This window comes from Vanessa atalanta, chromosome 4, assembly GCF_905147765.1.
Source record: "Vanessa atalanta chromosome 4, ilVanAtal1.2, whole genome shotgun sequence".
NCBI lineage: Eukaryota > Metazoa > Arthropoda > Insecta > Lepidoptera > Nymphalidae > Vanessa > Vanessa atalanta.
In genome coordinates this window covers 13,307,362-13,379,450 of record NC_061874.1, presented here as the reverse complement: position 1 = coordinate 13,379,450, position 72,089 = coordinate 13,307,362, and the positions used below count along the sequence as shown (strand labels likewise).

Sequence of the window (72,089 nt, the reverse complement as noted above, 5' to 3'; positions counted from 1 at the left end):
TAATGATGATTATGATGGTTGTGATGATGATGATGATGATACTGTCGATCATAACCATAATGATGACGATTGTAATGATTATAATAATGATGATCATGACATTTGTGATGATGACGATGATGATGAAACTGTCGATCATAACCATAATGATGACGATTGTAATGATTATAATAATGATGATCATGACATTTGTGATGATGACGATGATGATGAAACTGTCGATCATAACCATAATGATGACGATTATAATGATTATAATAATGATGATTATGATGGTTGTGATGATGATGATGATGATACTGTCGATCATAACAATAGTGATGACGATTGTGATGATGATGATAATGATTCTGTCAATCGTGATGATAATTATTACAATTGTGATGATTATGGCGATGATGATGATGAAAATTATGATCATGACAATTGTTATGATTATGATGATGATGAAAAGCCTTAGGGGTAGAATATGTGATGCGTAGGTGGTACCTACCCAGACGGGCTAAGCCCTACCACCATTACACATAGTCTACTAACATATAATATAAGTACATACCATCTATACACAAGCCGTTATCTTCATCGTCGGAGGACACGTCCATGTCATTAAAGACGTTCATATTGCTTGATTCTTGATTACTTTTTTCTTGATCATAATTTTTGTAGTTCAATTTCTTTTTTTCAGCCGGTCTGAAATAATTTTCTGATTTAAATTCTAATTTGGTTAAAATTGACACTTATTGTACGACGAATGTTGTGAATTCATGTGATTTGTCTAAGACGAGATTTACAGAATACTAGAAACAATTTTGGAAGAAACGATTGCTTAACCAGACTGGGATCGGAGGAACATTGTATTATTTGGAGGAAATTGTTCCAATTTCTCTGGAAAACTGTAAAAATGTTTATATAGTCTGGATGCTTTCGCTCTGTAGAGCAACAGAGCAAGTCGTGTTAAAAACAAATAAGCTTCCGCTTACGGTAAGAGGGTATGTTGAAGTAGATGTTTGTAGGCTTTGTAGGTCCTGACGAGAACTGACTCCCTGTTTATTGAGAACTCGTTGCCTAGTACGACTACGTCCGTCGTTTCACCATCTATGGAGAAAAAAATATTGCGTAGGTTCATTGCCGATTAAAAGAAGCAGTTGCGCTATCGATTTTGGGGCTTGTGCTTGTGTTTGAATGTTAGGAATCTATACATATAAATAAAATAGCAGCGCCTTTTTTACATTATTTTATATTGGCTAATTTGTTAAGTTTTGCTAGTACTTCAGTAAAGGAGAAGAAAAAATGATGAAAGTACCGGGTCCAAACACGGAGCAGACGGATACGGGAATATCCCAGGATCTGTCCTGCTCCACCAGACACCTGAGAGCGTTTTCGCTGGCTATGTACTGACAGCCATTGTCGACCGCGAACTGTGCCAGCTCCCTTTGAACCTCCGTGTAGGGAAGTATGGAAACTGACTTTTCATCTACCAAAAATTATAGTAAATATAATATAATTAATTTAGTAGTAAAAAAATTTGCTTGTAAAGCAAGAATGAAGAATGTTCGAGCTGTAGCAATCAATTATGTTTGACTGATATGTTAAATTTTCATCGCTCAAGTGGTATATACAAACAGGTAGTAATTATATATGTATGTATATGTATAATTCTTCTGTGAGTGTGTCACTGAAGTGAACTACGAAATGACTGAACCGATTTTGATGACATTTTTTTATGTTTTTTTTTGTACATATAGTTTCTTGGAATACATAATTTTTTGGTTCATATTTAATGATTGAAAAGCTTGGTCTTACTTGGCAATATGAATCTGCAGGGATGTTTGTTGCAAGGCTCCGGAATCAAACAAGGTTTCATTATACTTAGCTTCTTTGTTATCGGTCTGCATTCAATTTGAGGTAACGCTTTAATATCAACCTGCAAAATAAATATATACTTCATATTAACTCGAGCTTGGTTTAAAAGACCGTATTTAAAAAAAAAAACATATGTGTCTACTCTCAGTGTTATTTTCATTACAATTTTCAAAATATAACATTTATTTAGGTTTAATACTAATTGAAGATAATCATATAACTGATGAATATGGTGTCTTTTTCTTTATGAAATATAATCAGTTGATTTGGCTGACCTAAGTAGCTCTTCTAATCATACAAAGAAACCGAGTGATCATGGGGGCGGAATTTGTGATAAACTCAGTAACATCATTTAAAGTCGTCATGTTACCCTATGACTTTTTTATATTATATTTTTGATGATTATTAGTTAAGATGTAGAAGTGTAACTAATAAACAATCACTCTTTTGCATTCCTAATATTATTATTTTTTATTTTATTATTATGGTCCAATAGATATCAAACATGTAGGAGGAGGCTCGCAGGAGAGTCGTCAACCTTTAAGAAACAAAATATTGCTTACATTTATCAATTCCTTTTCTAGGATCAATTCGATGGTGTTACTTCTTGATTCCAGAGGTATCTGGGCTGCCATATTAAATGTTTTAGGATATGACTCCATTTCACTGGCTCTCATCTTAAACCTAGCATCATAAACAGTTTCGATTGTCGGCTTGGGACGTAGTGCTCTGACGCAGTGTACATTAGTCCAGAGGGTTTTAGCCCACTCCATGTATTCTTTCTGCTCTTTTTCATATATAGGCTTAAGTTCCTGAAAACAAATGAATTTTATATAACATTAATAGTAACAGCTTGTAAATTTCTTTCGTCAGTTTTATGTGTTTTTTTAGTGTCTGTTTATAGTAGAATATGTGATTTGTGAATGGTATTGAGCAAAGCAGGCTTGCTCAAAGACCTTTCACCAAGTACAAAGTAAGTTAGATTATTTAAATTTATTTGTATTTTTTACCTCAAAAACTCGACGATCTGTCTTAGTTGGCCGTGGTATGAACACCTGTTCTAGGATGTGGGGATGATCTGCACAAATGACCTTGAGGATCTGATACTGCTGGTGGGCAGTGAGGGCTGAGACCTTTGGGTACTGTATCTTTGGTAAACATGGCACATAGACACCATATTCTCTATTCAACTGAAAATAATGTAAGTCATTATTCAACTATAATAGTAAGATATCTGTATTAAGTAGACAAATTTAATAGTTAAAAAATTTTAATTGTGTAACAATATTGGTGTTACAACCTTATCATATTTTATTTCATTTAGCAATAATTATATATTTAATATTATATAATATATTTTTATGTATATCTTTTTTTATTCAGGTAACAAAGACTCATACATTATATAGAGACTTAATTTATAATATAATTTTGGCTATATTAAATACAACTATTTAAAAGTAATTAAAAGAATTTACAGTTAACAGTAATTGGTACTGATTCTTGCGTAAACTTGTACTTTTACACAATTTCATAAATATTAGACATAAACTCCTACAAGCATACAATAAGTTAAAGCTTAAAATGATGAATAATGTGCTTTGGAATATGTAGTTAAAATTCCAAATGTTTATAAGTCTGTGGAGGTCTGAAAACAAGCAGTGTTGGCTATCTCTAATTGGTCACAATTATCAAAATTACCCTTTTTTTTTTTTTAATTATAATTTGATGTTAAGTTTAGAATTTCAATAAACAGCCAATTTGTAATTTAGTATAATGTCAATAAAAAAAAAACAGATTTAACAAATATCACATAAAGTTAACTAACAATCTCTTTCTTGGTAAATACTTCATCCCAGTTGATTTTAGGGGTTTCTTCTTCTGAATCGCTAGATATGAATGGATCATGGAATTTATTGCGGAGTATTTTCTCTGTCACACTCTTACTAAGATCATCTTCCTTTAGGAAATATATATCTGGTTGAGAAAAACACCTTAAACAAAAGTCAAATTAATATTTAGATACTTTATATATTTTAAAATTATTTAAAAGATTTTGGTGAAATTAATTAAAGTACTAGTTTCAAAATATTATCTTTGAATTGCAAAGCACTACATAACTGTTTTAAATCCCTTGTAAAAGCACAAAAATATACAAACCAATCAAACTGCCTTATGTGTTCCATTGTTATCTAATTTAAATATTAAAAAACATCATAAACAAGTAACTTAATTACTAAAACTTATCGAAGAAAATTAAATGGAATTACAAGTTCATGCTAACTTTAATAAGTTTTTTTTTTTACTGCTAATTGACGTTTTAATTTCGTCCAATGACATTGACATTGTTTATTGATTTTCACCGTTTAGTTTTTGCTTTAGATACATTTTATTTTATCAATAATTAGATGTAACTTAAATAAATACCTATAAACAGAATAAATGTGTATATATTCGATAATAATATTCAAAACTTTTCTATTAAAGCTGATATTAATACAAGAAACAAAACTTGTAACCCTTGCTTTCGAGGTCCCCAGATGATATAATTTATTATACATTATAGTTATCTGTTTTCATAGATTTTATTATTTATTTACATGTCGAACGATTGTTTTATTCTTATGGAATTGGGCAACATTATTTTTTTTTAATTTAGAAAGCAATTTAGCAGTTGCTTATTTACATAATAATGTAAACTAGCTACCCGTTCTGGTTGGCACGGATAGAATAAGGAAATACATAAATCGTTATAGTGATGTGATGTGTACGCAGAACACTTCACTAATCTTACTTCACAACCGTATGTATAGCTTAGGAACAGACAGACGTTTCCCCTCTTCTCCATAGCTTATACTACGGAGCTGAGTCTTCAAGACATGAAAAATATGAATTCCAGTGGAGCTTAGAAACTGAGCAATTCATAAAAGAATGACGTATTCGTTATTCTATGTATCTTTACCTACTAAAACTTCTCTACACTTCCAGTGTAAAATAGAGAGCTTTCTTTTATTACGGCTTCAATAAAAACCGATTTTTTATCGAAGTATACGGTTTTTTTTTACGTAATATGAGTCATTTATTAATATCAGAAATAGAAAAACATCGTGATAATTTGGTTTTTAAATTTTAATGCATCTATTTATTAAAATTCCTAACGAATACTAAATTTGCGAAGTTTGTTTGTCCCACGTTTACGTCTAAACTTTAAACTTGATGGTGAATTTTGCATACACGTCAGAGGTACTGAAAAGGACAGAAAGTAACCTAACTTACCACGTGGTCTAGACATAATATTTTGAAGAATTATTGAATCGATCGATCGATCTTATTTAGAATAAAAAAATATTTAATTTTTAAACTATAATTAAATAAAAAAAATCAAAATCAAAATATACATTATTCAAGTAAGTTTTTACAATCACTTTTAAATCGTCATTTAACAAACTATATTAAGTAACGCTACCACCTATTCGGAATGTAGATTCTACCGTAAAGAACCGGCAAGAAACTCAATAGTTAGGTACTCTTTTTCAACATTTAAATAAAAAGGCATGTTAGTTAAATACAATTATATACGTACTGTATGTTATGTCTCCTGCCTGGAAGACAACAAGCATTAACTACACGATTTTTTATTATCTATATAATCCTGTATCGAATAATATGCCTTCTTTACCAATGTATTTTTTACAAATGATTTGAATTTATGAAACGTCAAAGTTAAAAATGTCTGCGGAAATCCAAAGAATAATTGCTTTTAACCTTTGTTGCACGCATCCTCGATAAAAGTAAACATTACGAACTACTCACACCTGTGACGTGCGTTGGTTTTGACAGGTTTTTTATTGGATTTTCGTATTTCGCTTCTCCATTCAATAACTTCGGGTACGCATTACGTAGTTAACTGAGCTGTGAAATGCTTTGCGCGTCTCTCATGTGATGTGTCAGTCAATTATGAATGTTATTAAGAGAATTATAAATTGAGTTATAATTTGGAGGAATGATTTTAATCCTGAAATCAAATTTATGGTATTTATTGAAAAGTTTACTGGAATTTAGCTTTCGGTTTTTAACACTAAAATATTGAATTTTTCATGCAGTATATGGATATAAAACAAATTATAATCTACTAGCAACTTTCCTGGAATTATACTGATTTTATTATCTTTATTTTCCGAGAAGTACCACGGATTCAATGCAGGTTTTACTGTGAAAAAATCGATAGTATGTATATTTATATCGCTAATTTCCATTTTCCAATTTATTATGTTAATAACATAATATATTTATAGGACTAGGAAAATTAATTATTCAATGTCGTGTCTAGCGATCTCTTCTTCTGTACCTTTTGCTGAAAAGCGCATTCACATGAAGCAAGGTGGCATAGTGGAAAAATTACAAATGAGTGCCAGAATACCTACTTAAACCAGCGCTATTACAATTTTTCTTCATCAACTCAAACAGTAGCATTTTCTAAATCTCATTGAACACTTGGTGGTAGGGCTTTATGCAAGCCCGTCTGGGTAGGTACGACCCCCTCATCAGATATTCTAACATCAAATACTCAGTTTTGTTGTATTCCGGTTTGAAGGGTGAATGAGCCCACATAACATCTTAGTTCCCAAGGTTGGTGGCGATGTAAAGAATGGTTAATATTTCTTACAGCGCCGTTGTCTGTAGGCGATGGTGACCACTTACCATAAGGTGGCATTTGCTCATTCGCCACCCGACATATTAAAAAAAAAGAAAGTGCAATGCATCGATCTATTTCTACGCTGGTGGTATATCTATAAGAAATAGAAAATAATAAGCAAAGGAATTCAAATTGTTCAAGCCCATACCGTTTTAGATTAATTATTGTCAGGAGGTCTTTCGAACAGTTTTAACAAAGAGTGCCACTTGTAGTTATAAACGACGAAGGGCGGCCATTGTCCTGCCTCCTGTGTCCGACATAACCCAATAATTAATTATTAATGAAGGACCACTCGATTGGCATTTAATTTCTGGAGGCTATTGTATAATGGGAAATAGTACCTTCGATAAGGAAGAAAGAAACTTCGAACGTTCGAATCATGTAAAACATATCTTTGTTTGCAACATCATCAACGTTGTAAAATAACAACTATGAAATCGTCTCAGATGCTTTACATACATGAGTCACTCGTATACCCAAAGATTGTACAAAGTAAAGCAGCAGGAAGTACGTTCATTTATTTAAAATATGTATTATATTGTAGTGGATCAATAAAATATTTTAAGTGTAAAATTTAAAAATATATAAATGTGGATTTCTCAAATAGATTTGCGTTTGTCGCAAGAACCTCAAAACATGGAATATCGTGAATCCTCTCGAAGAAGTATTGCAGTTGTTTTAAATACATTGAATATTCACCAAGACTTGTTATCTAAACGGTCGTTATTAATACGGAAATGAATGAATTGCAACTCGATTATTCGATTATGCAGATATTATAACAAATATTGGATGTAAAAGCCCAATAGACAAGGCGTTAGAAAAAGAAAATCGCGGCTTACGCAGCATCACGTCCGTTCCACGGACATTTCGACAGATGCCTGATTGCGTTTCTGTATTCTGTAACAAAGCAAGAAAAGTGGAGCTGCCATTTAAAACGGTTTCAAAGAGAATTGTATTCGCATTTATTGATACTAATTTCGTTTTGACGGAAGAGTAGTTCAGTTCCGTAAATAGGATGGAAATAGATCCATAGCAGAACAGAGACAACTGAAATTTGGAAAAGACAACATTTTTTTTTCAATTTTTCTAATCATTTAAGTGTTGTTGATTATTACTGTTATATAAAAATATATTGTTACTCAAGTATTGATACTTAAGGTACTTATAATTACGATTCAATGTTGTTTACACCTTTAAAGACTTATCACTTTGTATGTTACCCAAGTCAGATATTAATTTTAAGTGCTTAGTGATAAGTTGATGGTGTAACTTTTCCAATAAATAAATAAATTATTTATTTGATTAAATGCATGAATAGTTGCTGGTATCAACATGTGCAGAAAATTCCTATGCTATATGTATAATTTTAAAATATTCATTGAGTTCTTATATGTACCTATTAATAGATGGCGTAGTTAATTTTATTCGTTTTCTGATTCGCTTTATACTTTGTTAAAGTAAATAATATTAGACTAGTAATACAAAATACAAATTAATATTGATGTCTCCGAACCCTTCTTCTGTACCACGACATCCGTCGTGCGCAGACATTAAAAGAGCAGGTCGTTCGCTGGATCTCCCCATACGGGGTTTCATCCGGTGAACTTGATCGCTCTGAGAATGAATGGAGGACCAAGGGATCTCTGCTGCACACGCCACTAGAGTACTTCTACGGAATTAACAGACCCTAACGACCCGTCCGCAGCCACGGACGGCGAACAGGACATCACAGGAGGTAGGGCATGACCCTAGGAACTGCCATCACCATACCCTAACATGAGTGAAATGAGTGAAAACCGAGAACAAATTAATAAACTGTCTTTGTATTGGGAACGAGAGGTCTATTCACTATATACATTTTCGTACATATATTACGTAGGTACCTTTTCAACATTGTGTCTTTAGATTATTTCCTAAAAGAGCAATTTTTATTTCTCATTTCTCATCTCCATACGTATCTCATCCGCCACATGCAGGTTTCCTCACGATGTTTTCCTTCACCGCCTTGCACGAGATATATTATAAAAACAATTTTCACACATAAAAATTCAGTGCGGTTTGCCGAGTGTTGAGTTCAGAATAATCGATTAAGATACATATATTCTATCCACTGGACCATCGCGGCTTATTCATAATTTTACAGTCGAATATGCATTATTAATAGTTTTTTTTACATAGGTTTAAATTCGCCAATTAATGATGTAATAACACACAGTTTACACGCCCGGGCAAAATCACTTTCATAACAAGTGAAAAATTGTTATGAACTGACTTACTGAGTAAAACTTTTTCTGAGTTTTCGAAGAAAACAGTTGAAAGAACTGTGTGTTATAAAAACTCCCTAAGAATTTTATAGTTTATTCCCGTTTGTTACTCCTCAAAAGATCTCCTCAAAATGAGCGACAAAAAATGATTCCAAGAAGAGGTCGAGTTGGTAATTTATTGTTGGTTTACACAATTTTTAAAATATAAAGGTTAACGTATATTAATATTTAATTTAATATTCGTTACAAAATAACATAAAACTTATCATTATACATAATATGATATACTTATGCAGAAGTTTGTAAGTTGACAGAGTTCTACTCTGGCTTCCCTGCCTCGTAATATATGTATATTTTTTTTATCATAACGGTAGGCGGCCGGGCAAATAGGCCACCTGTCTGTAAGATGTCACCACTGCCCATAGACATTGGGGCTACAAGAAATAACCATTCCATGCATCGCCAATGCGCCACCAACCTTAGAATCAAAAAAATGTTATGTCCCTTTTGCCTGTAGTTACACTGGTTCACTCACCTTTCAACGCGGAAACAAGCTGGAACAACAATACTAAGTATTGCTGTTTGGTGGTAGTATTTGACGTACCTATTCAGATGGGCTTACGCAAACCCTTACCACCAAATAATATCAAACCACTGGTCCTTTGCTTGATCGGTTTCCTGGCGTAATTGCCTGCCCATTGGATAATAAGGATGTACCCGTTTGTGTACATATTTTTGCACTATTAACCGTTTGCGCCCTCCTTGAATTTTGTGATTAGTCGTACTAGAATTTCGGTCAGGAGGCAAGTTATTTTATTTGCTCACATTGTTGCATGTCAACGTCTGATTGGATTGAATGGTAATTTCGGTATGATGTTTATCCAAATCTATTCAGGGATGTAAAAAATATGTTGGAATAAACAAACTAACGTAAATTGATGTTGAAGAAAAAACCTCCTATTTTGGGCAGTTGTGGTTTTAATCGATTTTAATTAATTCGGTTAATTCTACAAAATGACGATTCAAAATTACTTGCAAGAGGCTACTTGGAATATAAAACATGTTATGATTACTTGTACACAATATCTATTATATAAGCTGAATTTCGCTTTAATTTGATTTGTAAATATATAAGGTTTGGAGAAGATACGTTTAATTCGAAACAACAATTTAGCTAAACGTTTAAATAAACTGAAATAAACGAACAGATTAATTTTATTAAACCACATAACGATAAATAGAGACATTGCACAGAAGCGAACTATAAAATAACCGCCGGCTACAACATAAAAGCAATTACATAAGCTTTCTAAAATATTTATTTTAGGCCCCATGCAGCGGGACAGTAATAGGGAATTACATTACTTTATGCAGTGCTGCGAGCGAAAATATTTTTTTTTCTTTACGTCCTCTGTATGTAAATTAAGTGCGCATAGGCTATGCACTAATTTTTAAATTTCGAATGACACTATCGTCTTTTGAGTTATATTTAACTTTATAAGCATTCTTTTTTTTTATTCGTTTCTATATGCCTATGTTTTTATGGGGCAAGGTTTTCCTTTCTGTAATGAAATTCGGTGATAATTTTAATATTGCTCATTCATAAATTCAAATAATTTATAAATACCTTAACCAATAAGACATATTATATAGATGTAGTATGTTCATGGACAAGTACTACTGTTGACTGTATTATATATATTTTTATTTGACTGACATAACATTGTACCTGAAAATGTTGGAAAAGAGCACTGAGTTTCTTACCGGTTCTTCTAGATAGAATCTACTTAGTGTTTGTTAAAGTCTTAATGAATAAAGAATATTTTGATTTCGATTTCATCCTGAACAGAGGCTTCTACTTCATAGTTCCATGACGGGTTAAGATAACCGGCAGATATTATTACTTTCTTATTTACAGTCTTAGTTAAGATCGCGTTACCAACCAAGTACATAGTATTATATAAGCAATACTTAGATAGTTTATGCTATTAGTTTCAGTATCAGTATCTACTACCGCTACTATATGAGATGCTGTTCTTTAATGGATTTGTCGTTTATTTCGATGTAGAAAATAATATGCTGTTTAATTGTCTTTGACATAATTCGATACTTAACTATGGTTTAACTTTGGTTCGTATACACTTCGAATAGTGACTACAAATTGTATCCATTAAAATAATTGCCTTGCAAATTACAAGCTCGACTAATTTCATCAGCGACCAGGCGTCTGGCCAAGTATTGTTTCAGCTTTTTACTTGCGTTGTTCCATCGCAAAAACAGTCGTTCCATTAATCTGCCAAGAAACGTTTCATTAGTAACTCACAAAGTGAATTTTAATGCAACTCCTCTGTTCTCAGCGGAACAAGGTTCGAAGTTTAGCCAAGTTTTTTTTTCGCTCCGGCCCCGCTCCTCGCAATCAGAGCGAAGTTGGGAGTTTATCGTGGAACTAACAACGACTAGCAAGTTGCAGTTTGTAGTAACAAAAAGTAGTACGTTTCGCACGTTTTTGCGAATCTGCCGCACCGCGGACGATTCGGCAATATTCATAGTTTGGAGGCTACTTAACAAACTGTTGGGTAAATCATGCTCATATTTCTTTCTGAATTCCCTAAAAATATATCTGGCTACAAAAATAAATAGTAAATGTAAAATAAATGTATTAAAATGTAAAATAACTCAACAATTAAAAACTATATATGCACTAAAAAAGTATTTGAAATCGGTACCACAGATGGGATCAACTGGGGTAGATTCTCAATAGGAAAATAAATTTCATCGTGTAGACCATTCCCTATTTAGATTTAAAAATATTGTGATAGTAAAAGCATTTTTCAGATTTTGTCGCAGAATTTTTTGAGAACATATTTTTCTGTAGTGCCTTTGATAGTTGGACAGGTTTAAGCAATAGAACGTAGAGAGAGGTTGGGCGCAGATTAGTCGCGCTTTAGATAAAAAGTTCGACTGACACGAGGATTTATTAGTCTGTCACATGGCCGATACGCGGATTATCCCCGATCATATACCTTCCAACTCTAAAAAGGAAATCACTGAATTTGAAACATTTTCAAGATATTTCGTTTTCAACTGTTGTTGATGTATTATGTATTCCAATATATATATTTTAGATTTCGACAGCGCAGTACAATGAAAACTATGTAAATTATTTTAAATATCCTTTTTAAGATAGCGTATGTTTTGACTTGGGTTTTGGAGATTGATCAGTCTATCTAAATGAGTGTATTGCGAAAATAAAAGGTGTAAATAATATACAAAGCGCTTGCCCGAGATAACTTCCCTATCTTTGATTACGTGCTCCAACCCCGCCTCGAGTTTCACATTATTCGTTAGTTTAATAACATTAAATTAACAAGTATTTGTTAAAGAAATATATGTATTTATAGAATATCGTTCAGTATCGAAATTCACATTTAATTAAAAATTACAACATTTATTGAACAATCAATATGAGTATATTATCGGTGGTTGTTGTCATGCATCCCATTTTTTGGTCTTGTTGGAGAAATTACAAGTACGCATTTGTGCCATCATGTGGGGAAGAAATACCATCTATATAACAACAGGTACCTCTCTTCTCTTCGAGGGGCATCAAGGGATATTTCGCTCTCCTATGTCCAAACTAGAAGGTTCCCTTCGTCTCGGTGACGTTTACGGCATTGTGAGAAGGTGTATATAGCGTTGAAGCCTTTTCTGTAGTCGTCTTTTGTAGATTGGATCAGTGGAGGCACTTTCTTCCAGTTGTTTACTGGACGAATTGATCATTATTTAAACCGTATTCACAAAATAATCTATAAATTTTATTTTTGCTAAATGAATAGGAGTACTGCCATGACCCAAACAAAGCCACATTATAGAAGTGATTCTACGATCCATGAAACAATAACGATTGAACCATGGAATATTTGGAATATCACTTTGAATTTAACCGTAATGATTATTCCTAATCATTTTTAAAACTTCCACATTTGATTGCATTCAATACAAAGAATGTTTTTATACTAGTTTGTTTTTTTTTTATCGGAATAATGAAAAGGTATCGTCTAGTTGAGCCTCATTTTACTTAGGTATGTAATATTTTTATTCCAAAAAAATTACGGGTAAATTTCGACCAATGGACGACTCCTAGCATATAATAAAATAATATAGTAAACGCATTAACATCATTCGCAATAGCTAATACTTGTACATCGACACGTATCTGCCAAGACGCTAAGCCGACAAGACCCGAGGCATTACGCGTCGGAGCTTAGTAAGTACATGCCTTAATACTCAGCCTTGTTTAGTGGGTTATATGATTTTATACACGGAAGCAACATATACAGAGAAACGTTTTAACATGTTACGTTAATGATAATAAACTTGTGTTTGCGTTTCTCTCATTAACTAAGCTTTCTGTAGAAGAGAATAAATTATGCGAAGGTATTACGCTTGTAACATCCTATTTAGTTATAAGTCTTTATTCCTAGTTTTGTTATAATTATTGTTTTAATGGTCTTTTATAATAAGGGTATTATTAAATTACGTCACAATAAACGTTGTAAAATATAATTCTGATTTTTCGATCTTTACAGTCACTGGGTCCAAATCTAGGTACAGCTGAATTTTCATGTCCTTAATTTTTGTGTATAGTTGATCTCATGCTTAGCGATTCGTTCGTTCGTTTTAATTCATCAAGGTGTTTTGAAGATATTTTTCAGTAACTATTCTTTTGATGAGCTCAATTTCAAATATTTCCTTTTTTTTTTGAAAGATGCTTATAAAATATTATAATTTTGTAACTAAGTACAACATATAAAACATTTAAATTTGAAAAAAAAAATATGTAAAATATTTATAAAAATTATCCTTTGTCCTTAAGAATGCAGGCATCCGCGCTCCGAATAGTAAGGCAAATGAAAGAATAAACTCCTAGTCCTTCGGTCACCGGATACTTTATAGACAAGCGTTGGAAGTTTTAGACAGTGAATTTTCTGTAATTTTATTACCTCTCATTTTTAACGGCTTATATTTAACATCACCTCTAACTTATGTATGTGTAAGTTAGATCTTATAATTGAATTTTAATCAGTTTCATCCATTCGACGGAGCTGAATATTTTTTACAGACTTAGTTTTCGTGACAACGTAATCTAGTATATTTATCGTTCAAGTAATGTAATTCATCAAAAGTATAACACGCCTCGCCTCGCCTTATTGCCTCCACTGGTGACAGGAGGGCTGGTTCGTTTTTAACCCAGAGGATTGGAATTGCGATTCAACGGGGAAATGCTGCTAGCATTCTTGCCACCATTCCACGCGGTCAAGATTTATACATTAACTATTTTTAATTCATATTTGTATATATATTTAAGCACTTAATGTTATTTATTCTTATAATAAGTATTCAATAAAGCATGTACCGTAGAGTTATATGTAATGCTGTATTCAGACTCAAGACAAAAAATGTTATGTTTCATGCAATTTACATGAACAATATACAACAAAAAAACGCCGTCAAATACAAAGATATTTTTGTTAAAATTGAATGTCTTAACGCTACTTTTTCCTCATAATTATGTTGTATTAATTCTCTATCTTTCTTCATCTAATCTTTCCCAGAGTAAAAGCAAATGTCGTGAAATGTAGACAATTGATCATAAAAGAGACTAAGACTTCTTAAATAAAAGCCTGAATCTTCTGTGCTCCCGTTAAGACATTATTTTCTTTCGACTTTTTTTGGTAAGCGAGGGAAATATGAAGGATCACTGGGCCGTCTTCTAAACTCTATGTAAGGGTTGTAGGATCGTGGATCCAATCCACTGGTCTATCTCGGATCTAAAATCATAATTCGTACTAGTGTTTAATTTTAAATAAGTGTTTATAAAAATACATTGATTGACCACCTTCGTGGTCGCGTAGTGTGTACACCGTTTTTCATGCGTACGCCACTCCGAGGTCTTGGGTTCGATTCCCGGCTTTTTTTAATTGTATTTGTATTTATACTTGGCGTGTAGTCTCACTAAAGCAGCATTATCTATCCTCGTTATCGATTAAAAGCAGTCAACCGTCAACGGCGTTTCACCGAGGTGCTAACTTGTTAATTGTGTTTAACTTAACTAGTTCGAGATGTTGCAGAGTAAATAGATAGTGGGTAAGCAAATTTGCTGAATTGTATTTCAGTAAAATAAGTTTTGATGTAATCAATCAGTTGGTCTCAATTAAGTTTTAATGTATTTAAAACTTTCGGCAACGCTCGTTTGTATATTATCTAAGCATGTCTGCGTTTCTTATTCTGTGAATACTTTATCCCATCAAAAACATAAATGTAAAAATGAGAGCCAAGTCCAATATTATGATATATGCCTTGATTGTTGACTTCAACGACAAAAGAAGTGAGATCTAAGTGAGTGCCAAGTTCTATTTTAACTACATAAAATATCATTTCTTCTTATAACTTAGAATAATATATTGTAGCCTAAGGTCTGCTTTGGCTAGTTCCGCTTCAACTTTACTCGCTCGGACGCGTTCGCATCAAGGTTTTATCGCAACGCTCCTATCGCGCTAATATAAAATTATAAAATTATAAAAATATAAAGTATTCAACTCGTTATATATTCACGTGAAGACCTTAAAATCCACATTAAGACCGGCTGCCATAAGTTTTGATTGCTGGTTATTACAGGAACTGAGTATATAAGTGTTCCTAATAGTCCCAATAAAATGAAAAATTATAATAAAATGATAAAAATTTACCAGTTTCAGATTTTTTCCTTTATATTGGCCTAATTATCTACCTGCATGCCAAATTTGAACTTTCTAGGTCACCTGGAAGTTGGTTATAGTTTTGATCTATAGGTCATCAGGAACACATATGCATCTCGCGGGTTTCAATATAATATGAGCCAAATTTGACACATTTATGTCAGATAGTTTTTGACTTATAAGGAGGTCAAAAGTGGCTCTAAATGTAATTACACACGGTGCTGTTCGCCAGTTCTTTTACTCGAACTTGGCTGACACGCTACCGCGTGTCTACATAAATAGTAACAGATGATAGGAGTATCTGATTTAGATCCTCATTCATTAAATACTCGACTGTTAATCATCGATGGGTTATGATATTATAGTTCTAGTGTTACGGTTTGAAATGTGAAATTACCAGTGTAACTACAAACATAATATATGTACATAACAACTAAGATTATACGTTTCGCAGAGATTTGCTTATGTATATGTTGGGAGGGGTGAGGAATGGGGTGGGAGCGAAATCACGCTCGCCCATTGAGAAGAGGTTTGTTGAGCTACGAGCTGAGCAAAACACGGGATGAGCAGCGGATGCTGTGGACACAAGCCCACTCCGATCAATGACAAGGATGACTATCGCGTTGGAATACTTATGTATGTCATAAGAAGTGTATTTCAATACAGAGACAAGATGTTTTTGTGAATCTTCGTAGTGTCCGCTTTCCGAAATATAGTATACCTAACCTATTTGAAGTCTAGACGTGTCAAAACTTTTGACCGGAAAAGTATTCTGACTGTAACATGCACGAGTATATCTACTTGTATCTATAGCTCAAAACCGGCTTTAGTGTTTTTAACCAAAGGTAACTAAAATTAAAACTATTTGATAGTATTGTAGTATAGAAGATAAAACTTATAGTTAAATTCGATACAACAAACAATTACTTAGCAATCCAAGTTTGAACTTAATTTAAATTTAATTGAGTCCTACGCCATCGAAGTCCTCGAGGTAACTTTGTATTTGAAAATAAAAATGCATGAATAGAAATGATTTATAAAGTATAATAATTTGATCGATATCTCATGAAGGAAGTATTTTATTTTAAACATCGTTAAACTTGAGGTTTTATAGTATGCAATATAACTAAATGACATTAAAATACGACATTCTTCTGGCAAGTTTCACTTCAGAAATATGTTTAATATACAAAGTCCTAAGTTGTGGCTTTCTCAAATGTAATTATTTTAATTTACCACTTTATTAAAGTGATTTCATTTTTCTATGTTTTAACAGGAGCACTCCATCTTTCCTCCTGTTACTTGTTAGCGCGACACGTATCGATGTCTGCGGCGTCACGACTGAAATAAATGGCCTTCAGCTGCCTATACTCCAGGCTTATCTCAGCAAGTGACGCTAAGGGTATAGAGTGGAAAATTATGTAACTAAAATATTATTGTTACTTCATTATGAAGACTATAAATTGAACTGCTTCCTGTTAAATAAAAAAAAAAACATTACGTAAAAAAAGAAGATAGTTTTTTTGATGACATATTTTTAAATGTACAGGTAATTTTATCAATATTTAAATAATTTATTTAGACATTGAGAGATTCATTTAAATTTCTCTGTGTATCTAATAAGTCCAGAGGCAGCTCAAGTCAAGTGGATTCAGCAAGTGAGAAGAGATCCGGAGAGAAATAAGCTTGGGTTTCATTTTCTGCACTAGAAATTTTATTTATAACTTCTAGTATTGCCATTGCAATGTCTGCTCTAGCTGACCATCTTATATAAGGAAGTATTTTTGGCGCTCTGAACTGTTTATCCAAGAATTTCGAATGAAAACGTTGCAATGAGTCGATACAGAATATGTGAATACTTTTTACAAACTATATTTAATGTGGTGTAATATATTAATACAGAAAAATATCAATTAAATTTTAAAAATAATTAGGATTTAGAATATATCCCATTTTGGACCATAACTTGGTAGTTTTGTATGTAATATTGCATTTTACGCATCAGACTTTAGTTTCCTGAGGGCCTTAGTCCGCCTTAAGTCCGTTACTGCATATTAATTAAGACACAGATTTTATCGCTAAACCTTTGGTTTCGGTTTGAAGGGTGAGTGTACCAATGTGATTACACTCACAAAGGACACAATATTGAAATTTTGTGGTTTGTGGTACGCTAACAAAGGAAAAAATAGTTTATATTTGAAGTGTCCTGACCTAAGTGAAGTGACCTGTGATTTTGGCTCATCTATCTTCTTAATCTATACATATGCCAGCGCGATAATAGTTGTTCGTCATGTCTGATAATTATTGTGATTTTTATGATAACAGATTGATTATTTGTAATCGAATATTTATGTTATGGGCGGGTAATCCCGAACAGGGTATTGTGTCGTAAAAAGTGCTGACAGCTGATTCATTGAACTTGTCACCTTCGCACGAGGCGGACACTTTCTAACCTATTGGCTTTCAATCTAAGTTAATCAACCAAATCATATTATATTTTGTGTATTTGTACTGGGAAATTAAATAATAGTGTACTGAAGAATTACAACGCATCTTTATTTCTGATATTCCGCCATTATCACGACCACCGTGGAGGAAAACAGCCAAGAACATTTTAAAGGTGATGATCCGATATATATATATACTCTGCGTTTGACTTAATAGAAAGGAAAAATAGGATTGTTTCCTCCTAATTAATTCCTCGAAACTGCTACTGCCTATTTTGAGCACGAGCATGCACCGTTACCTAAAATCTTTTAGACAAATATTTTTTTACACACGTGAATTTTCCTCTATTTCGACCTATTTACGTTATTTAAAAAATAAATTCAATCAATCAATTTTATATAAAATCTATCTTGAAGCAGAACCTATTGTTTATTCACAGCGACGTTGCATCTCCAACTGTACGAGTATATATTTAAAATGCAAAATATTTTATTTTCAAGTTATCCTAAGCGATAAGCTAGTTCTTTTTAGAACATCCCTCAAGACACCGAGTTGTGTTCGCAATAAACGTAGCATCTCAACTCGTACTATGACACTCGTAACGTTCGTCCCCGGGAGACGGGAAAAACGTACAGTTATGATAAACAGTATAACATTGGATAAAATACTGAGTTTTAAAAACCCTTATTTAACTGAATATGAGATTAAACTTTAATAAGTATTGTATATTATGCTTATTGATAATCTAATAAGTACAAGGTTGTAAAAAAATATGATGTACATCATATTTTTAAAAAGGCGTCAATGATAGTTTGAAGTTAGTTCGTCGTTATGCTGCTCGAAGCAAACGTTAGCTCTGATGCAATAGGCTATTTGACAATGCGAAAAATAAAGTGTCAATTATTGTAATCAGTATATATTATGAGTTTAAAAATGATTATTTATTAACGAAATTGAAAATAATAATTAATTTATTCAAAAATCCATAAATAAAAAAGGATTTTATAAACGTTTGTCACGTGACACAAAACGCTCCTGATTGGTCGAGTTTTGTGATGACGTCCCTTGCTTGTTAACCTCGTTTGCCTACTGTATGTGGATTTTATGTGCCACAGATTACAATACAGGCAAGTGACGTTACCGACCCCATTGCAGCCCCAAAGTAGCGTTTTCGCGCGCTATTTAAATATGGATTTTTTAATTTTATATTTTTCAGCAAATATGTACTAGAATTAAAAAAAAAAACTTTTACTGGGTTCCTTAACCTCTACTAAATAATATAAAATGGATTTTAAAAACCAGTAAACTAGCTTATTGCCACGTGCTAAAACGCGGTATTGGTATTATTAGTTATTTAGTGTAAAACGTGTAATTATTGTATTCAAAGTAAGTGATTTGATTTTTATTATGTTGTTATTGAAAATAAACTATTTGATAGTAAATATGGTGTTTTGATTATAATCGCCATCCTCGGCACACGTTAATTTACAAGATAAAGAAAGTAGTAGTAGTTAGCATGTAAACGTCCCTGAACTGGACTTCATTTTGAGGAGAATGTTTCGAGCTTAGATCACTACGCATCTAACGCTATTGCGATTGTGGGTATTATATATTGTGGTATATGCATATATATACAGAACAATAATTATAATTATTTTCCACATGTACATATACCAACCCACAATCGCATATATATATATATATATATATATATATATATATATATATATATATATAAAAAGAGTGGTGAGGAAGTATGTAGTCATCCTCTTAACTCTATATCCTTCGATTATCCTTAACCGCCGAATATAAGACGAACATGCAGATGAAAAAAAATCAAGTAATTATATGTGCTTTGGTCTCAACCCAAATAATTGCAATAAGGTGGAAATAATATTTATTGTAATGTAAATTTGAATACTTAGTACAAATATTTTTAAATTTACGAGACGTATAATATTATTCGAAATCATATTTAAAGCCACGGCGATAACAGTGCAACTAAGCGAGATAACTACAACAAAGAGACTCCGCGGTCACTTGGGTGCACAAGTGTGATCGTAGCTTTAGAAATGATTCCATTGCGAGCGTTTCCTATCCCTTAGTTAGAGCATATTTTTGATCATTAATTTGTATATACCGGCAATTTATCTATGGATAAAATGTAACGTCATCGACCATGATCTTTAAGTGAAATATAAATGTAAAGTAAAATAAAAAAACAATTTTTTCAATCTTTATATTTTTAATAACAATTATTGTGAATACAAATAGTACAACATCGATTTATGTTATTGATTTCTTTTTTTATAATAACCTCTTCTTTGAGTTATATCACCTTTATTATAAATATGCTTTATGTACATTTTTATATAAACATACGTCTTATTTTTACGCTTCTCGTCATCCATCACTCGAGTTTTGATTAAATGCACCCTAAGGGATTTGTTTACTTGTTTTCATAAATCATAGTCATACGTAATACTTTTACATACTTACCTTTTACTTACAATTGGGAAAAGTGTTATACCGTTTAGCAGATGTGCTTGTGAGATATTTATAGACTGGTGTCTACTGATCGAAGGCCCAACTGGATGTAGAGGGCAAACAACTGGCGTTTACACACGCAAGAGAAATGACCAGCAGTGAATCATGATCGGCTGCTGATCATGGTGATGATAAATATATATATATATATGAACTGATTTCATTCATCTCAATATACATATGTTCGATCGGAGTTTACTTGCCATCTTAGCAATCAAAGAAGGTACTTACAAAAATTTTAGAAGTTGATACAAAAAATGGTTTGAGGACAATGCACGGAAAAATATCTTACATAATGTTGTCTTAGATTTTCGCGATTATTACACATTGAATTAAAAATAGTTTTTAACGGATTTAATCGCGTATATTAATTATTGTCTGCCCGTGACCACGAACACTGCAAAGTGCTCGAAACGTCGGGATGTTAAAATAATTAATATACGCGATTAAATCCGTTGAAAACTAGTTTTAATTCAATATCTTACATATTTTCAGAAAGGTATCTCAGATATTTTAGACCAAAATAGTTTTTACATTTAGTGTTTTAATGAAAATCAATCCAACTGGCCTTTTTCCGGCAGTGGAACATTTAAATCGAGTAGAAGATAAACCGAGATTGAATATTTTTTATTCGAATGAAATCATTCTATAAAATAGAAGATAGAATTTAAATATTCACTGAGACCTCGGCACTATACAGAGTGTATCGCATCATAATACTCAACCAATATCGTTACCACTAACATTATTTTAATAAACGATGAGCCTTGATAACTTGGTCACAGATTAAAATAATACAGTATACAAAGAATAAATATTTTATGATTCCGTGATTCGCTATGGCTAATTTTAGGATACATGCTTTTAACAATGCTAGCTTCTATATGTGTTCTAGATATTGGTTATGTTTGTACTTCGCTACTAACAGACGCTTCTTCAGTCTTTAGATAAGGGCCTTGTTATTGGACTATGAGAGGAAGGGCGATTACACTCCACTAATAGTACGTAAGATCATTTTGTATGAAATATTCAAAGCATATTTAGTTCTTTTTTGTAGATTTGCCTCGTTGGTGTAGTGACTAGACATGCCTCGAGGAGGATGGCAGTCGGGATGATAATGGATGGGGGGATGTTTCTTTTGAGATTACCTTCCTATGAAAAAGAAAAAGAAGCAGCAGCAGATCCAAAAGTCCTAAATTCAAAGCCCAGGTCGGGATTGAGGAAATAGAGAGTGCACGTATGTTTGTCTGTAGTGAAGTCGTAAGGTACCTTGTATATATTAATTTAAAAAATAACTTATATCACACAATAAATGCCCAATATAATAAAAAAATATATACACAACATTCCTCTTAAATGCAAATTAATTCATATTTATTTAAAACAAAAATTTTTACTCTGTGTCTTTTGTTACGGTAAATAGAATTTTACCCGCAAGCGTCGTAAATAAGGGGAAGAGCAGAGAGGTGAGAAAAAATAGTGACTAGTACACACTCCCTCGGGGGCTATTAATGAATTGGGCCTACTTCGGTCTAGTGATAAATACTGCAGGCGCAAAAACATCCTTTTCGTGTCCGCTCTTATTGATCACGTGTGGTTTATTGTTGCTCTATTGAGCTGTAAAAGAACAGCGAGAATAAACGATACCGATTATACAATAGTACCGAACCTGGTAAGGTTATTTATTTGAAAACATACAACTTAGATATAGCATTATAAAATATATAAAATTATTCAGCGAAACTCACCTTTAGATAACACATTAGTAATCGTAAATATTAAAAAAAATTTTTTGATAATGGCAGCAAAGCAATTACTAATATTCCTAATTAACCCTCTGTTTAAGCTTAAAGCTTGTGTTAGGAGTGGGGACGGCTATAGCCTAAGGGGATAGGATCGATCTTGCGACTTTTCACATCGCTAGGCGGCCCTTAAACCAATACGCTATTGAAGTTTTAAGTTAAACAATGGTCGAGGATTAATGACCCAGTATATAGATCTCAGTCGGATATGGCATGTTGAAATCCGGTAAGTACCACTGACTTTTCGGGTGCTAATTTTGTGTTAGTAATTTTTTTTTTTTTTTTATGGTATAGTTTGGCTAACGAGTATATGGGCCACTTGATGGTAAGTGGTCACCACCGTCCATAGACAATGGCACTGTAAGCAATATTAACCATTCCTTACATCGCAGAAACACTGGCTCACTCACTCTTTAAGCCGGAACACAACAATATAAAGTATTGCTGCTTGGCGGCAGAATATCTGATGAGTGGGTGGTACCCAGACGGGCTTGCACGAAGCCCTACCAACTACAGAGTTTAATTACCGTGCGGCAACAACGTAAATCGTTATTAGGAAAACTCCATTTGTTGAATGAAATTTTACTAAATGAATGATTGAGCAACGCTTACAAAAATGGTGTATAAACATTTTAGGCATATGAAAGGTTTCGTAAATAAATAGTAACTCTGTTACTATCAGTTGACGTCACTCAAAGCATTCGACGTGCAAAACGAGAGATAAGCCTATCAGACGGGACTTTTCGTTTTATACGTGCAAAAAATTGTATTGTTTTTTTTTTTATGTGAGTTATTTTTAATTTATTTAAACGCAACATTTAATTTTAAAATGGCGACGTCATTGTTCTAGTATTTTAACACACATCTATTGTTTTATTTTATTAGGTAAGTTTTAGTTTGTCCTGTAAATTCTTCTGGTAAAAAATATCTTTTCTTTAGACAGAGTTCGGAGTTTATTCCACCACGCTGCACCATTGTGGGTAGAACTGTAACAAAAAATCATCCCACAGATGCAGACTACATCATGACGTTGTCAAAATCTTAAGGTTAGATCGGAACTATTATTCTGGTGTTATTGAAAATGTATGAAAACTATCAAAATAGAATTTAGAACGTTTCGCAATATAAACATATTTTTATCAACGCAAACCCGATAGTCTACGTTTAAAGTTCTCACCAGGGGCACTATAAATATTAATGTACCTATTCGTAATAGTACAATACACGAACGCTACAGAAAGGAAGGCCAATGTTTTTTACCTAACTTTTTACATTCGCCCTTCGGACCTTTGATTTCGTGGGAATATTGTTCATGTTATCTGATCTATATTTACATATTTTTGCGTTCTCACTTTCTCGTCCTCGAAGTTTTGACCCAAATTTGATTACTGCGGAGATATCAAGCTTCGTGCAATAACAGTTGTCCCGATAGTTGGTTTTATATACTTATACCGTTTTCTATATTCGATTTTCAAATTGTATTTTTTTTTATAAATAAGTATTTATAGATTAGCAGTTATTAAATATTTGTCTGTGTTGTGTTTTGTAATGAGTATTTAATTCAAACTTCTATAGCCTATAACCTGTTCCTTTTTTAAATTTTTTAAGATACAACGACGAGCAAATTGGCTAGTAGTGATCACTTTCCACTATAGACACCGAGACTGTTTGAAGAATAAACCATTACATATATAGAAATCAATGCGGCAACTAAGGGATTTGAGACTAAGGTTTGCCCCCTTTTGACTGTAATTGATAGACTCTTCTCATCCATTAAACGATGAAAACATATACAGTAATACAAAGCATTGCTCTTTGGTGCCATACTGACAGTAAGTAGTTCATCCACCCACTTATTTTACTTAGACTGCAACTGTAGTACTTAGTAGGGCTTTTTTATGGGATGTTTTAGAAAAATCTTTATTCAATAATAAAGCATTACACTAACTCATATCTATATTAAATATCAATTAGCTTCGCAAATAAACGAAAAGTATCTTCGAAAGAGTGTTTTTTTTATTCTTAAACATCAACGATATTATATTTTTTTTGAAATGGCAATCTTTTTGATAACAATATTAAAGCTAAGATATTATTTGTAATATGTTTTCATAATCATCGTATCGTATTTTTTAATAATGGCAACACAAAGATATTGCAAATAATTTATTACCCGTAACAGTCTATACGACCGAGTTTTTGTGCATATATATGCATAAATATATATATTCATAAATATTTATATATAAACATAAATATTCTTAAGTATTCCCAATGCAAATGCTTTCTTATAATATACCACAAATCTGCACAGATTAATAATTTCTACAGACATGTTATTGATATATTAAAAATATATATCAATAAGATGAGATTAGCCTCGGTAAGTTTATAAATAATGTAACTATATAAACAGGTATGCATCTATCGCAGTAATCGGATTTCGACGTTTCAAAGATATGCAAATCAAGACAAATCTCCAAAGGGAATTATTAAGTTGCTTGTTAATTGACTTTGCTATGCTCTTTCACAAATCAGGGACACTAACTACCAACATTTTAAACGTGATGTTAAGTTGGTCTTTCATTACCCACCGTTGAAAGTTGGTCTATTTCGTCGTCTTTTGGCGCGTCTAAGGGGTACTAGATGGGTTCCTGTTTATATAAGAAGCCCGACTCTTGCGCCGTGACGGCTAACGGCACGACTTTATCTTGTGTACGAATATCTTCTTCGTCGCTCTCTTCACCATTGTGTGTACGTGGTGCGTATAAAATATACTTCGTTTCTATATACCATAGTAATAATAAGACAAAAATATTTATTTTATACGAATATTCATTTCATAACAAAACTATGTTTTTATAAATATTACTCCAAATTTATTTATTAATTTTCATTAATTATAAATTCGAGTCAAGATGGCCCAGTGGTTAAAACGCGTACCACATGTGTATCCATCAACCAGCATTGGAGCAGCGTGGTGGAATATGCTCCAAACCTTCTGCTCAAACCATACAGACGAATTACAGCAATTTAATAATTAATCAAAATTATTTTACTTGGTGGTAAGGCTTTGTGCAGACCAGTCTATCTATGTACTAGCCAGTCATATAGTCAGATATCTTACTACCAAACAGCAATATTTAATATTATTGTATTCCAGCTTGAAAGGTAAGCCAGTGTAACCACAGACACACGAGACATGTAAGGAATGATTAATATTTCAACACCTATGACTATAAGTAGTTGTGACCACGTTCGTCTACATAAAAAAAAACAACAATGACGTTTATTGGCATAATAACTGACAAAAATTGGGTGGTACATAGTATTAATGTCAGGGAACAAGTATGATCGAGTTTAGTAGCTAAGTTTAGTAGTTACTTGACTACATATGATCAATGTTAATACCAGACCTATGATTTGGAGGACAGAAATACTCCATTAAGTACCGATTATAAGCACATTCATAAAATGAAATTAACTTCAAACATCAAATACTATAAAGGATAAAATTCCAGAAATGGAAACGTCAGAGCGGCTTCTTTCGCTGATATAAAAAAAAAAAACATGTGTTTGTGTGTTTAATTTTGGCACTCGGCTCAACTCTCGAACATCAAACATACGTATATTATAATACAAAATCTTCCTTCAAGTTTCAACTACAGCTGTAATTTCCTTTACTGTTATCTCATTCCATCTAATCAGATTACGAAAGGTTACCCTTTTGTGAGCACTCGTCTTAAAATACTCAAATCCGATTCACTGTTGGCAGCGACTCAAACGAGCGGTGTGATTGAGTACGGCCAGATTCGGTGACTGCGCTGGGCCCTCGCGGCTGGCACTTGGCACTTGCTTACAATTCGCAAATAAAATGTTCGAATTTCGATTGGCAATGCTCTCAAAGTACAACATATTCTTGATATGTTGATTCTGTGATCTGTTTGCGTTGGGATTTTCTTAAATGTAAAATTTTAGTGCACTGGAAAATAAAGTGCATATAAATGTTAAATAATTTAATAATAATTATAAACTTTTTACATTTGACAGGTGGTGTGGTGGTGCTGAGGTAGTATACTCTTGGTTGTAGGGCTTTGTGAAACCCGCCTCTGTATGTACCAACCACTGATTATATATTCTATCGCCAAGCAGCAATCTTTAAAGGGTAAGTCTGACTGTAAGCATTATGACTGGGCCGGTGTAACTACAGGCACAAGGGACAAAATATCTTAGATCCCAAGGTCAGTGGCGCATTGGTGATGTATGGAATGGTTAAACTATTTTGTACACCGCCAATCTATATAGGCTGTCGTGACCACTTACCATCCGATCGTAAGTAAAGATAAAATCAATGCGACAATGCGACTCCTCTTGTAGATTGCCAGAATTTAATTTGTTAAGTAGATTCTCCCGAGAAGACTCAGTAGTTAGTCTTTTCACGATTTTAATTACAGAGTATGTCAGTCATGTCTGCAATAAATATTAAGCCCTTATTTATTTTTCTTAAATATAATCATATACGAAATTAGTTTTATGTAATTAAAAATAAGATTTTAAATAAAGATTATTCGTTATTGGTTTTTACTTGGTGGTAGGGCTTTGTGCAAGCCCGTCTGGGTAGGTACCACCCACTCATCAGATATTCTACCGCCAAATAACAGTACACTGTATTGTTGTGTTCCGTTAGAAGGGTGAGTGAGCCAGTGAGTAATCACAGGCACAAGGGACATAACATCTTAGTTCCCAAGGTTGGTGGCGCATAGGTGATGTAAGGAATGGTTAATATTTCTTACAGCGCCTTTGTCTATGGACGGTAGTGACCACTTACCATCAGGTGGCCCATATGCTCGTCCGCCAACCAATGACATAAAAAAAAAAAACATTTTATAATTTTTTGACAATTATGAACCTCGCTTTCCAAATGTCATACCGTGACAAAATGGTAAATATAAAATATCCTTGTACACAATCAAGTTAGTATTTTTGCAATTAAGGCAATATTAAAGTAGAAAATATTAATAGATATATCTTTGGAACAAAATGTATGCTCCTTCGAGACTGCATTGCACAGATAAATAATTAATGCACTAGGTACGTGGATTATTGGCCATTTTATTTTTGCAATCGTTCGGTACCGGAAAAGTTGGCTCAGCGCTCGATTAGCTGCCTTAATGGACCACATTGAGAACCGGTTATTATCAACTAGTTAGATATTCGAGGCAAATATTTTCAGTGCTTTCGTTAATATACAATTTTTTAAATCATACAAGTGCTATATAATTCGATCAATTCATGAGTGCAGTGAAAGTCTACTAAATTATTTTACCATCAGTACTTAAGCACATTATATAATTGAATCCTGTTGCATTGATAAATAAATAAATATTGGACAACATCACATACATTACTCTGATCCCAATGTAAGTAGCTAAAGCACTTGTGTTATGGAATATCATAAGTAACGACGGTACCACAAACACCCAGACCCAAGACAAAATAGAAAAAACCTGAACTTCTTCTACATCTATTCGGCCGGGAATCGAACCCGGAACCTCATAATGGCGTACCCATGAAGTGTACACACTACTCGACCACGGAGGTCGTCAAATTGATGCATCGTATGAAGTATTGAATAGCTTATAGAAAACAATGTCAGTAAGGATATTTTCTTATATTGGAATCGTACGTACATACGTAATCGCTTCAGAGGGGAAATTTTTCCGTAGTTGATTTTCAGTTTTTAACTAAAGTCTTTTAAATTCTGTAAAATTACGATTCAAAAGTACTTGTAAAAGCCTACTTGAATAAAGTCTTTTTGATTTTATTTTATTGACTTAGTTTTTATTCACTAAAAACATTTTTTTAACAGATTATAATAAAAATAAATCTTACTTTTTCATTTAAATTACTAAAGCTCATGTTTCAGTAATAATATTTTTATGATATTTTACAAATAATGCTCTCGATACTAATATTTTCATCGATATTATAGACCAGTATAAATAAAAATGTTTTTATCGGTAGTAAAGTGGGGCTTCGGGTTCAGGTTACCTGACGATGGTTTCTTTTACCTCTCAGCAAGAGTTGAATAATTAAAATTTAGAACTTTCCAAACTTATTGAGTTTCCCGGATTTAAAAATAGGGCATCTACGTAATGTTTTTATTTGATTTGCTTTATCCATTAACAGTTCGGTATCAAAGTACATATTAGACATAATAAAAGTGGAAATTTAATGCGTTGATATGAATAAACAGGATTATATGGATTGTAGTACATATAAAAGATCAATGACGACAATTTACCTAAGTCTATTAGGAGGCACTTTAAAAAGCCTCTATGTAATGTAGATAGATTTTCGAGTACCATAAGTGCTTTTAATTTTATATGAAATAAGTTTTTTTATACAATAAAATCATCTGTTGTAAATTTTATTTGAGACAAAATACGTGGATATGGTTTTGTTTTTCTTTTTAATTTTTTTATGTAGATATTAGGTAGGCAGGCTGATGTTAAGTGGTCAACACCGCCCATAGAAATATTAACTATCCCTTATTTAGCCAATGGCTCCAATTGGCGCCAATTACACTGGCTCACTCACCCTTCAAACCTTAACACAACAATATCAAGTATTGCTGCTTGGCGGCAGAATATCTGCTGAGTGTATGGTATCTACCCAGACGGGTTTGCACAAAGCCCTACCATCAAATAAATTATATTATATGGTATTCGTATCAATAATCATGGATATCAATCGACATGCAGGGTATACAAATTTTAATGCCAAATCTATATTTATACTAATATCACAAATGCGAAAGTAACACTGTCTTATATCTCTTCATACTGAAACCGCTCAACCGATTTAGATGAAATTTGGTGTGGAGAAGAGTTTGAGTCGCGCTCACCACCGAACTAAATTGAAGGAAGAGAAAGATAAGTATACTTTTTATATTCACCCCTTGAGGTGGTAAAATTGTGACGGTTTGTTGGTTATAGATAAAATTTTATAAATTTCGCGTGAGTAAAGCCGCAATCTAAGCTAGTAGTTTATATATGAATAAATGAATAAATGAGCTTTCATTTATTTCAATACCGTAACGCGATGATTCGAAAGTGTTTTATGAGTATACTTAAATAGAGAATGCTTTGATTTGATTTGATTTGGCCGATAAATTTACTTACCTTTATACCGAATATTGACGTATATTTATTAATTAAATCACAAGTTATAATCATAACTAATGTATGGCTTAGTGAACATCTGTAGACGAGATTGAAAAAAATCTTCAATGCATTCGGCATTAAAGATATTTCAAAGCGAAAGTTTTGTATAAAATAGTCTTTTCAAAATGTAGGAGTAAAATTAATGGCTGAAATTAATTGCGAGTTGAAAAAAAAAAAATGTTTTATGAAAATTCTTAAATAACATTTTAAATGTAAAAACATTAATTTTCACCTTTTATTTAACCCTGGAAGTTATCTTTGTTACTGAGTACCAACGTTTTTATTCTGCAAGTCGTTTTTTAATGGAAGTATTTCAATTTAATTTGAAATAAAACGGATATTCAAAAGGCTATTTGAATAAAAGTATTTAATTGAAGTATGTTTTGAAAATTGTTTCACCTTTTTATATCAGATTTACGAGAAGAACCTCATCTAATTGTGATTTTTTATGAAACTCTCGGCTCTTTAATATCTGTTTTGTGTTACTCTATTTAAATATCCGCAGAAAAGTAATAATTTCTTTTGGTCTGGTTTGAAGGGTGAGTGAGTCCGTGTTGTTATAAAAGCAATTAGGAACATAACCTCTTAGTTGTTAAGATTTTTAGTGCATTGGAAGTGGTTCGATGAATTTAAAATTCGATGACTATGTATCTCTAAAGGTAGTAAATTTCCTAGTCTGTTTCTACGCCTGTCTAGTGCCTAGATATATCCAACTATTGATTCTAGATGAATTTTCCGAACGAAAAATTCTCAGTAACGGCCTGGAGTCTGGACGTTGAAAGTGTTGTACGCTTCCAGGCCTCGGAAAGCACGTGAAGCCGTTGGTCCTGCACCTAAACTCTACGGTCATTCCATTGTATTATGAGAGTGTGGGAATATTGAGGGCATTTATGGTTTCTCACACACACATGTGCACTATAATGTGTTCTACGGAGTTGACTGGTCTCCCTTTGGGAGTGGCCGCCGTGACCGCCAGGACTGAAACCTGTCAGGATAACTTCATCATCATTAATAAAAAAGTTTATTTAATAAAAAAAATCACAACGCCCCTAGAATATAGCAAAAGTATAACAGCAATCGCGGTTCGCTGGCATTTATTGAAAAGGTTATTTTTTTTCCGGTAGGCGGACGGGCAAACGACCTGACCTGATTGTAAGTGGTCATCACGGCCTATAGACAATGCCACTGTAAGAAATATTAACCATTCCTTACATCACACGGAAGCTCTAAATATGGCTTTGAATGTTCGTGAGCCGATGTTGAATTTTCCTAATATATTGTAGGATTGATTGATTGAATAATTAAAACAATTTCTTTTTAACGCTTATAATTTATATCACTGATTAAATTGTTTATAAATTTTTAATCAAATAACTAGATATAATAAAATAAAACAAGTGCATTCGTATTTTACTATATCGACACATATACTAAATTATATGTGTTTACTCGTCGGAATTGTGTTTTATTTTCATTTTCATTTCAATTTGGACCTTCTCTTGTGGGGACTCCGGAACAGTACCCTGAATCTTCTAAATTAATCCATGGGAGATAAATACAAACATACATATAAAGTTATAAATATAGATGTATTGAACTCCCCCTTTTTTAAGTCAGTGAAAAACTGAGTGATCATATTATAAAATTGGCTTTAACATTTGAATAAAAATGAAATTCAAATATCTTTAAAGGAAACGAGCGGAACTTGAACTGATACTAGAGAGGTCTCCTAACTGCACAATGTAACAGCTACAGATATAAATCCACAAACAAATCCGCTTTCAGAAGCTAGTTATTCAACTTATAAATTATGCATAACACAACTGGCTTTCATTCGAGAAACGTTTAAGTATTTATCGTCGAGAGCCACAATTTTCTCTCAATCTTCAGCGTCAAATTTGTCAAAACATTAATCCTATTAGCTAACAAAGTAATACCATCTTTAACAGTTCCCGGTATAACTTGAGAGTGACTTGTCTGTGGTACAAATTCTAAATGAGTAATACAACTGGGATATAACGGCGCTCGCTTTAAAACGAAATATTAAACGTTAAATTTTGTATTTTGTTGAGGTTTTTCGACGATATCGCATTTGAATAACTCGTTTTGTTTATAAATAGTTCAAAGATATATATTGAAAGGATATCTATGGGGTTACCAATTGTCAGAACTAAACTCGAAGAACTGTATTTCGAGTACATATATATTTTGTATTACCCAAGTAAGCTTTGTGTAGGTGCATTTGCGTGGGTAAAAATCATAATATTATAGATCTGCGTATATATTATAGATGCGTGTATCCCTCTCCTTGAGGCGACAGTATATAGAAAAAGGAGAGATAAATATTGGGACGCTTTAAAATATTAAAAAGGAAATATTGCAAATCAATTGAAATATTTAAGGGAAAAAAAGTCTAAATTAATTTAGTTTTTAATAAAGATAATTAATTTATGCAGATGCCTGTATTTTGATTGATCGATGCCAACTATCTTTCTACATGGCAGGTCCAAAAGTCAATGAAGGAATAGTTTAAACAAAATAATAATATAGTCAGTTCAGAAATACCAGTATCCCTTGTTTATTGTAACCTTGATAATAAGGGGAGTCGCGGAGGCAGTGAATCCAAGTTTTAATTTGTAGGGTCGCCGCATAGTGCAGGTGCTGCTTAATACTAAATGCACACGTTTAATTAGAGCAAGTGCTGTTCTACCATTTTTATTTTTTATTAACTAATAAACATGGTCTGTCCGACCGTTTATCCCGCCTCTGTGGAATTTACTATTGCGTTTTACCTCAGCGTTACGTTATATTTCTATGTTTTATTTATCTCTAGGAAACATAAGTTCGTTTAAAGGTACGAAAGGAAGAAAGAGTTTTTAAATTAACCCTTAAAATTATATAAAATATTTTTATAACATTTTTGTATAGTATGGTTTATTGGTTTACTTTTATATGTGGTATTTTACTGGTATACATATATGGTTTTATGGAAATAATTATAAAATCGTTTAATGATCATATCAAATGCACTCTAGACAAAGACCCCCTCTCCTCTCGATGAGATAGGGGCTTGGGAACATGTGGTGCAGAATCATGCAATAAATATAGTTTCCTCACGATGTTTTCCTTCATCACCCAGCACGATTAATTTTGACTTGGTCGTAGAGCTCTGTGCAAGCCTGTCTGGGTATGTATCACTCACTCATCAAATATTCTACCGCAAATCTTAGGTGTAAAATCACGTGGCCTAACCTTAGCCATCTCAACCAGATATTATGATTTGCGTAAAAAAAATGAAAAACTATGACGATGGATTATTAGCGTAAGCGTAGAAAGAAGCCAATTACAATACAATATGTAAATGATCAGACAATCATCTCGGGTGGTCCGATACTTGGGTTTTTATTTGATTTTTATTTTATTATATTGGAAAATAAAGACACTAAGGGTTTTAAAAATTTTTATGAAAATTTATTGAATCTTTTTAAACTACAACAGTATATAATTATCGATTTATTAGTTTTTTATGGACTTGGACTACTTTCTTTTTAAGGTTCCATACCCAAAGGGTAAAACGGACCGTATTTATTTATTTATTTAATTGGAGAACATACAGCCGTTGATAAATAAAAATAACAAATACTTAATAACTATTAGGCCAATAACAGTTCTCACATATAACGTTAATGAGACTGAGAATAGGAAAATAAAATTATTATTACTGGAGTATTTTTTTTTTCGCCAAGCGATTTGTACCACCCTGAAACTTTTTTTAACAGTTCCCTGTATGAACATAAATAGAAGTCTGATAATGCCATACCTGTGGGAGGTGGCGAATCTGAACAATATTTTTTAAAAATCCTAAGGTTTTATTCGTAATTCGAACGATTTGTACCAGCATAGCACTATTTTTTCCTGTAAGTTTGAGGTTTGATGAATATTAAATACAAAGTTTCAAACACCTAGGTGGCGTCAATCGTTATCGGCGGCAATCGGTTACGTAATTAGACCCCTGAAGAACCGCCATACTGGTACAAATAGCCTAGTATTTTGTGTCATCATCTCCCGGTCTATCTATATACTACTGTTGATTTCCGTAAATAAATAAATATTTAACATCTTCTATAGGTAAAACAGTACAGTTAGATATTTCTAAGAGATTTTATCAAATTTGTTTGGTGTATTTAGTGTTCATATACAAGATACCTCGTATTTCTCGTTGGTGTTGTTATAAATGGTGAAGGTTTTAAAACCAGCAGTTTAAAGCAAAGAATTGTACAAATAAGCAAATATCCTCTGCAATATGCACGAGTAACTTATATTATCTCTCGTGTGTTCAGTACTATGCCATCTGCGAGTCTGTATTGTTTGTAAGCGTTCGTGCGCACTCCTGTTTGGAGTTAATTTTACAACAAAGCGTGTTTCGAGTACGCTCGGCCTGCGGTCAGCGCAAATTTTACCTAATTTATTGTATTATGATATTACGTAACATTTATATTATATCGATATTTACTACATATGTAGTAAAAAATATACGTCGTATTTGTTTAAATTGTTAGTAGTATGTAAATAAAAATTGTTGCCATAACGGATTCCCAGGAAATGTGATAATGGAAATTGAAGGCTATAAAATGACTTTATAAAAAAAATACACGAATAAATAATAAACCCTGTACATAGGAACGTTGTAAATGAATCAAATTTTCTCATTACGTGAAAATTTATTATTAAACTAGCTGTGCCCGCGACTTCGTGCGCGTTGTTTGAATTTAAGTTATTTGGATATTGTAGCGTGATTTTATTTTTATTCTATATATAATTCTAAAATAAAAGTAAGTTAAAGTTAAGATTAAGTTGCTCCTTATTACATCCGCTATCTGCCAGTGAAAATCCCGTCGAAATCGGTTCAGCCGTTCCAAAGATTAGCCGGAACAAACAGACAGACAGACAGACAGACAAAAATTGTAAAAAATATTATTTTGGTATATGTACATATGCATTTAGTAATGTATAGTATTTTAATGTAACAAGCAGACACTCGAATTTTATTATATGTATAGATATGTATATGGAAGTATCTCATAAGTTATTATTTTCAACATTTATTGAAAGTTCTAAGAAATTGTCCGTCTGAAAGCGATCAATTCAACAACTACCAAATGTATTTTCATAAAGATTTCACCAGTAGACGGAGTGTTCTACGATGAAGGTTTAGGTGGATTTTATTCGTATTACAGTTGAAGATGTCAGTTTTACTGGCATGCCACGTAAACCAATAGAGTAATATTATATGAATGATGATTATTGTAGCCACGCAAAGTCGGGACGGGTAGTTTGATCAGAATAGATATAGCAGTCCATAGTCCATGTACGTGGTTTTATAAATCACTGGCCCATCAAAGTCAATATCCAGCACGATAAAAAGCGGGTCGATAGACCGTAAACAGATGTTGTTTGATTTCCATCCTTGTGTAAATTTACACCGCACTGTCCCAGCGTCGATATGAATATTTGATACGAGAATATCCGAAAAATATTTCAACTAAAATGATAATTCTTAAAATCACAGTAATATTTTTGAACTGGTTTTTTTTATATCAATTTATTTCAATATCAAAGCGTTCAACGTTTATTTAAATTGATTTAATTTGGTCGTCAACTTAGTTTTTATGTGAAACATCTATTGGCGGGCTTTGGGGGTAAGATTGACGCGCTATGACGGCAATCAGCATGACACTTAGACCGAGATCGGACCGCGAACGAACCGTGGTTGACCTTATAGTATGGATCAAGCCTTACTCTCTTACATCACTGACTTTGTTTTTATATCTGTGTGTAGTTTTGCTTTTGGCCCTACTGGCATTTACAGCGGTACCGGGCTTGGGGACGAGTAGAATCAGCCTTGAAATTTGAATTCTCTTGGGAACCGCTGACTCTTGTTACTCACTTCTTTCTAACTCAAATTGTTTAATAATAATAATTAAAAGTATAAATGTAGATATACAACTTTATAATGATATAATATTCAGAAGCCTAATAAGGCTAACAATGTCATACTTCAGATGGTAAAAGTATTTATTCACAACATTCGACCACCAAACAGCAATCTTTAATATTGTTGAGTTTCGGTTTGAAGTGTGAGTGAGCCAGTGTAACTACAGGCACTATGGATATACATCTTAGTTCCCAAGCTTGGTGGTGCATTGAAAATGTAAGGGTTTGCTAATCAGCCAACATATTTTCAATAAAAAAATATGTTATCCATTTAAATCAAGTTACAATTTCATATAATATGGTAACCCACATTGTGTCTTTGTTTTGTAAATAGAATTACGAATTAATGATGGAGATGGTCCTGTTTTTATCTACATCAATTTAAAAATGGAACAAAGTATAAAAAAAACCGTTTTTACGAAATGGACGCCAGCTTGAAATATTTAAAAACACAGCATTTAAAATTGTCTTTGGAATAGTTGCGCTATACCGGTCGTTCTTTCTAGGTTACTTTTTGGATCATTCTGCGGGGAGTCGGAGCTTCAAGCTCTTTTTTTTATATTTTTTTCTATAGATGTCGTCTGAAAGCGTAAATGCGTACATTACATTAATTACTGTGAGCGTACACGAGCGGCCTTTCAAATCTGATACATTATTTCTGCACGTTTGTTAAAGCTGAAACTTTGTTGAATATCTTAAACATTTTCTTACTTTCATAAAACGCGTGGACTTATTATTCATTGATTTCTAGGCATGATGTATAAATAATTGTACATAATTGTGCTCTACTGACATACTCTGTAATGACGGAAAAAACTACGGAGTTTCTTGCCGGTTCTTCTCACTAGAATCTACTTTCCGAACCGGTGGTGGCTTAGCCTACATAAATAAATCATATTTTGATTTTGATATAATCGAATATTATAATATTAATTGTATAAAACTAAGCAAAACAAATATAAATCAATATTAGAAGCTGCCGTACAAATCACGACCGCGTAGAATGTCAAGAATGCTATTATGCTACAATTCGTTTCAATGCGTTTCTATTTGTTAAATTGCAATTCCGTTGATTTGTACCTAGATAAGGTGAAAATACCTCTCTGCAATGCAATGCGTTTTATTACACTGTTAGTATTAGATTCAGACTACATGAGAAGTTTACGTAATTTTGTATATAATATATTTTCGAGGAATATGGTTGTGTTGTGATAAAAATATATTATTATTATTTTAAAAGACTAGTACCGATGACCCACTATAAGGAATTACTAATATACGTAATTACCTGTTAAGCTTGAAGCTTGTGTCAGGAGTGGGGACGACTACGGCGACGGGTCAGCCCTTGGGCTGATTCCGATCCTGAGATCGGATCCTGCAAAATCAAAATCAAAATATACTTTATTCAAGTAGGCTTTTTACAAGCACTTTTGAATCGTCATTTAACAAACTATATAAAGTAAAGCTACTACCGGTTCGGAATGTAGATTCTACCGAGAAGAACCGGCAAGAAACTCAGTAGTTACTCTTTTTCAATATCTAAAAATACAGTCATGTTAGTTAAATACAATTATATATGTATGTTATGTCTCCTGCCTGGAAGTCAACAAGCATTAACTCCACGCTTTTTTATCATCAATATAATCTTGTAACGAATAATATGCCTTCTTTAGCAATGTATTTTTTACAATTGACTTGAAATCTATGAAACGGCAAAGTTAAAAATGTCTGCGGAATTTTATACATTAACCATTGCGCTATCGATATATCGGTTTCTATTCACAAACCAAATAATAATCACTAACGAAGTAATTTGTTAGGTTTATACATGTTATTTCATGTCTTTTACTAGTTCACAAATAATGCAATTCTCAACGTGTAGTTCATTATAACGTTAATTGATATATAAATGGAAACAATTTCGACCGATTTATATTTGGTGGTCGCGACTCTGAACCGAATTCAGGCTCGGTGACATTGGGAGGTATTTGCATTAATAATTTCGAACTTAAATTGAACCAAATTATACCAAATGACAGTGCATGAACACAGACTAATATTATCATCATTGTAATATTTATTCGGAGTTCGGAAAATATTGGTTAAATTTTGAATGGACTTATAAGTTTAGCTTCATTGATAGAATGTTTCTTTTTCACAATATGATGAAAGATTTAACTCGGTGCACGGTGGTAGGGCTTAGGGCCCTCCTCGGTAGGTAGCCACTTATCTCATGTTCTACGGATACGTAACAACACTATTTTTACAAATCAGTATTATTGTGTTTCGTTTTGAGTTGTGAGTGAGAGTTTCAATGTTTATGGGCAGTGGTGACCGTTTACTTTCAGGTGGTCCATTTGACAGAACGCATATTTATAATTAAAAAAAAAATCAAAGTAACAAGGACTTATTAGTAACAATTTTAAAGAAAATGACCTAATATTTTATTCTATTGTAAAGGCTTTCGAATAAATATTAATCATTAAAATTATCATAATATAAATACAAAACGTAAGGCCTGCATCATAAAGTTTATACATTGACCGAATTTCGAGGTCTTAGTCTCATTCGTTAAGGTCGTAGAGTGAAGTAGTGTTATTTTCCTCAATAAAATGATAGAATTAAAAAAAAAAATAGCGGCACCTATTTTCAAGAAATTGCGTAGTATTAATCTTCGAAGCGGGAACGTAATACATGTCTTAGAAACGGGGTCTAGACTGATAGACTAGGATCATATCTGTGAAATGTACACCCTACTTTTAAGACTAGCGAGTTAGATCGTATAAACTATTAAGCTTTATCTCAGATTATAAAATATCATACAGGCGGAATATGCGAAACATTGTAGTAAAACAAAACAAGCAAAAACAAAATCGAAAGCGAATAGAAATTCCATGTAGTGTGAATCGACACGTATTTTTTGAATGTGTTAAAGGTGCTGTTATTTTAATTATTACTAATTATTGAGGCATTAACATCGTTTCACACTGCTGGAAATTTGTATTCGCTTTCATTGCTTGGCTATAAAGATCCGCTCGCCCCGTCTGCCTTTTGTTTTATAATCTTGGAGCTTTATAATATAAGAATAAAACTGGAACATATACATTACAACGCTTAAGCTTCAAAGGTTTTCAGCTTAACTTAGGATGTATTTATTTAGGACTGTATTGCTATTCTTCATGTAAAACAACAATTATAAAATTGTTTATTGCTCAACACTTTATGAAGCTACAAATTAACCCTCAAGGATATTTACTAAAAACCTAATTAACGTTTATTATTGTAATGTAAATTTTAGCAAACGGCTTAATAAAGTTTATGATACGAATTTCATTGACAACAGAGGGTGTTTAGTTTTAAATACTGTGAATAATTATTGAGAGATTTACATAGTACTCTTTTTTTTGTATTTAGCTTTTATTTTTGCCGAGAGGGCACAGATTATTTCGCCAATGTCACGTGCGATACATAGTACTCGTTTATAAGGATTCCATATTTTTTTATAATGTGTTGTATCTAAAAATTGCGTGTTACCTTCAATACGTTACAGAAGTAAAACCATTTTGTGTCACATACATACAAACGTTACTCCGTAATCTTAAATTTGACCTTGAAGTTTGACTTACATTGTTAACAATGCAACGGAAACAGTCATGTGAGGCGGGGCTCTTGAACCATAGTCGATTACGTCCGCGTTACGTCGCGTCGCGCAACCCGTCCAATTCCTGTCACGTCGCGTCGGCCGATTGAAACTAAGCCGTATTGAATTAGGATAGACCGAGATACCGGATTGGATAACTCGCTTCGAAGCTTGTATTATTTATGGGGTGAGACGTATATTTTGCTCGTGAAACGACCTGATCGCATAATAGAAAATCCGAAACCCAAACTCCGAATGGACATACTCCTAAAGTAACAGCGTATTAATGTTTCACTGTTGAGCAAAAGCCTCTTCTCCCTTTCGAGGAGAAGGACATAAACGTAATTAAGATAATTTATTCTTAAAACAACAATAACAGTATTAAAATATCTATGAAGACTTTATCATTTTAGATAATCTGTGTGTATATTTTATGTTTAATGTAATAATTGTTAAATCATTGTTAAGGTTACTTTTTAATCTGAGTATTTCCGTTTAGAGATTCAGCAAATACATTTATTATATATTTGTCAAAAATTTGTAGCAAATAATATGTCAATTTATTTAAATGATGTCCTAAAGCTGCGATGGCCCAGTGGTTAGAAGACGTGTATCGTAATCGATTCTGTGTGCAAGCCTGGACAACTACTACTGAATTTTCATATGCTTCATTTGTATTTATAATTTATCTCGTGCTCGGCGGTGTAAGAAAATATTGTTAAGAAACCTGCATTAAAGTATACTCCACATTATTACACCAATCCGCATTCGAGCAGTGGAAGATACAACTTTCTCCTTTAAAAAATAAGGGAGAGAAAGAATTAGGGCAATTTTGGGACTTTTGTAGGACATAACTTTCGTTTATTATTTAAATTATTATATTGGATTACGAGTTGTAGTGAATTAAAATTTTGATGTCATAAATGTTCGTAAATATGTGTCAGGATAACGCCTCTCTTGGCAGCGGCTGTTGGCACACGTAACATTACCATTTCCATTGAACATGTTTTATAACTAAAACAAAATTACCAGAAACGTTCCTTTTTTAAATATCGACATTTTCACAGCTTAATATTCGGTCTCATTTTGATGGTATTTGACATAAAAATCATATTCAATTTATAGGAAGGACATAGGCAACTATCACGGTGAAAGGTTTAGGTGTAGTATAGTTCGTTATGGTTTAGTGTATTTGGCTGAAAAAATACATATATACACATATTGTGACTACTTTTTGGTAGGGCTTTGTGTAAGCTCGCCTGGCTAGGTACACCCACTCATCAGATACTCTACCGCCAAGCAGCAATACTTACTTTAAACTGATGATAATTATTGGTTCCGTTCCGGTTTGAAGGGTGAGTCAGTATAACTACAGACGCAAGGGACATAAGATTTTACTTCCCAAGATTGGTCACACATTGGCGATTTAGGGAACTAATGCGCATGGTCAATGATCAATATTATACCTTTGAATAATTATCATTCTTTATTTACAATAATACATGTACAACCATAAAATATATATATCGCAAATATTTATAAATAAAATAAGGGTTATATATAATAGTGGACCAGTAAAGTCAGTAAAACTTTGTGTCAATAAAAATATTTTTATTAATAGCACATTATACAATAGATTTGTATACAACTATTTTGTTTAGCTTAAAATTGAGGTATAACGATGAAATACGACTGTACAAAGGCAGTGTTATTGCTGTAGAAATCTCTTCCAGACAACTTTTGATGAGAGGATTTTCGAACAAATAAGGGCCATGTATAATAAAGTTTCTACATTAACAATAAACAAACTTATACATAGAGATGTATTATGAGTGTACACATACCCTAAATATTTAAAATGAAATTTCCTGATTTTACTTTCATCTGAATTGTAATTGGTCGATGGAGCTGAAGACGGATTGTAATATAACCATGTCGTATGTATTGTCCACATTTTCTATCGATTTCAAACACGTAATAAATGCGGAGGATTCAGCGACGAAAATATTCAATATTGCTGGTGAGATTCAAGCGCGAATCAAACGTGAGATGAATTCCGTGGGTTTAGTTTGCTCCAAAAATGTATTTACATTGAAGCTGTATTGTATGGTATTGGATAAACAGATTTATTTATACTCTTCCATATACACAGTTGGTGTATCTCATATTAATTTGGAAGCACAAGCAGCCGTCGGTCTTCTTGAAATATTTATGCTGGAGCGGCATTTGCCTATAAATAGATGGATTATATTCAAGTGTATAGGCAGACAGTACTTATCAGATAAATTACATTGTCATATTTTATGCTTGTAACAAGCTGGCCGGTCAGCGACTTTTTCGGAGCGACTTCATGGACGTATATCTGCTTTACGACCAAAAAACTTGAAGTTGACGAAATGGCTGTATTTTCCTAGGCATAATGCAAATAGCTTCAAGTAAAACAAGCAGGTAAGTATCATCAATGATAATGTTGCTCAAGAATGGATCTCTCAACTTTGTTAAATAGTTCTTTTTTCGGATAATTGTCTCTGTTAACGATACTAAGCATCTTCTTTTTTCAGAAATCATTTCGCAAACCAAATAGTTCTTTTATGTCACCACTATGAAAGTATGTACAGTTGCGCACCGCTGGGTAAAGTTCTATACCCAAAGGTTGTTTGGAAAAGATCCCTTGTTTTTTTTTTATTTGGTGTACAATAAAGAGTATTTGATTGAGTACCTACTCATGACCAATGCACCGATTTCTATGTTTTATTTATTTAATTTATTTCCAGGTAAAACTGGAACCAGTAAAGCTATATTCATGAAATCTAATCCACATGAAGTTGAAGTATGTCGGCATGGCAATAAAAATGTTTGGTATTTATTATTTTAATCAAAATGCTTTTATTGAACAAAAAGTCGAGGAGTATTTTATTTTATTTCATGGATTGGGTACACATTCCCAGTAAAAGTTTAATTGATCCCGGGTCGGGCTAATAAAAGTAATTGAGTTTTTTGTCACGAAATTCTCAGTGACAGGCTGGAGTTGGGAAGTTGGCAATGTTAAATTCTAGCACTTAGGAAAACACGTAAAGCGGATGGTCATGCCCCTTAACTTTGTTCTGGATTGCCATTCCTTAGACTATGACAGTGAAAGAATAGAGAGACCTTTGTGAGCGTTCTAATTTTTTTATATATATACTCGGTTACCTGTTAAGTGGTCACAACATTGGCGCTGTAAGAAATATTCACCATTCCTTACTTCGCCAATGCACCACCAACCCTGGGATTTATGGTGCTATGTCCCTTGTATTTATACTGGCTTACTCACACTACAAACTGGAACATAACAATACTATGTATCTATTGCACTTAGGCGGCAGAATATTTGATAGGTGGGTGGTACATACCCAAACGGGCTTATACAAAGCTCTACCACTAAGTTGGATTTGTGCATTGTGGGTAGTCTTTGACTTTGGCCGCCGTGAACGAAGATCAGTCCAAGATTACATATATTATATATTTGTAAATATTATATTTCATATTACCAAGAAATCTATTTAGAAAGAAGTACTATTTAATAATGAGTTTTGTCCATTTAATTATATATTCTTTAACTTTCGCTTACTCTAAAAACTGGAGAACAGACACAAAACGAAACGGGGGAATAATTGATAATGGTGGTTACACCATTACCAATAAATTCTGACACCTTTAGTATCATTAATATGAACATTATTTTACATTATTATTTGGGTATAAAATTTCTCAATTGTAAAATAAAAACATAAAAATACTGCGAAGTTGAAAATAACTAAGCGGTTTTAACTAGTTCGATTAAATTGTAGCCTACATCGGTCCGCTCACCTGGAAATTGATTTAAATCGATTATTGCGAGAGCTATTAAGCCTACATTTGAAATTGAATTGTAGCTAACTTTATTAATTTTGATTTTCGACCGTTTTAGTAAAAATGCTATCGCATATTTCAAACGTGCATCGCGATTGTTTTAGTTTTGAAAAAAATGTGAAATTTACAATTAACACTACCCAACTTTAAGTGAAGTTATATAACTAATGTCGAGTTGCATTATATTTAATGAATTGTCATTTTAATCAATAAACAATCGTTTTTGTGATACGAGAAACGAAGCGTAAAAGTAAGACATTAATATATGACTTTCAAAACTAACGAAACTTATATAGGGACCCATTTGAAAAACGGTTTTTAGAAAATACATTAAGCGCAGTATCCTTTTTTAAATTTCCTTTAGTGATTTTACAGTATTTCTGATATGTAACATGTATTGGCGCGCGCCAAGGGTAAGACAAACTAGTACGATATGACGGCGTGAGGCTCTCGTTATGCTTTCATGTGCTCTGTCCGCCGCCGCTATAAGCACACGGTGTGTGCGTTGCGTGTATGCCACATTTAATTATAAAAAAGCGCAGGCACAAGGAGCACATTGATGTGATGTAAGAAATAATTTAATTTTTCTTACAGCGCCAATATATATATTTTTTAAATTACATAGGAAGAGCACATGGGCCACTTGACGGTAAGCGGGAACCACCGCCCATAGACAATGGCGCTGTAAGAAATATTAACCATTCCTTACATCTCTAATGCGCCGCCAACCTTGGGAAATAAGATATTATGTCCCTTTTGCCTGTGACCTGGCCTACTCGCTCTTCAAACCGGAACAGAATAATACTGAGTACTGATGTTAGGCGGTAGAATATATAATGAGTGGGTGGTACTACCCACAATAACCTACCACCATGTCTGTGGGCGGTTGTAATTACTTAGTATCAGGTGATCCACACGCCCGTCCACGTTCAATCTATATATATAATTATTTTTTTGGTCTTTTTAAATTATCTCAACCATATATTACAGACGACATTTTTTACGACACAGTAACAGACATTTCTGAATGCAAATAGATGTTTGTCTCAATCGCGGCTCGGATTAGAAATACTTTGCTATTTGGTATATCTTAGCTGGCTTAAGCTACAATACCGTATTCTTTGATCTGATCTACATGAACCAAGAATATAAAGTTCTTAGAGATCAAATGCTTTCCGCAATTATGTAACCTATACAGATTTAGTCGTTCTAGAATTAGGTCAAGTAAATGATTTTTTAATTCTTTTTTCCTTTCTTAGTAGCAAGATTAACAGTACTGAATATCTTACCAATTAGCAACTGTCTATAGGAATTACCTTTTCTAACACAATATTATTATTAATGTTCAAGCTATTATGGGTAGCTACAAGGTAGAGTGTACATTGATCTACAAATGGTTCTAAAAATAAACCTGGCGAAAGTTTTACTAATTTGAACATTAACGTTTTCCGTAAAAACCAATAAACCATGGACTGTCTCATCTTTTAAACTTACATATCAGCTTCACCAATAAAATTGTCGGTTAGGGTAATCAGAATCGAAAGCATGCTGTCTTTTTTTCTCTAATAACAAATCAATAAAGACAGAAGAAGATGATTCATTGTTTACTTAAATCAGTTATAAGTAATACCTTATATATCTCAAAAGATCATGACAAGCTGACTAAAGTAAATGGCTGATTAAGAAAACCACGAAGAGACAATTAGTTATATCAAAGTTAGGTCTTTCAGGGTTAAACAAAACGGTCCTGTGTTAAATCTTTCATATCGAGCGCGACGTGCATGTGAAATGAAGTGGATAATTGCCTCAGCAATTAGACATGCAATGAGGCTTCCAATTAAGGGGTCATTAGCCAACGACGAGCGACGTCAAATCGACAATCCAGTCCACAGGATTGTGGCTCTTATTAATGGCCGCGGATTTCGGAAACTGATTGAAGGGATGATTGCTAATGTATCATGATTCAATTTTTTGCGGACGCTTTTATTGTATAGATTGTAATTTATTGTTATGGTTTTATATTTTATTTTTGCAGAATCGAAAAGGCTAATTGCTTAGAAAATTACGATGATTGCTGGTTCTTAATTTGCGTTCACAACACATTTCATACATGGCGTTGAAGGCTAACATTGCAATGTCTTCCATTAATAGAAAATCTTTCCTAAATTACATTTTACATCAGCAGCCTGGTAATTTCCCACTGCTGGGCTTAGGCCTCCTCTCCCTTTGAGGAGAAGGTTTGGAGCATATTGCACCACGCTGTTCCAATGCGGGTTGGTGGAATACACATGTGGCAGAATTTCGTTGAAATTAGACACATGCATGTTTCCTCACGATGTTTTCCTTCACCGCCGAGCACAATATGAATTATAAATACAAATTAAACACATGAAAAATCAGTGGTGCCTGCCTGGGTTTGAACCCGAAATCATCGGTTAAGGTGTGCGCGTTCTAACCACTGGGCCATCTCGGCTCATTTCCTAAATAATTTTGTATAAATAATCTATTATCTACGCTCTATGGGTTGTGCGGAAGTTAAGTCTTAACAATCGTGTTCAGATTATTACTGCACAGTAATTACTGAAGTGTTTACAGTGCCTATATACTAGAGCAGTAATATATATGGGATGAGCACCAATGCGTGTTTGTATTTCAAAGTTACCTGTTAGTTTAGTATCTTGTATAATTCAATATATTGGTATGGATATTTACCATGTTTTTTATTTTTATTTGGTGGGGCTCAATATTTCGACATTATCTACGAATGTCTTGTTCACGAGACAAAAAGCTGCACCAAAAAAAAATAAAAAAACATGGTAAATGTCCCGTTTTAAATACTGTTAGTAATAAAAATAACCATGTTAATTTAAAATCCTATATTCGTATGGCTATTACTCATAAGAATATTGGTATTGTATGGTAACTTATACAAAAATAAGTATAGTTTAGTTTTGCGTTTTGACACAATATATATAGACGTGATAATGCTCATTGATTAGAACATACGAATTTGACGACCTTCGTGGTCGAGTAGTGTGTACACCGGTTTTCATGGGTACGCCACTCCGAGGTCCCGGGCTCGATTCCCGGCCGAGTCAATGTAGAAAAAGTTAGTTAGTTTTCTATGTTGTCTTGGGTCTGGGTGTTTGTGGTACCGTCGTTACTTCTGATTTTCCATAACACAAGTGCTTTACCTACTTACATTGGGATCAGAGTAATGTATGTGATGTTGTCCAATATTTATAAAAAAAAAAGAATTTTAACCGATGATTGCGAGTTCGAACCAAGGCATGCATCAATGAACTTTTCATGTGCTTACTATTTATGTTTATAATTCATTGTATGCGCTATGAAAAATGAAACCTGCAAATGTCGGTCGAAAAAAACCGAACTGCTCCATGTGCATCTACCAACCCGCGTTGATATGTGATAGTATGAGTTCCAAGTATAAAATCCAGTAGTTACTCTATTTAATTATTTTTTTACAAAACGCACATTGTTTGCTTCATTTAGAATTTATAAGGCACCGCGTTCGTAACAGTATTACGTCCCTACCGACTACGTTCTGAGCCGAGGTGCGATCTCATAGGAGACACCCTCAGGACGAACGTCACTCTCGAGCCCAAAAGGGTTCATCCTAAGAGTCAGAGTCTTAACACTCGTCCCAACGTTCGGTGACGCTGTAAAGGCCAGTAGGGCCCACGGCTATACTCAATCAACATACAAAAATAACAGTATTATATGATATAATTTTACTTCTTGCTTTATTGGTTAGCTTGTATGACAGCAAATCTCGAAGTTTCTGTTGACAAAACCCCAGTAGCTAGGCGTATAAGTTCTCAGCGTTTACACTCCTGTGCACTGGAAAGTACTCATATAGGTATAGCCTTTAGCCCTGCATCTGAAATCTTTACTTGTCGTATTTGCCGTCCCCTCGGATTACGAGAGTGACGATATAGAGATTGCACTTGTTTTGGCGTAGTTACTATTTATTAATGTACTAGACCATAAAATATTCTGTTCTAGAGACTAGGAGATCTTGAAAAACTGTCGCTGTGTTAAAAAAAAACCAGGACGGTAGTATTACTTATATTAAGATTATGTTTTCTTTTATTATGTTGATAGACAAACGGGCATGTGGGCCACTGGCGATAGTAGTAATGGTATGTGGTTACCACCGCCCATAGCCATTGGCGCCTTGAGAAATATTAATCATTCCCGACATCGCCAATGTGTCACTAACCTTTTGACGTAAGATTTTAATTGTACCAAATTGTGCTCTTGCCGATAATTATAATGGCTCAATCACCCTTACTAAGTATTGCTGATAGCGGATAAAATATCTGATTGGTGGGTCGTAGACTTATTAACACATTACTTGCTTATTTAAGTTTTATGAGTAATTCATCAGAATTGTTTTTTTTTTCAAAAATTACCAAATAATTTTCTATGTCGTATTTTTATTTTATATTAATAAAAAGTTGAAATATATCTCTTTTTATATTTTTTCGTTCGGATTTGAATTAAATAAAACTATAAAATTCCAATTAGTAGACGAAATACGAAAAGTTTTAAAAGTTCAAATAGCTTATATAAAGTTAGATATAGTATGTCGATTCTGAATCTAAGCGGCTTTGGAGATGTTTGTTCTGGGTGTGAAGAGCCATCCACACTCCGAACTTTTCTCATAAACTGGCCTCTAGTCGAATTCCGACTCTAATTACATAATAAAACTGAAATTGTTGAAGGTTTTTAATAGAGTTAATGCCTCTTATTTATTTTACATAATATAAATAGTTTAGTTTTTTTTATGATATAGGCAGGTAGAGGGACAAATGGCCCACCTGATTTGTCTTAAATTAACGTAATATTTTTATTTTATTTGTAAATATATACATATTCTATGCGAGTAAAGCCGCGGGTAACAGCTAGTATATATTATATTTAATAATAATTAAATAAAATAGTTGAACATCTCCCCGGCGGGGAATCGAACCCCGGTCTCCCGCGTGACAGGCGGGGATACTTACCACTATACTACCGAGGATGATGAACGTTTGATAGAAAATGGGAATCTTATAATTATATTTAAATTAATATAGCGCACAGTTATGTACATTAATATAGTTTTTTTCGAAAGAAACGGTTACAATCATTGCCCTTCCTCCTCGTATACGGGGAGGAAAGTTAAACTAATAACACCTAGTTTCCGACTTCGCAAAGTTAATACATCCTTCATGAGGCACTGTATTCGTTTCTGTAATAGATTCAACAGCTATTTTTAAAAAGAATTAAAAAAATTTAAAGCTCATAAGAAAAATATATATATAAATAAGGCATATTACTCAATACAAGATTATATTAAAGATAAAAAGCGTGGACATAGTATTTATTGATTTCTAGAGAGTATATATAAAAATTTAATTGTACCTTACTGACTGATACTCTGTAATTAAAATGGCGGAAAAGAGTAACTACTGAGTTTGTTGCCGGTTCTTCTTCTAGATTCTAATCTACTTACTGAACATACTACCTTAACATTGAGAGGGCTATTCGCGCAATCTATAACCTAAGAGCCAAGGAATCATTAAGGTATAAATTTAAAGAAATTAAGATATTAACTGTTGCTTCTCAATATATATTCTGTAATGTTTTGTATGTACGGAAAAATATTAATGTTTTTATGAGAAAATGTGATTCTCATAACAATGGTACAAGGAACAAACACAATCTTGTTACTCCTGTTACTCGACTGCATAGAGTCAGTAACTCTTTTGTGGGGCAATGTATACGCTTCTACAACAGGATCCCAGAAAGCGTTCAAAATGCTTCTTTTGCGAAATTTTAAAAAAATGTTAAGGAACGCTTGTGTGCGAAAGGTAACTATACAATAAGTGAGTTTATGTTTGATAGTACACCTTGGGAATGAAACGATCGCCTCCTGGCTGTTTCTTTTCATATACAATTATGTATATAATTAATTTGACAAAAAAAAAGACCCGCTGAGTTTCTTTCGCCGGTCCTTCTCAGGTCAGGGTGTTCCTTTTTCCGAACCGGTGGTAGTGTTTAATTTGACCATCAATAAGTAAGTGTAATGCTTCTACACTGAATAAAGGATTTTGAGTATGAGTTTGACATTTAACTCAACAATGTAATAGAACGATTTAAAAGTGCTTTTATGATCCTACTTGAATAAACAATATTTGGATCCCTTACCGGGAGCATTCGCCTGTATTGAACGATTTGAAATAAATTGTGACACTGATTTCGTTTGGTTTGCTTTATTGCAGTTACAGTATTAATCTAAATATTACGTAATTTAAAAAGCAAGCTATGCCTAAGGCTCTTAATGTAGTCATGTATGAAGTATAGCATCTCGATATAGTAATAAGCAAAATTATCCATGCCTAGCATCTCCAGCATAGGGCGCGTAATGGTCATAGTAAATAGCGCACGATTTACCTACTTCCTGTTACACACTTCCGTCCCTCTTCACGACATCACTCCCGCAAATTGCAGGAGAGCAAGAGGACATATATTATAGATCAAAAATATATTATAGGTACTAGAAATCAGAAGATAATATTGTCAGCAAAGATAGTTTACAAATTATTTTTAGATTAGTTATGATTTAAAGAACGTTGCAGTTGAACAGAATAGCTAGTTAAGTTTACTTTAATTCATATACATTTGACAGATATAAGCCGCGATCTTCAACGTCTGAAATAACATAACATAGTATATTGGAATTATGTATAGATAAAAGAAGCGAAGAAGCATAGCCGACTCAATAGGGTTGGCGAGGCAGCGAACCGATGAGCATAAAAGTAACAGCTGCCCTCTCGACCTCACGATACACGTGACATTATAAATATATCGGCGATAGGAACATTTGGAGGCGGTATATATAAATGTTATAAAGAAAATACCGAATTTTTTAAATTCAATTTGGTAGTTGGCAAACCATGATAGTGAGCCGAGATGGCCCAGTGGCTAGAACGCGTGCAACTTAACAGATGATTTCGGGTTCAAACCCAGGCAGGCACCACTGAATTTTCATGTGCTTAATTTGTGTTTAAAATGTATCTCGTGCACGGCGGTGGAGGAAAACATCGTGAGGAAACCTGCATCTAAACCTGTGTCTAATTTTAACGAAATTCTGCCACATGTGTATTCCACCAACCCGCATTGGAGCAGTGTGGTGGAATATGCTCCAAACCTTCGCCTCAAAGGGAGAGGAGGCCTTAGCCCAGCAATGGGAAATTCACAGGCTGCTAATGTAAGTGATCTTCACTACATTGACACTGTAAGAAATATCAATCTTGCCTTGCCTTGGCGATGTAACGCCAATGTACCAACCTGAAGAACTATGACGTTATATCGCTTGTGTCTATAGTAACGCTAGACCTTCAAACTGGCAACCAGAACTACTTAATATTCCTGTTTGCCGGTAGAATACGTGATGAGTGGATGTATATATAAAAATTTAAGGGATTCAGATAACAGTGAATGATCTGGTAATGAAACTAAAAGAGTGTTGTGGATAATGATTGTTGGAAATAAGTACGAATTTTCATTGAAATTATAAGATTCTCATTTTTTAACAAACGTGTATCATCCTCGGTAGTATAGTGGTAAGTATCCCCGCCTGTCACGCGGGAGACCGGGGTTCGATTCCCCGCCGGGGAGATGTTTTACTATTTTAACTGTCATTTATAAAATACTAGCTACTAGCCGTCTATTTTTTAACTTTTTTTATAAATACTCATTTAATATGATTGGATTCCCGCAGGCGTCAAGGTCTATATAAATTTAATCGCACGAATAGTTTAGATTGGCCAAGTGAACACATCGTTAAAAGTTGACTGTATTATGATACATTTAACTAATTAATGTTAGTTATTTCTAAATGCAATATTTATCAAAACCACTACTAACATAACTTTTTTCATTGTCTATGAGGTTGTGCGATATCCGAACAAACTAATCTAGTTTAAGAGTACGATACCAAAAAAAAAACAATAAATCGTAAACTCCTATGTTTAAATCAATAAAAAAAAACGATACGCCAATAACGCAAACGGAGAACTATGATTATATTGACATATTTATGTTGTTTGAATATTTAAGAATTTATTATTATTATTTAACAAATTTTTGAAAGCAAGCCTTCATACTTCTGTTTCACCTAGTAAGTAGCTATGTCAACAAAACTAAGATTATTTAAACGTAGTTATATAGATCGGTTTTAAAAGTATACTTTCCAAGTAGAATAATATATAATTCGGACAGAAGGGATATTTCTTTACACACTGGTGGATACGTCGCAGGCAATTAGCATATTAAATAAAATATTAAGTTTTATTTAATAAAGTTCTTCTATTCAATATATCCTCTTCTTCAGGAGATTCAGCTGGTTGAAATAACCGATTTGTAAAATGGCTAGGTAATGGAATGGCAAATTAAAGTAACTGGCTGCGACAGATACATAAATGGCAAAAATTTCATCTGCAAGTCTCAAGATTTATCTTTTAATTAAATAAACAAAATTAATGTTTTATCTCATAACACTGATTAAATACTAAAAAAACAACGGTAGTTTCTAGGTCGTAAACCCGCTCGTTCATATAAGATTAATTAATAACGACGTAATTATCTTGTCTTCTTATAATTAAAAACGCAAAAAAAATGTTTGTTCCAAACTTATTGATGTCCATCATTAGCAGCCTGTAAATTTCTCACTGCTGGGCTAAAGGCCTCCTCTCCATTTGAGGAGAAGGCGTGGAGCATATTGCACCACGCTGTTCCAATGCGGGTTGGCGGAATACACATGTGGCGGAATTTCGTTGAAATTAGACACATGCAGGTTTCCTCACGACGTTTTTCTTCACCGCCGAGCTCGAGATGAATTATAAACACAAAATAAGCACATGAAAATTCAGTGGTTTTGAACCCGAAATCATCGGTTAAGATGCACGCGTTCTCACCACTGGGCCATCTCGGCTCTTGTCCTGTCTTGATGTCCATGTATTTGTTAATATTGTGTGTGTTGGAGGCGAATAATAATAAGAAATATTATAAGTGCCTCCTCCAGAATGTAGGTTCAACTATGTTTCTCGTGCGTAGTTTAAGCCTAGCGAGCCAATCAAGCCAAATGTTTTTTGTGGCAGTATCAAGCCCCGAGCGGGCTCTTATTTCCTGTAAAGTTACCGAACCTTTTACCATTTGTTCTCACATCGATTACTTGAAGTGAACTCCTATCGAGTTATACTAATAAAAATAAATCAACACAATTACTTCTTTTTTTTTAATTATTCAAGGTCATTCAGCCTAATAACAAATGTGAGAAAAATTATGTGAATATTCTGTCCCTGTGTTTTCTAGATCGGCCTATAGATGAATCATAACTTAACAATTTATTGTAAAATCAAAAAAAAAATATACTTTATTCAAGTAGGCTTTACAAGCACTTTTGAATCGTCATTTAACAAACTAAATTAAGTGAAGCTACCACCGGTTCGGAATGTAGATTCTACCGAGAAGAACCGGCAAGAAACTCAGTAGTTACTCTTTTTCAACATCTAAAAATACAGTATTGTTAGTAAAATACAATTATATATGTATTTAATATATCCTACCTGGAAGTTAACAAGCATTAACTCCACGCTTTTTTATCATCTATATAATCTTGTATCGAATAATATGTATTTTTTACAAATGATTTGAATTTATGAAACAGCTAAGTTAAAAATGTCTGCGGAATTTTTTTATAGAACCGGATACCTTGCCCCAAGAATGATTTATTGACTTTGCGGAGTCGGAAACTTGGCGTTATAAGCCTTCATTTATTTAATTATTGCTTCTCGTGAACATACAATGATTATCACTGATTATTTAAATGTATTGAATAGTTCACGTTGGGTCTTCTCATAACATTATTTGTATTTTATTTTAAAGTCCATGGTAGGGGATGTACAAGAATGGCTTTCTTTCGATCCCAAGCCATCTTCGAAAATGTGCCTAACAACCGGTCTTCTTATTTTTGGTGAACGAATAAAACGTTTTGTATCGGGAATTGAATCGTCTTTTGACCACTGACGATTCTTGTCCTGATCCTTTGAATGTTACCCGTGGGTTGGATAACATCTGAAAACGCTTCCTATGTTGTTTTTTTACAAAAAAAAAAGACTCAATTCTTCGATTTTGGTTGTATACTTGTATTGCACGCACAATAAAGAGCAAGCAGCAATGACATTACAACATACATCTTTTGTACATAAAGAAATATGTTGTATGTTTTTATTTTAAATAAGTGTATAGGCCCCCTGATACTATCTATATCGATATTGTAAGAAACATTAGCCACCTCTGAAACTAAAATATTTTGTCCCTTGTATCTGTAGTTACAAAGGCTCACTCTATTGAGAATTGAAGGTTAGTATAGAAATAAAGGCTAAGTATAGAATATGTGATCATTGAAAGACTACCTAGACAGGCTTTTACAAAGACATATCGCTAAATAAAATGTTTTAGATCACCTTATAACGTTACGGGAAAAAAAGTCAGTTCACGTGAATGGCATGTCTGTATAATACATTGGAATACGGATAATAAATATTTAGTGCAAGTCATTCTTCCAAGAGACTATGCAATCTATGGTGTTACAGTCTCAGCCAGTCAAATATACTTATCGGAACTCTATGCGTTCACTTATAGTTCATCCGCTACAGCGAACACATTGACTATTTTTTTTGACATTTGCATGAACCTTTTTAACATAGTATTATTTGTGTGCGGTTACAAGTTTACTTTGTTACGAATACTTTTTAACATTATTTCAGAAGGCATTGGATCGCATAAGGATAATTATAGTAATTACAAATAAATATAATAATTAGTTTGAGCAAACGAAGATTGGAGACCATGGATACGCATATGCAGCTTAGGACTCCTGGGAAGTTGGACTCGACTAGATCAGGAAGGAACCGGGAGCGTTGGTGGGAATAGTCCAAATCTGTATATAGGCATACACATACAGACGTGGATTAATATTGGCTGACGATGATCTAATAAATATGGTGTATGAATAAATTTCAGTTACGAATCTTTGTATTTTACCCACTCGGCCATAATCTCGATTATACTTACAAAGCTTGAATTTCAAGTGTGTAAGAATCAATATTTGGCACTAATATTATTACTTTATTACTAATTTTCATATTTCAAATGTAGAAGTAAAAGTGGTCATCATATCGGAAAACGTAATTGTTCCACCTTAAAGTATAAAAGCTCTCAAACAACAATCGACTGAGCAGTTGAAGAAAGGTTGGATTTCCCGAGAAATGTACCCGCAATTATAACGAGTGCTACTGGATCTGTCTCCCTCGACAACAATGAATGTTCCCCGAGACCTTTCCGAGTGTTTAGTATTCTTTGCTAAATAACGTGGGACGTAAAATATTTTCCGAGTGTTTCAAGATTATGCTCAAATATGGAAATGCTTAGTGTAAAACCGTTTGTTGGAGGTATTTTAATTAGTTGTATAACGTTAGTATTCATTAAAATCTAATTCATTTGTTTATGTTCTTTATTATTACGTAAATATTTTCTTAAGTGGATTCAAACTGAATGAAAAATATAGTAAAACGTCACTGTCAATGATTTCAAAAACTCTAGTAAATGTTTCTTTAAACAAAAAAAAAAACCCGAGAAACCGAACAAGTGCTATTCGAACCCGCACACTGAGGCGCCGTACCACACAGATATACGGACACATATAGATGTAACAATAAATTTACGTTTGTGCTATATGATATTGGTTCTTGCCAAACTTCATGATTCTAGGTCAACGGGTTTTGATTATCCTTGAGAATTTATGGGAAATGCGTCATAAACAGCTGTATCTTTTAATTGCGTAGATTTAGAGGTTTAATTTTTTCACAGCTCCAAGGGACCGTATTTCAGTATTTGGCATTCATTTCACTGTATCCACACGTTCCAGACAAAAAGGATATCGACGGACAGAAATACAGACGGACAACGAAGTGATCTTATAAGGGTTCCATTTGTCCTTTAGAGGTACGAAACCCTAAAAATAAATTGGTTTAGTTCACGAAAAACTCACTAATAACTACGAGGTTCATATTTAAGAAAGTAAGTAAGGCACACAGGTAGATCTTATTAGTCAAGTAGCGAACCTTAATAGTACAAAATCACCGACAGAATGCGGCCGACCGTAAATTTTGGAGTAAAGATTTTCTTGTCCCTCATTCAACCGGCACATCTGTCGCCAGGATGAGAGTATATTCAAAAAAAACATTTTCTTTTAATTTACATAAATATACAATATGTATAGCTAGAATATAACTCTTTTTTTTTAAACTTATCGTGTGTTATTCCTCTCGATTTATTAAGGGTGTTTATATTGTTCCTAAGATTTATTTTAATTATGATAATTTACTTATATTTTGTGCTTGTCATATATTTTGAATTTCATAATAGGTTTCCGCATTTATTGCTGGTCAGTCTTATAAATAAATAAATTAGATTAAGTTACAGCTAAGAATATCTTATTAAAAGTACAACGTATAGAATAAATAAACGCTCTTTTAAAATACATGTTTTAAATATTAATTAAAATGATAAAAATGTTTTATCATTTTAATTAATAGTCCACGAAATTGGAATATAATCTGATCAATAAACATATTAACACAAAAGTTCTGATGGCAACATTTTCGATAATACATTGATCAAAATACTTATTCTATAATCATAAATGTCAAATTAAAAAAAAAGCCAGATATAAATACTTATTATTTTTTTTTTCAACTGTAAAGAGTTTTTATATGTAACAAAATTCAGAACATAATTATATTTAAAAGGAATCATTTGTTATTGGATGAAATTTTAAATGAGTCTGAATTGTTTTCAGGCCACTTAAAAACGTCGCAGTTTAATTACTGTGTCTAGGCTATTTTGAACTGACAAATTAAGTATTCGGCCTGCGACATTCACACGGTACGTTATCGATATAGATGATTTTATTATCTGTGATCGTCTATTGTGAAACTGCATTAAAAGGGTTTGACAGATTTTAATAGTCAGTCGCTTACGGCTTGATTGCCGTTCGCTATATGGTTCATTAAATGATTACGTGCTTGAGTATGTGTGATTATATGTGTATCTTTGTCAACTTACGCCATTTATGGGTAGAAATAGACTAGCTTTATTCTCGTGATGCAAAGTTTTTCCAAAGTCTGTAAGTCATTGGTGATATTTATAAATTATACTAATATTTACTAACTCATATGCTTAAAAGGGTTGCAAAACAATCTACGAGAATAGAAGGAATATCAGCATCTTATAATTTGAAATATTGTTGAGAGACACCGATACTAAAAAATCTCTTGAATTAAGTTAAAATTGATGATATCGTACTGCAATTCTATCGTATTGTAAATAATTTATATGGAAAAAGATATTAGACAACATTTATTAAAAAGAGAAAACAGTAACGACACTCTGCGGTCTCCCTTTCAGAATGGAGACGAAAGAATACATCAAGCAACAGCAAATATTGTGACGTCATACGCGCTGTTGTTGATCATATTAATAGGAATGAAGAATCGAAACTAGGTGACATAGCATTAGGTGATTATTAGATGATTATTAATAGATGTTAAGAAGGACAGTAATTTCGACGAGCTCATTGTCAATAGTAATTATTTTGTCATCATATATTTTGATAAGCACAGTCTTCATTTGAAGTGAACTTGACGTCGACTGAAAAGTGGAAATTGTCTATGTCTTTTAAATATTTGAGATTGACAGTGGATGTTATATGAAGGATTAAAAGTTTTGGCGATATAAATTTAAAAAAAAAAAATGTGTACATCTCATAATATATTTAATCTGAATAAATATTGGACAACATTACATACGTTACTCTGATCCTAATGTTTACATTGTTACTAGCTAAAGCATTTGTGTTATGGAAAATTAGAAGTAACGACGGTACCAACAAAACCCAGACCCAAGACAGCATAGAAAAATAATGAACTTTTTCTACATTGACTCGGCCGGAAATTGAACCCGTGTTCTCGGAGTGGCGTACCCATGAAAAGGGGTGTACACACTACTCGACCACGGAGGTCGTCGAACAGACAGTGTGCCAAGCGCTCAAAAATATGCCTACAGATAGCGCAAAAAACTGTATATATTACTTGTCTAATACTTGTATTTTGTAGAATCCCATATAGTAGATTCGTAATAACCAGCTGCCTTTAGTAGGTTTGTTCTATGTGATGAAAAGGGTTGTACTCTGATACAATCAAATATTATATTAAAAAAGTAATATTATACATTTGTTTTAAATAACTAATACCAATGTTACTTTCATTTCCGACCGCGAGCTACCGTATACGTTATTCCAATAAACCACGCTCATAAAATATATCACCCCTATCCAAAGGAATAGAGGCGTTAAAATATACAAAAGAAAACGATATAACTCTCCATTCGAGTTTCACTTTATGTCAAAACTCGTAAAACGTAACGGCAGGTACAAGCGCTATTTAAGGGCCAGCGGGCCAATAAAACTGGAGGTTAATATATAAGGCCTTTATTATATCGTAGATATTGTCAGTATGCGATCAATAAAAATGTTATAAAAAATCAAATAGTATTGTGAAATTACCTTTATTTTTATACATTTTTCCATACAACTTCAAAAATCTACTTATGAATAATGTACCTACAGATAACCCCTGAAAACTTTATGGTGGGAGTGTGAACTGTTTTTGTAATTCTGTGTATTGTTATATACAAAATATATTTTATAGTACAAATGGTATTGTATTTACTTTTTAGGGTACCGTACCCAAAGGGTAAAACCTATTACTAAAACTCCGCTGTCCGTCCGTCCGTCTGGCTGTCTGTCTGTCGCCAGGCTGTATCACATGAATCGTCATAGTTAGACACTTAAAATTTTCACAGATGATGTATTTCTGTTGCACAAATAACAACAAATACTAAAAAACATAGTAAAATAAATATTCAAGGGGGGCTTACAATATACATGATTTTTTGCCATTCTTATAGATGATGGTACGAATACCCTTCGCGCGCAAGTTCTATTTTTTTAATTTTACAATAAAGATTAAAGTCTAGGCATAGACTTCAGACAGCTTTGTTAGTAAAAAAAATTAGCGAGCCTCATAGTAGTCGCATATGATGTGTAAAATTTGATATTTCACCTTAGTAATAAGCAACATCAACATTATATCCTGTCAGAAAAATGGTTGGTACCATCTGATGGCCAACTCTAGCACTGAACACCATTGGTCAAATCAAACATCCCGCGCTCTTCTCCGGCTTCCCGTTACACACTTCCGTCCCTTTTCACGTGATCATTCCCACAAGCGAGTGGAAAATTTTTGTCTCATCAGAAATTGAATTGGTTTTCTTTGTCATTTTAGTAATTTCCTCTTCTACGAAATAAAATCGCTTAATATTTAAATTAAGATTCATTAGAATTGTATTCCTTTGATACTTAAAATTAAGAAAACTAGACAAGTGCTTGAAATTGAAAGTGACCTTGATACAAATTCCTCTATAACGTAAAATACTATGGTTTGGTTATTTTCTTCGTATCATATCATGTTATAATATGCCATAATATGGGGTAATGGTTCAGGCATATTCACTCTATTATATAATGTATTTTTAAAAAGAGCTTTCCGATGTATTTATCATTTTGAGAACGAAATTCTTTCAATGATTCGAGACACAATATAAGAGTATTTACAACAGGATTCAAACACCACTGAATTTTAATGTGCAAAATTTGTGTTTATAATTCACCTCGTGCTCGGCGGTGAAGGAAAACATCGTGAGGAAACCTGCATGTGTCTAATTTCATCGAAATTCTGCCACATGTGTATGCACCAACCCGCATTGGAGCAGCGTGGTGGAATATGCTCCAAGGGAGAAGAGGCCTTAGCCCATCAGTGGGAAATTTACAGGCTGTTAATGTAATGTGTACAATAGGATCCGTAAAAATGACTACTATTTTAATATAAATACATAAAGTTCTAACTTTTTTATAATAAAATAACTAAACAAAAACAAATTCAATTATCTCGGATACTAAGTCGAAAATACTAAACAGTTTTAAACGTCATAATTCACCATTATCATAAAATGAAAGAATATAACCTTCAATGTAATACGAGTTCCAGTCATATCTTTAGTCTTCGTTATTTTATATTTATGAGTATATATTTTTTTATTATCTAAACTTTCCTTCTTGAAGATCGGTTTGAAGATCCTTATTAGCATAATAAACACGTGTGTTCGTAGTTTTCTGGATTGTCCTAACAAACATTTTTATTAGTGATACGTAGTATAATATATTTATAATTTGAATTATATGTTCCATTGTAATTGAGAAAAAAAATCAATTACGCTTTTATTGAAATATTTTTTCATAATATCAAACTGTTTGAAATAGGTCCGAGGTCTATATGATGTACAGATACACGACTGGCTCACAATAAACGATTTAATTTGAATGCTCAAAGAACAAAATGTGTAGTTTATACCCTACCAAATATTATAAAGCAAAAATATAATATATCATTAAACAGTGGCTGTATTGATGTAGCCGATACTACGGTGTTCTGTAAGTAAATTTTGACTACAAATTCTTACTTACCAGTAGTTTACCTACCTTATTATGTTGTTTTTAGATTCGGCAATAGAGAACCCGTAACTAAATATTCAAAGAGTTTGATTAAGTCAAGCAATTTAACTTGAAAAAAGTAAACGGCCTACCTACCCAGGCGGGCTTCTACATAGTTCAACCAACTAGAAAATTTATAGCCAAGTAAATTAATTAAGAAACTATCATGACGATCTAGCCATTCCGATAAATCTTATTGCAGGCCTTAGATATTTTATTGCATTTGTTCAACTAGCTTATAATTGAATTAGGAATAACCTTTGTATGAAGCTATAACCTAAAGCTAGCCTGTAAATTTCCCACTGCTGGGCTAAGGACTCCTCTCCCTTTGAGGATAAGGTTTGGAGTATATTCCACACGCTGGTCCAAAGAGGGTTGGTGGAATACACATGTACACATAGAATTTCGTTGAAATTAGACACATCCAGGTTTCCTCACGATGTTTTCCTTCAACGCGAAAACGAGATGAATTATAAACACAAATTAAGCACATGAAAATTCAATGGTGCTTGCCTGGGATTGAACCCCAAATCATCGGTTAAGATGCACGCGTTCTAACCACTAGACCATCTCGGCTCGTAATATATTATATATAAGACGATGTTATATGTGTATACATAAGGCTGTCCATTATTAATTATGAATATGTATATTTAAGACAACTTAAAATCTATCCGAAAATACAGTATTTATCCAAATATATTTGGCGTTTGATCAAAAAGAAGTATTTTCTTATCTGTTCATAATCCGCTCTAACTCCGGTAAACCATCTGGTCACAAAACATGAGAAACTCGCGCACTTATTACAACAACCCCGAAGGGACCAAGGGTAGGTCTTGTACGTGAGGAAGGCATATAATTCAACTTGATTCTACGTGCCTGATAGTTTAGATAAGGTCAATAGACAAACATTCTTGTAAGGATATAGTACCGATGGTTGCTAAATAAAGTTTCAAATTGTCTAAAACAGTAGCGACGATAAGTGCCTTTTACCTACATCGTAGGTTCTACGTCGTAAAAATTTTTTCTTCATCAATCATAAAGTCTTCGGAGTAAAACTAAAGATCAGCCACGTTGTCCACATAAACGTGTTTAAAGCTAAAATTCATGAATAATTTTCCATAAAGAACTCACCAACAAAATATATGTCTAGTGTTCTACTCATAAATATTGATACCGATAACCAATTCCTAAAAAATATAAGAATTTTATTATAAAAAAAAAAAACTGTTTTATTAAAAGAAAATACTATGAGTAACAGAAAAGTATATAGAAACAGTTTAGTTACGACTATATGAGAAAAGAAAGGGTAAGTGGAACAAATAGGCGGCAACGAGACAGCTCAGAGCAATCTCGCGACGGTAATATAGAGTCGGGATTGCTGTTGCAACATTCTACATTGTTCTATGTACGAGTAAGTAGCTACGAGTCTTCATGCACTGAGTTTTTCATTACTTTTGATATCTTGAGACTTCATTCGATTTAAACTATGATAACATAGTGATATTATAAAGCTACGTTTGTAGTTTGTAGTATAATATACTACTCGTATGCGTCGATTTGATAGTTTCAAGTTTCAGGATGGACATAAATTATGAAGTAGGTTTATATGCTGTTTATTTTTGACAGTTTATTTTGTTAACATGGTCAGAGTATTCGTACAGACAGGCAGATTAGAAGAGAAAATTGTGACCACCTGTAAAAACTTGACATGATTTACGGAGCTCTCACAGTAAATTTCCAGTTAGAACCTAAAAAAATATTTTTTTATATAGATGCAGTTTTATTAAGGTACTTTTAATAGTTGAGCCAACTTTAATGATTGAATAATAACGAAATGAAGAAGTCAACGTTTGTTTGGTGTGGAATTTAAATTTAAAATATTACCACATTTTTTTTTTCTTTTACTTTACAATCTTTTTTTGGATAATGTTATGACGCAATGGAATTAATTTGTGTAGATTTTAATCAAAGTAAATAAGATCAGAATCAGGCTATCAGTGTTGAGCAATCTCGTGTTAAATTTGTGTTTATAATTCATTTAATACCCGGTTGTGCAAGAAAACATCGTAAGAAAACCTTAGCGTGTAACATAAAGTGTATCTGTCATATGTTTATCCAGCACGCACTGAGGTTGCGTGGAAATATCACACCTGATGTTAAGTGGTCACCATTAAGCATAGACATTAGTGCTGTAAATATTAACCATTCCCTAAGCCAACGTTGAGAATTAAAATGTTCTATTCTTTGTGCCTTGTAGTTTCACGCTCATTCTTCTAACGGGAACACTTGATGTGTGTAATTAGTATTGCTGATTTTCGGTACAGTAGCTGATATGTGGGTGGTATCTAACCAATTAGGCTCAGTATATAATAGAAGTGTTAAATAATATTCCTTGTAAATATCTAAAGGGGGACCTCTCCTTATGAAGCGAAGTTTCAGAGTTTGTTCCACTATGTTTGCCCACTGTGCGACTTGGTGGATACAAAAAGCTCATCCACAGGTTTTCTCAAAATGTTTTCCGTCAACACCGAGCAAGAGATGATTAATAAACACCCACAATCTTCATTTAAAATGACGTTTACTAATCGACGGTACATCTAGGCTCTAATGGCTCTCCTATCATCCCAGTATGGAATCATTTGTCCGTTACTGCACTGTAATGGGTTAATTTTGATAGCGACTTAGAAATACGCTGCCAACCCATTTATAAATAGTGAAAATTTATCATTCTTCCTGTTTCCAGTGTTGGATAAAAACAATATTTCATTCTGAATGTCAATACCTGTATAGCAGAGCGTTCGTTTCGAGGTTCGTTGTTTTGTTAGAGTAATTTACAGCTTCGGTTTGTTTTTACATGCGTATGCAAAAACAAAAATTTGAAATTCAATATTGGTTGTGTACGGCGCCATCTGGCGGTTTCATGTGCGCGCAGTTTATACAACAATGTTACGTAGAATTTGAATTATTTACGAATGCTGTTTTTAATAAATTTTTTATTTTAACATTTTTGTACTGTCATAAGTATAGGATTCCTTATTGTTATAAAACATACATTAAGACAAAACTTTACTTCAGTAGCAACGATACTTAAATAACAATAAACAGCAATTTTAATACTTTATCAGCACTGTCAACCTCTTTTCAGTATTAATTTGGTATTAATTTGAAGAAAACCTGGTAAAATTCGAAAAACTCATCTTACTTAGTAGACTTAGTATTTATTAAGGATACCACTGAAACTTTTCAGTGGTATCCTTAATAAATTTCGGTTCAGGTATTCATTACATATACAACAAGCAAAACTGTGTGTAACATGTATGCTTCAATTTTACATTTAAAGCAACATACATTACTTTTTAACGTTTATAGTAACAATGAAAATAATGCCATCAACGAAAAATGCAATATGGATCCAATATTCGGTCTAATGGTAATAAAATATTATAATTCAAATTTATAGCGCGCATTACGAACCTATGTGAAACAAGCATTTCACATTTAAAAAAGGATTTCACACTTTTTCTAGGCTTTTAAAATGTTATCACAAATGAACCGGTACAATATCTGGTATATACATATTAAAACCGAATATATCCAGTTTTAAAAGGGTATTTGTCTGATGGCTGTCAAAGAGGGTGACGCTATGTATGTTACCATGTAAACTCAAATTACATAGGAAATTCAATTTATATTAGCATCTTGGTCTTACTGTGACAGTTTTTTATGTTATAGGTGGCAAACGAGCAGAACGCTCACCTGATGGAAAGTGACTACCACCGCCCATGGGCATCTGCAACACCAGGGGGCTTGCAAGACTTGAATAGACACTTTTCTTGAAAGTTTCCAAATCGTATCGTTTGGGAAAAATCACCAGCAATAGCTGATTCGACTGAGTGGGTGTGCGAGGCAACAAAAAATGCCTTAAAAATCTAGCTGTTGTGGATTTTCGGACATAGGAATATCAATAATACGTTTTCCGATACTAGCTGTGGCAGCAATGGTAATTTTCGAAAAGTGTACACGACAAATGGTGACTTTTTAGCAGTTAACTGCAAACTTGAAGGGTTGAATTGGATTAGGTTTAGTTGGCCCGTGATTCAAACGTCCAAGTGACTTGAAATACCTGAGCCTCATCCTGGATCACTGAGGTCTTGCAGAGCACTTCGAGCACCTAGTCCCCCGGATCGAGAGGGTAGCGGGTGCCATGCACAGACTGTTGCCAAATCTCGGGAAACCAAGAGAGGAATTTCGTCGTTTCTATACCAGTGCCGTGTGCTCGATGGCCCTCTACAGGGTCCCCGTTTGGCCACTAAATGGTAAATAGAGTTATTAAAGTATGTATTGTTATTTTTTTCTTAATATATTTAAATTTCAGAACAAATGTAACCCAAATAACTGGTATACACAGGGTACATAATCGATCAGCTACAAAGTTATATGTAGGTTTATACATAACAGCATTATTTATTACGTTATATGATAAAAACAAATATTTAAAAACTGTAATACGATATATCTGCAATTACAAATAAAAGCCGTATCCAGTGGAATATTGGTAAAATTTTCAAGTATAATTTAAAATTTTGAAATTTTATCAAAAATATTTCAATAAGCTTCAAACAAGAATCCGGCTATATTAAATTCCTTTGATCGAGTTAAAAATTTCTTTCCCACTTCAATTACCTCAAAATTTTAATTAAACAAAATTAAACCCTTTGAAAACTCGCATCGTAAAGTACGCGAACAATTTATTATGGGCTTGTAAATAGTTGTCTTCGGATATCGGTGTTCCTCATATTTGATTTTTTAATGATTTCATATATATGTATATATCAAAGGTTTATGGTATGGTCCCTTTTTCGCTGGAAAAATGCCTTCTTCGTTTCCCCCACGTGAAATTGGGTTTATGTGGGACTCGCTGGTGCCCAAGATGTTGGCGGCATACCCGAATTTATAGTATGGTCCTAGCTTGTATACATCAAAGACACTTTATCGAAAAAATTTAAGGTTTATCGAACGTTTTAGCTTTATCGAACGATTACAAATAACAATTTTTGACAATTTACTATTGGCTAGGTTTTAAATCTTTAACTTATTATGAATAAGACCGATAATCTAGACACGCGGTAGCGTGTCAGCCAAGTTCTAGTAACAGAACTGGCGAGCAGCACCGTGTTTAATATTACACGAACCATTTGGAGCCACTTTTTACCTCCTGATAACTCAAAAACTATTTGACATAAACGTGTCAAAATTGGCTCATATATTAAGACGCGCGAGATACATATGTGTTCCAAATTTCATAAACTCATCTTAAACGGTTATAGATATTAACGTCTAAAAATCGTCATTTTTATCACTGACTGACCTATAGATCAAAACTATATATGCTGTGTCATCTGTAATTAAAGCACTATTTAAACTTATACAAAAATGCTATGTACCTCTCTCGCATGGGATTCGATGTGTTATTTGTTGTTGCCTATTAAATAAATAATTATTTACATTTGAATCTATAAAGTCGTTTAAATTTTTAATTATTTATTCAGTAAACGCGTGTAATACACTAGTTTATTTTATTAAAAAATATAATGAAGACAATAATATTTTTTGCCATCATTAGGTAATCATCAGTCAGAGATGCATACCGCATAGTCCACTTCTGGACTCTCTGCCAAAAGCCCATCATAATTTAAAGCTCCGTTTGTCTTCTTCTGTACTTCTAGTTAGACTTATTTATGCAAAATAAACAAACTAATGATTTTCCAAAGGACTTCATAAAATTATTTCGTAATTTAGACGCATAAATATTTTTATATGTGTATACAGATTTCTAAACATATTTAAATGTTGGAGGAGATAATTAATCCAATAAGTTCCCATTTAAATTTCGTAAATATTTGACGATAAGTTTTGGAGATTAACAACGGAACTTTTCAATAAATATCAGCAAATCTATTAGTTCTATATCATTGAAGCCATACCAGCATTTTTTTTTCTTAAATACCTTCTATGAAAAGAATTAACAAACAACGATTTAAAAATATATAATCACATATTTTCAGAGCAGCGAAAGTTTACGGGTATAAAATTTAGTCTAAGCATAACGTAATGTACGTCGGGGCGCAGTTCCACATCGCGGTCGCCATTACGAGAGCAACTTTTTTTTATTCTTGATTATTTATATTTGCGCTGGGAAATGAGAAACTATTATACGATTTTATTTGTACTTATGCAGACAAATTTTTATTTTAAATAGTTTTGTCGAATTTGCTAATAGGAGTTATTAAAGTAATATCTTATCTAATTCAGTGGCTTTCTAATAAAATTGCAGACACCGAGGGTACCCATTCCATGGGGCCAATAAAAAAGTATTAACTGTTCATTCGAGAAATTGTTGATAAGATGATGTTCAAAAACTTGAACCTCTGTTAATGACTGTGTTTAGTATAGTAGTAAATTTGTAGCTAAGTACAGTGAGTGAGTTAACGCTGTCTCTGAAATAAATTTATTCTTAATTTTGAATATATTTTTTTTATTCTTGTCCAGAATTTCCATCGAAGATTTTTCGTTTATTTATAATTGTTATAATGGACTATGATGATGTCTAGAGGACTTCTTTAATTAGTCACTTAAATCGTATTCGACTGTCGACGCTGTAGGCTAATTGCGTTAACGTTTCTAACTAGTTCTTACGTAACTCAACACTCAGACTCGGAACTACAAAACTGTATAAAAAGGGACTATGAACAATTTATACTTTAGTTTGATTACATTTTAATTTTATTAACTGACAAAAAAGGAGGTTATTCTTTAATCGTCTGCTTTTTCTGACGTGGTTGCAGCCCAATTTCATAATGATGATGATGAGGTTGCTATATCCTATACATTCCTATATAAATATATTTCAGTTCCACTAATAGTAAGTTTGAAATTTGACGTAGATTGATACTAATGTCGACCTTCACTTATACCGTATATTAGTAAAATTAGTAAATACAAAATATGTCGGAGCCTTTCCGTATTTTCATTTATCTTAGTCTAGAGCTATCCTGGTAAAGATCGGGATTTGTCATGAGGAACATATCAATTTAAATAATTGATTTTGAAATAAGGAGGGAATAATAGGATTTTTTACCTTCAAATTGCGACCACAAGGCGAACATCTTATATAAATATATTTTCTTTAAAAATAAAGTTTCATGATCTCTGCAAAATAGGATCGATCGCACCATCGTTTAATTGTGAACCACAGTGGTAACGCACAAGGAGGCTACGGTGCCGGTCTGCGTTAGCGTGATTGCATAATATCGTTGCCACTCATCAGGTAGTCATCAGGTAGTCTACTGCTAAACAACAAAACTTAGTTACCCTAATCATTTTTGTGTTCCGGCTTGAATAGTAAGTGAGTGAGCTTAGTACCACATTGGCGATGTAAGGAATGGTTAATATTTAGTACAGTGCCAGCGTCGATAGATGGAGGTGATAATTAATCGTGAGGAAGCCCAAGTGCCTGTCCACATACCTATATAGTCCACATACCGTATAAAATATTAACTAGACCAATAAAACTGTGAAGATTTATATGTTAGAGAATACCTAATATGTATAATAAGATTCGAAAAACTAATAATAAATGGTACAAAAGTAGTGATAAAAAATGTATTTCGTAACACAATTAGTACAACAGTTTTGGCCGAAGAATAAGATAAAACAAAGTTCAGGCGAACACATTTCATGAGGACGATAGTAATTCAATTACCGAGTTGTAAGAACTTTTCGAGGGACGCACGGTACGCTCGAAAATTACATTTGTCGGCTATCTTCTTTGCATAATTCTACTTAAGAAGGTTCCGTTAGTTAATGTAACCTACATTTGGTCAGTTATAAATAATGTATAAACATTGTCGGTAAGTGCTTTGATTATTTATCGACCATTAAATCAAACGATGAATTAAAACATTTATAATTAAAATCTTCTAAGCGCCACCGGAGCTGTGGAACATGGATGCTATTCTATAAAATGTATATATACAATGTACATACATACATTAACAGCCTGTAAATTCCTCAAAATTTTTTCCATTACCGCAGAGCAACATGAAAGTTCAGTAGTGCTTGACTGGGTTTGAACCCGCAATCATCGGTTAGGACGCACGCGTTCTAATCACTGGGTCATCTCGGCTCTTGAATATTTATTTATATTTAAATAAAATGACTTATATTCAATCAATTCAGTTACTTAATGTCTACAACTGTCAGAACTCAGTCTCAATCTCGAGTAAATTATTAACTGCTACGCTTAGAGGCATTTAGCGGATAAGTAACTTATGGCGCTCCTTATTAAACATGTAAAATTTATACTAAGAAGCACTTTAAGTAATCGAATAATGTCTCTGAGTGTCAGTAAGACGGACTCAGCATATTCCCATGCTTTAGCTTTGGTGGTTAGTACATTTTATTATGATAATTCACAATTCGTATAAGGTCTGCTAGTATCATAACAGTAGGTAGTTTGTCTTCAATACATCAGTACAAATATTATTGCTCATTGTTGTTTAGAGACCTACTATTCTATTTAGGACTTATTATATGTTGAGAGCATTTACTTATTATTTGATTGAATAAAGATAACAGAACCAATGCCAAATATTTTTATATAACTTTGTGTGTTTTTTTTTCCAGTTTTTCCGATAACAATGACCGAGAAAAAGGAACCAATGTCAAATCAAATGAAGCCATTCCACGTACGGTGATAGAATAACTGTTCAATGGAAGGGTGTATTGATTTGATACTTACGTATTAACTATCAAAATACCCGTAAAATGTTTAAGTAAATTATGATTCCATTAACAAACACTTTACACTAATAATAACATTAAAAGGCATTAGTAGAAATGCATATATAAGATCGTTAGAAATGTTAGATTATTAAATATGTTTAGTAGTTTCGTTGGATGTTTGTATTCATAAAGAGAATATGGCAGAGTTATATGAAGGTATTTTCAAGGAAATGTCTTTGGAATAGCTACGCGGTGAATATTAATAGTTTCACTTTTTAAATAAATAAATATGTGCAAAATTGTCTATATAATAAGGTTGTTTATAGTTTTAGCTAGTTTTATCAGATATTCTACGGCCAAACAGTAGTACTCAGTATTGCTGTGTTCCGGTTTGAAATGTAAATGAGCCAGTGTAACTACAGGCACAAGGGACATAACATCTTAGTTCCCAAGGTTGGTGGCGCACTGGCAGTATATATGTAACAATTGTAATGGTTAATAGTTTTTATAGTGCTATTGTCTATGGGTGCAGGTGAGCGATTACTGTCAGGTAGCCCGTTTGCTTGTCCGCCTATTTTTATACCCAATATTATGATATCGATTGTACCAATTTTGACCTTTGCTGTCCAGTCGAACTATTTTATTTTCTTCAGAGGTCCTTCAAAAGGTTTATTTTGGTGCTATACCGAAAATATTACCTAAGATTAAAAAAAAAAAAGTAATCAATGACATAGAAGCAAAGAATGAATTTAAATACAAAAACCTTGTGCATCGTTTTTACTTACGAACTCATGGCTGCTGGGTTATATATCTTGGACACTTACTGATTCTTTAAGATTAAAGGGTTGCCCGCGAATCTTCGCGTTTATTGTACCAATTTTTACCTTTGCTGTCCAGTCGAACTACTTTATGGTGCTGTTGTGGTGTTTTTTTTCTATTTTTTAAGACATTTGGAAACTTATGATTGAATGTATGATTGTTTTGATTAGATTTTATTGTAAACTGCAAGTCACTAATCTAAATTTAGCGCCAGAATTATGAGACATTATTTAAATGAAAATTTTAATGTCAAATAGTATACATTATATCAGTTAGAACTAACAATTTACTTTAATTTTGTTAACGTTTTTCCTTTTATTTTCTTGTACAGGCGTAGCATTGTTCTCTAATCGGCCAGTAGGTAACTTTTGCCGCTCTCTAAAATTCATTCATGATTAAATTGTAACAATTAGTAAATTGCAATCAAGAATCCTCTTTATTTTTCCGCACATCTACGGCTGGAGCTCTTCAAAATAAGACCATTACAGAATTTCTACATGTAGGCATCGTCTCATAATCGCTGGGACAAAAGTCGGCTTAAGCTATTAATATATAAGATATAGGCTATCAGTTAAGTTCGATCAATATGGTGAAATGGATAGTTTCCCAAATAATAAATATGTATGTAAATTTCAAGTTGACGATGATGTACGTTCAATAGGTTGGGTATCATCAAAATTATTGCATATTCATTACATTTTTATCACGACACAACTTTTTATTTGACACACCATGCTTAGCAGTGATACTAATGTTATTTTTTTTTTTTTGGTATTGGTTGGCGGACTAGCATATAAGCCACCTGATGGTAAGTGGTCACCACCGCTCATAGACAAAGGCGCTGTAAGAAATATTAACTATTCATTACATCACCTATGCGCCACCAACCTTGGGAACTATGATGTTATGTCCCTTGTGCCTGTGATTACACTGGCTCACTCACCCGTAAGAGCCCGTATTGTACATAAAATATTATTTTAATTTTATTTTTAGTAAGCAGGCAAATGGAGTACCTAATGGATTTTTATATTGAATTAAGTGAGACCAATTACCGTTCAGCCCTGTGATATGAAAGTGTTAATGCTTTTTTTTTATGGTAACCTGATGGTAAGTTATCCCCACCGCCCATAGACAAAAGCGCTGTAAGAAATATTAACCATTCCTTACGTAGCCTATTGCGCACCAACCTTGGGAACTAAGATGTTATGTCCCTTATGAGAGACTACACTGGCTCACTCACCCTTCTAAGCGGAACACAACAATACGGAGTACTGTTATTTGGCGGTAGAATATCTGATGAGCGGCACACGTGGCACAAAGCCCTACCACCAAGTAATCTAATTAATTATTCATTGTTACATTGTAAGGAAGTGTTATTAATATATATGTTATTTCCATTCTTTACGTCTGATAAAGTTTTTGTTAAGTAATCGAGTATACTGGCCGTGAAAAGGAAATGGATTTCGATGATATTCTGGAAAAATATGGAATATTTCAACGTTACCATTAACAGATAATGATTTTCTCATTTATAGCGTTTCTTATGAATATGTTTGCTAAACTCAATTTTGTCTTCATTGTTGAGGAAGTAAATTACAGGTATATTAATCAATCAATTGACTATACACACATATACACACACATATATTTCCTCGTACACTAGCAAGTGTATATATAAGGTAGCCTTATAATTATAGTGTACAAGTGTGTGATAACATACCAAGGTCAAAATTGCTTCGGAAGGAACGTTGATAGCGCCTTATTCGTGTAACTGAGAATTTTAAGATTAGAATATTATTTCAAGAATAAAAATAATTTAAGCGAGTGCATTGAGTGTTTAAGTAACTGTATTACTTAGAATTAAAAGGAATACTTTTATTGGAAAAAAATTAATCGATATTATTTCGCACTCTGACAATTGAAAATACGTAACGAATAGTGTCATTACATGATTTAACTATTGTATTGTTTATTTATACAACATTGTATAGTTAGTTGAATTGTTTTATCAATAACGCAAAGATTATAAAGACGATAAAATATAATAAATTTTACAATATGATTAATACATACATTTTATTTCAGTATAGAATATACGTTATTATTGATAAGGAAATATTTAATTGAGTTATATTTCTATTGATTGACACGTCTATAACAGTTTATTTTTTTGATATTGGTAGACGGACTGGCAAATGGGCCACCATATAGTAAGCCCATTGATGCGCCACCAACATTGGTAACTCAAGTGTTTGTCTCTTGTGCTTGGCTTACTTACCCTTTAAACTAGAACTCAACAATACTAAGTATTGAGTATGTGGTACCTACCCAGACCTAACCTACTCCTAGATAATGGGGACGACAATATTGGTTTTTGTTAGATTTTTCACTGGGTTGAATTAATATCCCGTTGTTACATTGTAAAATTTGATGAGAGATTCATTTCTGCTATGAATTTTATAAATAATTATTTAAGACACCCAACCAGCAGTTGACAGAACGTTGAAATATTTGAAAATGGAATACCGAAGTCAAATTTTTCAATCCATGTAGTGTAACTGAGATATGTCGAATGAATTTGATACACGTAAGTAAGTTACCGCCTGT

General features: G+C 33.1%; 1 protein-coding gene and 2 non-coding genes across 3 annotated transcripts in view; 1 reads left to right on the top strand and 2 right to left on the bottom strand.

Moving 5' to 3' along the window:
- LOC125078001 overlaps positions 1-4,180 on the bottom strand; it is a 12,352-nt gene extending 8,172 nt beyond the window's left edge. Inside the window, exons 1-8 of the mRNA XM_047690136.1 lie at positions 4,024-4,180; positions 3,692-3,857; positions 2,874-3,053; positions 2,427-2,675; positions 1,804-1,924; positions 1,304-1,474; positions 981-1,095; positions 557-690 (exon numbers count right to left, since the gene is read on the bottom strand). Coding sequence (XP_047546092.1) covers positions 557-690; positions 981-1,095; positions 1,304-1,474; positions 1,804-1,924; positions 2,427-2,675; positions 2,874-3,053; positions 3,692-3,857; positions 4,024-4,049 — 1,162 coding nt within the window. The 5' untranslated portion in view covers positions 4,050-4,180. The remainder of the gene's footprint in view (positions 1-556; positions 691-980; positions 1,096-1,303; positions 1,475-1,803; positions 1,925-2,426; positions 2,676-2,873; positions 3,054-3,691; positions 3,858-4,023) is intronic.
- Positions 4,181-48,107: 43,927 nt separating this feature from the next.
- Trnad-guc lies at positions 48,108-48,179 on the bottom strand. Its single transcript has one exon. It is a non-coding gene; the product is annotated as a tRNA-Asp (tRNA).
- A 2,570-nt stretch (positions 48,180-50,749) lies between these two features.
- On the top strand, positions 50,750-50,821 carry Trnad-guc. Its single transcript has one exon. It is a non-coding gene; the product is annotated as a tRNA-Asp (tRNA).
- Positions 50,822-72,089: the final 21,268 nt, after the last annotated feature.